Source organism: Benincasa hispida, chromosome 4 (genome assembly GCF_027475165.1).
Source record: "Benincasa hispida cultivar pf3 chromosome 4, pf3_genome.v1.1, whole genome shotgun sequence".
NCBI lineage: Eukaryota > Viridiplantae > Streptophyta > Magnoliopsida > Cucurbitales > Cucurbitaceae > Benincasa > Benincasa hispida.
The window spans coordinates 59,169,132-59,241,220 of NC_143481.1; the positions used below are offsets into that span (position 1 = coordinate 59,169,132).

Here is a 72,089-nt window from a genome sequence, read left to right on the forward strand (position 1 = left end):
AACTCCAATTTATTCGGGATTATCCATAGATTTTCATGGGTGAGGGTTCGCTCAATAGCGTCAACACAATAAGCCTCGCATTTCAAGGGTAAGACCGGGTAGATAGCTAGGGACATAGGGTGCAAGACGGAATTCACCCCTACCCACTTTTAGGGATAGTAGAGAGGTTGTTCTCTTAAGTACTGATTCCAAGTCTTGAACAAGGGGTCCCACTCTCTCACTGGCCCGAGAGGGATTTGATTTCGTCATTGGATCACAAACCAATTATTCATTTGAGGATCAATGGAACTTAAGGAGCAAGATGTAATCTCAGGGGTAAAACAATATTTGACTCAGTTGCTATTACGAACAACCTGTGAAGGATCGACTTAACGATAACTGTTAAATCAAGTGGACATAAATATATCTACAGTGAGGGGAGTACAATTACTGGACTTTAGTAGAGTAACCTGGTAATTAACGAATGTTGAGTAATTCGGTTTAATGAGTTTAGCCAATTAATCTCAAATCATTGGAGCCCATGATCTGTGGGTCGATTAGGTTCCCTTACTAGCTAACAAATGTATTAAACCTTATAATAGAGTGATGAGTAAATTTGAAGCATTCAAATACGAATTGAGGGAATTAGTAATTATATACGATATAATTACATGTTTAATTATCGAATTAAACGAAATTGGAGAATTAGATAATATTTAAATTTGGTCTAAATATTAATTACATGAATAAGGATTCATGTTAGGAATTGGTATTTAATGAATTTAATATTTGATTTAAATTAATAAAATTGTTTAATTAATTATTAAAAAAATTAAGTTTATTTGGAAATTAAATTAATTTTGTATAAAATTAATGTTTCTTTAATATTAATTATAGAATTAATATTAAATTTATTATTAAGTTTCAAAATTAGTTTCAAAATTAAAAGAAAATTAAATTTTGTTTCTTTTTCTAATTCAATTTTTAAAATATGAAAAATCTCATTAGTGGGTTCTTCCAACTTCTAACACATAATTCCACTTAAATCTCTTAGGAGGTGGTGTCAATCTCTGAGGTATTCTGAATGCATGAAAAGAATTGAACAAAACCAACTCAAATAGCTGAGATTTGAGGACATGCAAAGTGATCTTTGGGCTGGTAACGAAGAAGAAGAGTTCTTCAACTAATACCAGAAAATTCAGCCTTCTTCTCTCCAAAATTTCCAAAATTCTAACTCATTTTGAATCTCACAAATCAATCTAAGGTCCTAGAGAATAGTAGGGAAAATCAAGTGGTGGTTTATAATAAATTGCTGAAGAGAATCAAGCTCAATTTGAAGATCAAAGAGTTCTTCAAAGGTATGTTTTAGAAACCCTTTTTTATTTGACGAGCATGCTTACATAGATGCTAAAACTGATGAATTAGAGTGCTTAATGATCCTGATTTCTTCCGCTAATTTTATGCTAACTTTAACACCTTAAAGCTAATATTTTCTGTAGGTTTGGAGTTCCCCAAGCAATCACCAGTGATCAAGGTACGGATTTCTACAACAGGACTGTGGAGGCACTCATGAGGAAGTATGTTTTTCACCATCATTTGGCAAAAACTTGGTATGTCTGATCGTGTTATCGCAAATGCATGGGTTAAGTTATAGTAAAGCGATCAAAAGGCTGAATATTGTCCTCTGGAGATCAAATGCCTGGATTATACTTAGCTATTCTAGAATTGTATTGATTTTATCTAAAGAACAACCTTGTGATGATGATTTTTAATCTTTAAAGCAAATAAAATAAATGTAAAAACAAGCATGAAATTCAAGACGTAGTGACATTCATGGGTGTTCATTTCCTTAATTACTTCATTAAGTCATGTAAAATATTTCTATGGATTATTATGCTAAATATGTGTTTAAGTCTAGAAACTAAAATCTGGATTATTGTCATCCAATAACATTATTTTTTCATGCAAACTTAATTGATTACTAATTTCTTGAATCTTGATTTCGATCATAGACCTAGAAATTAATCACGTACGACATCAAATATAATAAAATCATATAAAAATCGTCCTAAATTCCGGCAATTAACGCATGATTTAGGTGCATTTCAGTGGCACTCCAAACTTTGACAGAATTTCAATGCGCACATGCGTGCATCAGGTGAAGAGGTTGAAGCACCATGATTTTATAAATAAATCATTATGTTTTAGGGTTTTGAGAAGGCCAACTTTATGCGTAATAAAGATCATGGCATCGGAATTTGAGTTTTGATGATCGGCTGGCTTCCAGACATCGATTTTGAGGTTTGTTGGGATGTTTCTATGGATTTATAAGATTTTAATTAATGTTCTTAAGCTTTTATGATTTCTTCTTGTTTTCTATTCTTTATTTCTATATCTAGGATGGACATGCTAGTAAATTAAATTGACAATTTAATCATATACTTGTATGTTCGTTCGTCCATATTATACATGTTGGAGTTATCCGCAATTGTATTAATTTGAATAGTAAATAGATTTTAGTTATAGTTATGGTCAACTTCTAGCATCTTAGGAGCATCAGTAATGAAAAATAATGAAACCTAAGGAATAGAAATGTGTTAGGTTAGATTTGGAAAATTTAATCTAATGGGTTAATCAATTCATGAGCTTGATGCGATTAACTAAGTAAATAGGCTTGCGTGACAATGCTTAGTTAATTCAGAAATCAACAACCGTGTTCGTTTTATAAAGGAAGTCTGTCTAGCTTTTCTAGATAGTCAATTAGGCTTATAATCAATTAACCCATGAACTCAACTAGCAGGATAAATCAATGAATTAATCTATACATACCCTAACGGCCTCTTAACTGGCGAAGGTAGTCTCATATATCGCATTCTCTTTCTCTCTCAATCTATCTTATTCATATTTTAAATTCCTAAGTTAAGTTTTTCAGTCAACCAAAACCAAATTTAGCTTAGGGAGATTTTATCTTAGGCTCCCTGTAGTTCGACTCGATCTTGCTACTAAGGCTACTAGTTAGTTGAAGTTCTTGATCAGAGACTATAAATGTCATTTGAATGATCGAGAGGATTTAACACCTTTTCTTTGGTTGTATCACATACTCATGTAAAAAGACATATGGCACAATTAACCTGAAAAGGCACATTATAAGCATAGCATACCGAAATGGTATGTGACACGAAAAATGCCCTAGAAAGCATATGACAAGAAAGGGCCCTGAAGTGGCACATGAAAAAATTTTGGCCGAATTTTCAAACTCATGATCATATATAATTGCATAACCTGACCCGTGGTAGTGAGGTTACTTACTAAGTATTTTATATACTTAACCTTTCTTTCACATGTTTGACATGATTCTCCCAGTATACGCACACGTGCCCAATTCGCCACAGAGTCGCAACACTAGTGCTACCCTTTCCCTACCGCCGAGGTCTAATTGTGGCAAGAGCGTTGCAACACTATCATCAGAGTCGCAACAATATGCCCTTGAGTATAAATAGATTTCTTTGAATCTTAAGGTTCTGATGATGCAAAAACTGAGACTTCATTTTCTTCTCCCTCCTTTATCTTTTTTGTATCATTAGGTTACATTTCTCAATTTCTTTTGAATTGTAAGCATGGATTGGATTTTCTCTTTGATTTGTTTATGAATCAATGAGGTAAGAATTCTTTCTAGTTTTTAGAGCATTAGTTCTTTGTTAATTTCTTGAGATTTTTGTTTTCTTGAATTATGAATTTATGTCTTCTTTGAATCATTTTGATTTCTATAAGTATGTTTGTGTTGTTGACCTTTCACGCATAAGCATGTGTTGCTAATCAATTCTTAGTTATGTCACATTCTTTTAGAATGTCTAGCTAAAACGACTTAAGTAGCAATAGTTAATTGTGCATTTGATGGCTATTTCTAGATTGCATGAATTGTTGGGTTCAAAGATAAATTTGGTTAATCAATTAGGCTATCAAATTGATTAATCAATACCATAGAATCGTAAATGGTAATGCGCATGTTTTTATTTCTTTATGGATGCTATCGAACCCAATAGAAATTAGGAGCATGAAGTTTAATTAGGGAGTGGTTTACTAACCTTAATTAATGCTTAAGATGCTTTCTTGTTTCGATCCTTACTAGTTGTATGCCTTTGTAGAGACTAGTTTTGTAACGATCGGATCCTTACATATTATGGTCCGACCGCTACGACATGCATACTTAGACTTTTCTATTATGAGATGAGTTTTGGTAAAAATCTCAAAAGAACATATCTAAGATTTTTATTAATTAGGTAGAAAACTATATAAAAAGTTTATTTTACAAAACACCAGGATCCATAAAACACTAGCGTAGTGATACAAAAATGCATATAAATCCCTAGATGGGATCCATAAAAATGCATACAAAACGATAATCTATACATAAATGCATTGATCCATCCTTTTTCTTAACAAATAAGACAGGTGCTCCCCATGGAGACAAACTAGGGCGTATAAATCCCTTCTCAAACAATTCTTGTAATTGTATTTTGAGTTCTTTTAATTCTGTAGGTGCCATTCTATATGGTGCTTTAGATATTGGTTCAGCTCCGAGAATTAGATCTATACAAAATTCTATTTTTCGACTTGGTGGTAAACCTGGTAGCTCTTCCAGGAATACATCTTCAAATTCACTTATTACAGGAATTGCCTTAATTTCATCCTTTTGGTTTCGTAAATCCACTACACTTTCTACATATGCCCAAGCCCCATGGTTGAGCAAATGTTTAGTTTTTAAGGCTGAAATTATTCTTGGGGCTGATTGTGATTAAAACTCTTAAACTTAAACTTGGTTCCTGTTGGAAAGATGAATATGACCTCTTTATTATGGCAATCTATGCTTGCATAGTTTGCTACTAACAAGTCCATACCTAGTATTATGTCGAAATCACTTATATCTAGGATGATAAAGGTCACCCCTAGTTTATGTCCTGATACTGACAATTCACAGTTTTCTACTACTGAGTGGGCCAACATAGATACTCCGGCAGGAGTGGCTATGGATAGAATGTAGCCTAAGGGCTTTGATCTCTGAACCGAACGTGAAAGTCGTTTTCCATCAGACGGCTGTTTCCGTAACTCCACTCTCGACTTGGATTATATATCCAAAAAGGTCCGAGATAATATCTGATTGGGGAGGAAGATTAGAATTAGAGATTGAATGAATGATTAGAGCCTGAATCGAATAAAGTGAAGGCATAATACCCGAGGTGGGTAACGTACCTGTAACAACTGCATCTTGATCCTCTGCCTCTTGACATGTAACAGCAAACACCCATCGTTTCTGTTGTTGGGTAACCTTGTTACTAGTAGGCTAGGTGGTCTGGGCAGTTGATACTTGGTTGATGAGCTTTGGGCAAGCCTTTGCATAGTTACCCGTCTGGCCACAGTTGAAACACACCCCTCCGAAGACATTACCCCTGATGGTGTTTTCCACAATTTCTGCACTTAGGATATGTGAATGTTTGACTCTTCTATTGTGACTGTACGCCCTGAGTGCTTTGGGAAATTTTTGCTTGCCGTTGTGAACGTTGGAAGCCTTGTTGGGTGAATTTTCTTTTTTGATTTGGCATGAATCCTCGTTCAGAAATTGAGTTTTTGACAGCAAGATCTACTTCCATGAGTAAGGCTGACTCGAGGGCAAGAGCATACTCTTTATGTCGGAAAGCAGTAACAATGCCTCGAATGCCTTCTCTTAATCCCCAAATAAACCTTTCTACCTTATTCTCTTCTGTGTCCACTAGTCGAGGGAAAAAGTGGGACAAGCGATCAAATTTTCGTTCATACTCTGCCACTGACATGTTCTCTTGACAAAGATTAAGAAATTCCACTTTCTTTTGATATCTCACTGTCAAAGGGAAATACTTGTTGTAAAAAGCCTGATTGAATTTCTGCCATGAGACTGTACCTTTGATTCTTCTTTTTGTGGATTCCCACCAGAACTTTGCATCGCCTTTTAACATGAAGGTGGCACAATTTACTTTATGTTCTTCTGGATGTTCATATGGCGGAAAATAGTTTCTATTTATGTTATCCAATTCTCTGCTATAATTGGATCCACAGATGATCCATCAAATGTTGAAGGATTGAACTTCCTAAATTCTCGAATGATCTTCGAGTCATTTGTATCTTTGGTTATTGGTGTGGTGGACGAGGTTGTGTTTCCATTACTCATATTTTGTATTAGTATTCGTAACGCTTTAGGTGTAAGTAACACGTAAGGCGTCTGTTCATGTCCTTGATTTTGATCCCTTGTGGATTCACTTCGAGATCTGCCTCGTCGTGTTTGAGCCCTTTATGGTGGCATCTGGTACACACATTTTATTTTCATAATAAGGAAGCAATTTGATTTTAATTTTTTTTTAACTCATACCTTATGTTTACTAAAAATTATTTACTAAATTTCTCATTTGAAAATTCCACTTACCAGCGTATTTGGCATAACTGTGGGCATCACTTAACAAGCCGAACCATCAAACACCACGACTCTTCTAATTAGTAGAGCTTAATTGGCTCAAATGCTCTGATACCAACCTGTAATGACCGGATCCTTACATATTATGGTTCGACCGCTACGACATGCATACTAAGACTTTTCTATTGTGAGATGAGTTTTGGTAAAAATCTCAAAAGAATATATCTAAGATTTTTATTAATTAGGTAGAAAACTATATAAAAAGTTTATTTTACAAAACACCAGGATCCATAAAATACTAGCGTAGTGATACAAAAATGCATATGCCTATAATAGTGAGTTTAATTGTTGGCCATTTGAGCGACATCCAGTTCTGCTACCTACGCTGTGTCCTTACCTACAAAGTCTGTAAAAATAGGATGAGTATATAATATACCCAGTAAGTAGTTCTCACATAGGGTAGTGACCAAATGCACATAAACGTATAATAACATATGGTGTCGGTTATGCTTCTAACGTAAATTTCTCCACCCTGATAGGAAGATGAGGACTTAAGCGGAAACTAACCCATCTGATGATTAGCGGGTCATGCAGTCAGTAGGGCCAGAGTCGCATCCAACATCAACCATTAACATAAACGTAAGATTGGACTAGAGGGGTGCAACCATACATACCCTGTTAGTCTCTAGCATAATCTTGACATAGAATTAGGTCTAGAGGGGTGCAACCATACATGCCATGCTAGCCCTAGAAGCATAACCTTTATCTAATTAATATTTAATCTTATTTCATCGTTGTGAACAAACATAATGCATGGGGTCCCTTGTCGATAAACATATTTTAAACATGTAATGCAACATAACAATAACATAATTATGCAACATATTAAAGGTACACTACCATGAACCACTTAAAGAGAGGGTGAGATAAACTACTTACCTTGACTGCGATCCTAGTTATTCCTTATTATTCTTTATGGTTTAATCAGTAGAGCTTTCCATCTTAAACCAAAAGGAAATTTGGGCAGCACTTCCCTCGCGTTTCCTCCTTCTAACTAACAGAATTACTTCACCCTTTTCACACGATTTCTTACAACTGAGTTTTGTTTGAGAATGAGTTTAACTTCCAGCCCAAAGCCTCCTATTTATAGCCATTTCCAGCTCTTCTCTGTGTGACAACTCATCCTACAAATGGCTTCTTTAAAATTACTTAGGCTTAAGAATTTCTCTTAATAAGACACCTAATTTTGGCTAACGTTTGCCCTTACGTCTTCAACCTTTGTTTGTATTCAATTTTAGGGTTCTCCATGTATAATCTATAAGATCGTGGCCAAATTCAACGCATAATCCATGCTTCTGTCCAAATCTCGCTCATTTTGTTCTTAGAATCTCGCTCTCTCCAGCTTTCTCGCTGGTTTGGCTCTCGTTGCTCTCGCTCTCGCACTCGCTGGTTTTACTTTTGTGGCTCTCGCTCTCTCCCACTTTCTTGCTGAGAATCTCGCTCTCTCTACTCTCGCTCTCGCTGGTTTTCCTCTCGTGGCTCTCGCTCTCTCCCAATTTCTCGCTGAGAATCTCACTCTCTCCACTCTCGCTCTCGCTCTCGCTAGTTTTACTCTCGTGGCTCTCGCTTTCTCCCACTTTCTCGCTAAGAATCTCAATCTCTCCACTCTCGCTCTCGCTCTCGCTGGTTTTACTCTCGTGGCTCTCGCTCTCTCCCACTTTTTCGCTGAGAATCTCGCTCTCTTCCCTCTCGCTCTCGCTCTCGCTGGTTTTTCTCTCGTGGCTCTCGCTTTCTCTCCCTTTCTCGCTGAGAATCTCGCTCTCTCCACTTTCGCTCTCTCCAATCTCGCTCTCTTCAATTTCTAATTAATCCTCCCTGATTCTGCCCCCTTATTCATTATTTTTGGATAATTAATAAATTTCTTATTTTTTTTCCAATTCTAAATTTCCACCCGATTTTCCTATTAAACTTATATATTTTTCATTCTTAATTATATATTTATTTGTTTTCCTGCTTTCTAAATTACGCCTAGGGTATTACATTTACCACCCCTTTAAATAAAATTTCGTCATGCTTAACATTTGACATTTAATTTCCTGTAGTGTATGCGTACAAATTTGGGTTGTTACAAGTTTTGTCGTATAAAGCAAGTTGTTGTGCATGCATAAATCGTATGCATAATTAATTTTCGGAAGTTGATGATAAAAATTGAACTAAATGTGTTTCGCTCTAGAAACTAGATAAACCAATCCTAGTTTACATTTATTCTTTTGATAGCCTAATTGATTAACCAAAATTATCTTTGAAGTTGATGATAAAAATTGCACTAAATGTTTTTTATTCTATTCAAACCAACCCCCTTCTGTTTTTATTGCTTTCCTTAGATAAATTTAGCTTAAGAAGAGATTTAATCCTAGGCTCCCTGTTGTTCTACCCCATACTTGTCATTTGTGCTACCTATTAGTATAAGTAGTGGTTCGGAGAATTATAAATATCATTTACTTAGTAAGGGTTTATAGGTGACAATAAATCTCGACATAACAATTTGGTGTCGTTGCCGAGAAGCCAAGCCAATTTATCTCTTTCTTAGATAAATTTGACTTGTAACCTTAAAAACACCAAAATGATTTTTTTTTCTTAAGTATACTTGTTTTTATTATAGCAGAAGATATAAACTTCTATAGTGAGCTTCTTACGAGGAAAGTGGCTCGACGAAAAGAAGAACAAGTGGTAAGGGAAATTACTGAGTTTAAAAGTCAAATATCTAAACTAACCTCTCTTGTTCAAGTTTTGGCTACAAGGTAATTACAGGAGCTTGAGACATGTCAAGTTTTTTCACTTCAAGGTCATTTATCCGAAGCATGTCCTCAACTTTTATGTGATTCAGTGTGCGACACATATTCCCCTTAGGAGATGCCCAGCCCAAACTCGAGATCGATGAATGCTTCTTCTTCCCATTTAGGTATTTCATTAGAAGAATTGGTTGTGCAGGAACCCTCCTATAGACAATAGGAATTCTCGAATTGCCAGCAGGATAGCTTCTATTCTGGATCTGAAGCTATAACTAATTTTCAAAATCCGTGTGACCTTGTTGCTCAAATTACTGAATCAGTTGGGAGGCTTGAAGAGTCCTTGTTGCAACCACTAATCCTACCGAGCTGAGCATTAGAGGGACTAACGTTGACCATTATGTTGAGCAGTTGTTCGTTGAATTCGTGATGCGAGCTTAGGAGTGTATTGTATGTGGTAATTGGAAAAATAAGTACAGATGTGAGTGATGTGTTGATGCGTTAGCGATGCGTTAGTGATGTGTGAAGGGATGCGTGACACTCCTCTTTATGCGTTCAAGTTTTTTTTTCTTTTCTGAATCGGATCTAAGTATAAATCTAACTCAAGTTCCTGATAAGTTCAGGGTCGAACTCAGGGATTCAGATTAAAGCTAACGCAGATCTTGCATTGTAGATGATGTAAAAGTATCCTAAATGAATGTGGAATGAGTTATCTACACTAATTTTGTTGTGTGCGTACAAGAAGATAGAAAAAGGTCAAGTAGAAAATAGGGGGTCGTGTGAAAATGGTGTCTAGTGTAGGGGAAACTCCAATCTAAGTGAAATGTACACGTACAAGAATGTGCTGCGGATGAAATTACTTGTTTATCTCTATTTATGCGTTTGATTTCTGCTTATTTTCTATTCAGCACTTCCCAATGCGAATGTCATGCAATTCCCTATCTCTAGGATGTATGCGTTAGTCACAGAATGCAATAAAACACTAGTGCGTCTATCTCTAGATGTACCAAGCGTTTCTAACTTAATGCTTGCTTGCTTATTCTCTCGAATAATTCAAGCTAAGGTAGCTTTTACCAAGTGATTCAGTTGGCTTAGGCGTTTAGAAATGGATTTTGAATGATGTTATGGATGTTAGCTTTAGGGTTTCAATCAGACCAAGTATTTTGATGATAACAAAATCATATTTTTTTTGTACTAACATTTTTAGTGTTTCAGAGCTACTATCTTGTAGAGCTCGGAAAGACGATTCCAACGCAATTTGAATCGATCAAATTAGACTTCAAACGAGAAAGTTATAAGCAAAAGAAGATTGGAGAGGAAATCTAACGTGGAAGTGACACGTGGCACCTTACGGACGTGGCATCCGACGTGGCTACTGACGTGGCACACAAATGGTCAATATTGATGATGTAGCTAATGATGTGACGCTCTAACCAGGCACTTTTTGCTGACGTGGTGATGCCGTGGCACATTATGTGGCAGTGACGTGGCGACCATGGACGAATGAGATAATGACAAGTGGTGGTCACCTAGCTTCACGCGCGTCCGCACGTGCCTACGGTTTCTTCATAGAATGCGGGTGTGACGCTCAATCTCCTCCCCTGTGCTCGTGGTGCTCATATCATTCGGCTATTTTATTTTCATTTTCATTTTCTTATTTTCCTTTAATTTCCTAATCCAATTTTCTCCAAATTCTCACAAAATTTCAACCTTTTCAAATCTGATTTCCTTCCTAAATTTTCATTCGTCAAATCCTTTTTATTCTCCAAATCTCAATAATTCCAATCTTTTAAAATTCATTTTCAAATCCTTTCCTTTTCTATTTTTATTCAATCTCCACCCTTCATTTGCAATCATATCCAATGACCAAAATTTATCCCCCTCGCCTATAAATTCGACTTGATTTTACTCTTCATTGACACACCAAAAGCTATCAAGTCTTAAGCTCTCAATTTTCTCTACTCTCAAATTCTTGTCCTTCTTACTCCTAAATTAGCCTAGATTTATTTTTGTGAGTTTTTTTTTTAGTACTCAACTTGTGTATTTAGCCTTCAAGAGGTAACATTTTGAGGTTTTCTTTTAATTGTATTAAGGTATAGGTACACCTTGGGTTATGAGAAAAAGAAATTGGTTTGATCCTGAACCAGTAAAAAGGATCTTGGATTTCTCTTTAGCCTAGGAAAAAGAGGGTCGTGTGTCGGTTTGGTCCTCACCTGCAAGAGGATCACTTAGTGAAATACCCAAGAAGGAGTCTTGGAGAGTGGAGTAGGCAATTTGCCGAACCACTTTAATTCCCGGTGTTTTTTCTTCCTCTCTCTCTTTTATTTCTTGTTTTCAATTTTTTGCTTTTTGTCTCAGTTTTTTTTTAATCTTTCCTAATTGCATGATTTAATTTCTAGTGTGTTGTTTAAATTTATCCTTGATTAAATTTTCTTTCGAAGTTATCATAGCTTGCAAGATTTAAGTTTTGTCTTGCATAAATTTTCTTTAATCAAATTAGTGGATTAATTTTATTGAGCATTATTTGGAGATAAAATTATTTTTTAAAAAATTGGTAGTCAACCCTATTCACCCCCCTCTAGTGTTGCCTTTAAATCCTACAATTAGTATCAAAGCGGGTAGCTCGGTTTTCTTATTTCAAAAAGGTTTTGTAATTTTTTTCTTGATTTTACATTCTGTTTTTTTTAATCTCATTAAATCTGGAATTTTTCTAATTTTTACAAAAAGTTTGAAAAATTGAGTTTTAAAAGCCGTTTTCATTAGAAATTTATTTTTCTTTAAACTTGGTTATTAAAACCTTATTTTTTTTTCTACTTTTTAATCTTTGAAATCTTTTTGATTAAAATCTAAATTTTGGAAAAGTATTTCTCTTTATAAGAATCTTTTAAAAAATATATTATTATATTCTCTTCCTTTTTTGAAAAACTTAATCGTTCGAGCTTATGGCAACTACTAGAATAAATGGGTATGTTGAAGGTCAATCTACCACTAGGTCACCTTTGTTTGATGAAAATAATTATGCATGGTGGAAAACTAGGATGAGAATTTATTTGATTTCTATCGACTATAATGTATGGAAAATTGTTTCTAATGGTCTTTTAATTCCTACTAAGATAGTTGATAATAAAGATATTCCTAAGGAAGAAAAAGAGTTTAATGATGAAGATAAAAAGAAGTTTTCTATTAATGTCAAAGCCATGAACTGTCTGTTTTGTGCTTTATATCCTGATGAGTTTAATTGAGTCTCTGCATGTAATTCTACTAAAGAAATTTGGGATATGCTTGAAGTAACTCATGAAGGAACTAATCAAGTTAAAGAGTCAAAGATTAGCATGTTAGTTCATAATTATGAATTGTTTGAAATGGATGCAAATGAAACTATATCTAAAATGTTTACTAGGTTCACGAATATTGTTAATACTTTGAAGGGATTGGGAAAAGCTTATACCACCTCTGAAAATGTGAGAAAAATTCTTAGATCATTGCCTAAGAGTTGGGAAGCTAAGGTGATAGCGATCCAAGAAGCAAAAGACCTCTCAAAACTTCCATTGGAGGAGCTCGTTGGATCTCTCATGACACATGAGATAATCATGAAGGCCAATGTGGAAGAAGATATCAAAAAGAAGAAGAGCCTAGCATTAAAGTCCACTCAAGTTCAAGAGGACTCTGAAACTGAAGCTGAACTAAATGATGAGGAGTTCGCTTACTTGACCAAGAAGATCAAAAAGCATTTTAGGAAAAGGAACTTCTAAAAAAAAGTCAACAATCAAGAAGGCAAAGGAGAAAAGAGCAACAGAGATACAATCATCTGTTATGAATGCAAAAAGCCCAGACACGTGAAGTGGGATTGTCCTCAAAGAAAATACATTTCAAAGAAGAACAAGAAGGCCATGAAAGCTACTTGGGACGAAAGCGATGGAAGTGAATCTGAAAGCGAGGAAGAAGTAGCAAATCTGTGCGTTATGGCTTTTGGAGACGACGACGACGAAGACGATGAGGTAAGTCCTGAAAACCTTACTTTTGATGAGCTCGTTGATGCAAATAATGAAGTTAAAATTGAATTTGAAAAACTAGGTTGCAAATATATGTCTCTTAGGAAGAAAAATACTAAATTAGCTCTTGAAAATAATAATTTATTAATTGAGCTAGATAATCTAAAAGAGAAAAATGAGACATTAGGAAAAGATCTAGATTTATCTAAATCAAATTTGCATGCTTTAAAAGAAGAGTATAAATTATTAGAAAATAAAAATGAAGATATTTCAGCTACTCTTTTAAAGTTTACAAATGGGAAAAAGAATTTAGATATCATGATAGGTAAGCAACAATGCATATTTGATAAAAGTGGCTTAGGTTATAAACCTCACAAAAAAAAAAAAAAAAAAGAAATTTACAAACTACTTTGTCAAAGAAGGTTCTATTCTTTGTCATGCATGTGGAAAACATGGTCATAAAGCTTATGCATGCAATTTAAGAAAAATCAATATTATGAATGAAAAGAGATGGATTCCTAAATTTTTGCTAGCTAACCCCCAAGGACCCAAACAAATTTGGGTACCTAAGGTTACATCTTGAGAATTAATTCTCTCAGGTATGTTTGAGATCCATAAAGAATAAGTAGTACTTGGATAGTGAATGTTCAAAACAGGACACATGGTCATCGCATACATTCGTTAACGCATTATCATTCCAACGTATGACCATCGACGCATGACTATAAACGCATACCTTATGAACATGCATCGCATATTGCGTCCAAGGGATTTTAGTTTTCGAGTAAATTGACTTCTAATCTACCATCACTAAGTTTTTGGCGTCGTTGCCGGGGACTTGGCAGCTAATTTTTTGTTGAGTTTTATGTCTCTGCAGGCAACCTTTGTATCTTAGGAGTATTGTAGCTTGTGTGACCAAGCTTCAACCAATATTGAAGTGTAGGTGATAACGGACAAAAATGCACGTTATCATAGTGCTAAGTTCTTAAACAATGTTGGATTGCGTTGATGAAATGTGTTAACTTCCATCCATTAAGCAACAATTTCATAATAATGCGATCGCATGCGTTCAGTGCATTAGAACAGTTGATTTTTGTATTTTTGTGCAGAATATACGTTGACGCAATGCAATAATTGCGATCATAGGAAATCAGTGGTTGAGCGCAACTTCACCGCAAGGCTTTGCGTTGATTGTGTTCACAAACATTCACCCGAGAAGGATCGTCGCAACATGGACAGTGCAACATGATGGGCGCATCTGGTGAAAGGCCAATTAAGCGTGATGAGACAGAAAGCTGATGACAGTCGAATCCAAATTAAGTTGACAGCCGATAACGATCACAAAGTACATTCAGCTTTTTGGTGAAAATTATTATTCGACGCATCAGTCAAGAATTAAAGTTGTCCCATCTGTACAACCATGAGAGAGAAGCCGCCTTTCACCATGGATGCTCTATAAATATCAAGGGCCTTCTTCAGAAAAGGGGTTCACCGTATTAATAATCTTTTGTTCCACAAGTTCACGCCTCTGTCCATAGTTTTCCTTTCTATTTTAAGACGGAGCAAGACAAGAGTGGTGGAACCGGAGGTCGCTCAGGGCAACTCGAGAGAGAACCTTGGGGCGTAGAAGCAGAGAGCGGGGTAACTCTCACGAGAGCGAGATTATCTTTAGCGTATGAGTAGAAAAACAGTGTAAATGCCTGGCAGCAAGAGATTGCTACCAGGCTCTTTATTCTATACTTCCATTGTTATTTTGTACTTCATCTTCATATTTATACAATGAAAGTTCTATTTCTACATCTGTTCGCTCTCTTAATATGCATGAGTAGCTAAACTAGTCGGATGGGTTGAGAAGAACTAAGCTAACAGGACCTAGGAAAATCATTGCTTGAGATTGTTTTGTTTTATGCTGTGCAAAATACCCTTTAGAGTTATTCGAAAGAGAGTCTAAAGAAAGAACCTAATGTCTCGGAAGAGCTAGGTTAGAATCTGAACTCGAGAGAGCAAGATTAGAATTGTATAAACAAAAAATAGGGACTTAGAGATAAGCTTTGTTTGTTAACTTGCATCGCATGCATTCTAGAGATGAGAATGATATTATGTGGTCACCTTATTTGTTTGAGTGTTATCTTGTCATCGCATAAATAAGAATAGAGGCTTATGTGTAGGTCCTATAGACTTATCGCATATATCGCATGCGTTCTAGTATTAGAAGCCGTAGCATTCGCATCGAGAGATGGTTTACTATTGTATGCATGTTGCATGATCGCAAAGCATGAACGCATTCTAAGCATCGCATGCATCCTAGAGATGAGAATGATATTATGTGGTCGCCTTATTTGTGTGAGTGCTATCCTGTCATCGCATAAATAAGAATAGAGGCTTATGTGTAGGTCCTATAGACTTATCGCATATATCGCATGCATTCTAGTATTAGAAGCCGTAGCATTCACATCGAGAGATGGTTAACTATTATATGCATGTTGCATGATCGCAAAGCATGAACGCATTCTAGGAAGTGTTAACCGAAACCCTTCTCAACCCGTTCACCGCTTATTCATCGCATCTCTTGTTTACCAACTCTTTTCAAACTCTGTCACATTTATTTATTTTTCATCAACGCAAACAATAAACCCAACAATTTATGTATTTATGCAGTTACCGCAAAGTCTTCATAAAAATTACCAATGCAATCTATTTTCACAAGTCTCTGTGTTCGACCCTGGACTTACCAAGAAACTCAAAGGAATTTACACTTGGATTCCGCTGGGGAAACTTGAGTGCACAACGCAATTTCATCAACGCATAGCATCCACATTTCTACTTCATAAAATCAAGCATCGAGTTTTTGGCGATGCTCCGAAAACAATTATTGACCCCAAGGTAGAAGGGCAATTAGTCGCAAAAGAGCTTAAGGTAATTCTAAGGCCATGATAGCCAACATGCACCCAATAATTGTCGGAAGTTCCAATGGTCAAGGCAACTTGACCCAAGCAGTTGAGAGTCATCTCCTGCATGGTAGACTCCTTGCGGTGACAACATTCCTATTTCTCCAGGGACGTCTTCTACTCTATCTTTACTTTGCTTTCTTAGTTTAGGTTATTTTTATTTTTATTGTTATTTTGGATATATGGCTGCTTCCTTGGTTGTGGTACATTTTCTTTTGTAGGTGCAACAATAAGTCTCCTTCGTGCGCAGTACAACAGAAGAATTCCTTTCACCCTTCAACGCATGGCTTCAATCACGTGAATTCCAACGCATGATTGTATGTGTTGTTCCACCCCAGGTCTTTTCTTGTTATCTTGTATGCCTTGTCCTTTTGAAATTCTTTCTTTCTCGATTACGTTGCTTTGCGATGTTTCAATGATGGTATGTATAATCCACTGCATCTTCTAATTAATCATCGCAAGGCGCTCTTTACTTTCATTAGATTCTTCAAATTTTGAAAGTCTTAAGTTTTATTTTATGCAAACCTTTGTACAAACATTTATTACTGCATTCTTGTAATTTTGTTTTTAGCTTTGCGGTGAGAATGCTTCAAACCTCTAAGTTTGGGGGTGGCAACAGTCTCGGAGAATTGCGTACATTGCATTATGATCATTTGAAAATAATAATAATAATAATCAAGCGAGTTTTTTCGAATAATAACTCCACTATCAACGCAATGGGGAAACCCATGTTGATAAGAGTTAAGTTGTGAAAGGCGCTTGCTCGTAGTTAGATGTTCGCATGTCGCACATGAGGGTAAGCCAAAACGAAGGAAAGTTGCCAGGATCAACGCATTAACATAACTCCTCTGTCCAGTGCAAGCCAAAGTAAGTAAGAAAAGAGTTGAGTTGAATATGGAACACAACCGAAGTTGGATGCTTGTATGACATACGTGGGGGTAAGCCAAAACGAAGAGCTTAACCAGGTTCAATTTTGCATTTTAATAAGCCATCGCAAATTTTTGAAGTAATTTGAATGAACGCATTCTCAAAAGCTAAACACAAAGTTGCGGCGAATGAATAAAAAGTTTTTGAACAAAGGCTTGTGATGACATGCAAAAATGCATGTCATCTTAGGCCTTTTACTTAGAATTATGAAGGTTGTTAGGCAGGATATGCGGCAATTATGCTAGGAATTCATTAGAAAACAAGTTTGCGCCGATCAGCATGACGAATCTCAACTAACCCGTTATTTTGCGATTATTATGTGTTCAATATTCTATTTTCGTAGCTAATGCAGGAAGTGGATGCAAACGCGGAAATCGGACCATCGCATAGACGACCGCATGCGGAGAAACTCTCAATTGCAAAGAAAAATGCGTCAATCAATGCATGGATGTTATGGTAATCAGCCATATGCGTCCATCGCATGGGAGTTGCGCTCGTCAAGTGAATGCCGTCATCATGTAGAGTTGCATATTAAGCAAATGCGGTCACTGAATGATTGCGGCTACGCGATAATGCATACTAATGGGATCAACGCAAGGTTGGTGGAATGAACGCATCAACGTATCTACCTTGGGAAAAAAAAGATGATGTTGACATTTCACCTACCACGCCATTGGTAGCAAAGGTTCAGAAAGGTCTAATGCGTCGAATGTCAGACTCAGAGCAGTCCATAAATGCTGTCGGGAACCTAAGCTCTATAAATAGAAGCTGATGAGTAGAATTCCAACTGGTCCGGGGATTATCCCTATAACCCAGTGTTTTCCCTGTGATCCAGACAAAATGCGTGAGAAAACGCTTGAGAGTTCGTCACCTCCTTCATCAATTCCGAGTGACGACCAGAGCCTTCGACCAGAGTTAGATCTCGAGAGAGTCAGCTCCTCCGCCCATCCATGGCACCACCGGTAGCCTTGATGCACATCCCCTGGAAGTAAGTCTTTGCTTCCAGTCGGTCATTTCCTTTTTCTTTCTTTTCTCATATTGTATTGTATGACATTTTGTGATTAAGGAATTAATACAATGTGTTTTCAATGCATTTCTCTGTTCCCGTCGACTCCATCTCCATCTTCTTTGCTTAGCATTTTTACTTTCATTGCAACACTTAGTGGGATTGCTTGGTATTGCATACTTAGTCATGTGGATTAGGGATATGAAACATGTAGCAACCCACCGAGAGGTGTGCGTTGCGTGAGTGTGTGAGTAACCTTATTTGCTTAGTGTGAAGCTGCAGCAACTCCTGTCTATGGGTTAACGCATTGCTTGTCTATGAGTAAAGTCAGCAACAACCAACTGCCCAAGAGGGTAAGTGGTTGGTCGCATTAAGCAATGTATGCATTGTTCACTAGAGATAGGAATAATCTTGCATCAACCAAGTTCATGCATTTGACTTGTTTTATGTTGTGCCCAAAACCCCTTTAGAGCTACTTGAGAGAGAGTCTAAAGAAAGAACCTAATGACTCGAGAGAGCTAGGTTAGAATCTAGACTCGACAGAGCGAGATTAGATCGGCATAAGCAAAAGATAGAGACTTAGAGATAAGCTCTGTTTGTCAACACTGCATCACATGCACCCTAGGAATAGGTATGATATTATGTGGTCGCCTTATTTATGTGTATGTCACTTTGTCATCGCATAAATAAGAATAGAGGCTTATGTGTAGGCCCTATAGACTTATCGCATATATCGCATGCGGTCTAGCATTAGAAGCCGTAGCATTCGCACCGAGAGGTGGTTTACTATTGTATGTTTGTTGCATGATCGCATGGCTTGCGTTGACTAAGGTTGCCCTTGCGGTCACTCTTAAGGGTTGCAATGAAATCCTCTCTGCATTTTATCTATTTTCCCATACATTTATTTCATGTCAAGTGTTGTCGAGTCTTTACCTTTAATGCATATTCTCATTGCGTTGTCTGTTAGTTAGGAGTAGGAGTAGGATTAACTTTCCAAAATTATTTTATTTAAACCACCACATTCACATTACCGCATACATATAGCTACAAGTCCCTGTGTTTAACCTCGGATCACCTGAGAAACTTGCGTTCGTGTTATACTTGGCGTGAGCATAAGAAAACTTGTGACAGAACGCATGGTCATTGCATACATTTGATTAACGCATAGTCAGTCCAACGCATGACCATCGATGCATGACTACCAATGCATACCTTAAGAACATGCATCGCATACCACGTCCAAGGGATTTTAGTTGTCAAGTAAAATCGACTTCTAAATTTCCATCATCAGCTTGTCGGATATAAACTTAGAAAAAATCTTTTTGAAGAAGCAGCCAAAGTGGAGGAGAGCATTGCGGTGGTGGTCACAGGTATGAGGAAATTATATTCTGAGAAGTTGGCCATCGCAAAGAAAAGCATGAAGGTGAGTTAGAATTTCTTGAGTATAACGCATGCTTGAGGACAAGCATGATTTTAAGTTTGGGGGTGTGATGACATGCAGAAATGCATATCATCTTAGGCCATTTACTTAGAATTATGAAGGTCATTAAGCAGAATATACGGCAATACGCTAGGAATTCACGAGAAAATGAGCTTTCGACGATCAGCATGTTGAATCTCAGCTAACCCATTATTATGCGTTATTATGCGTTCAATTGTCTATTTTTTGTAGCTAATGCAGAAAGTGGATGCAAACGCAGAAACCGAACCACCGCATAGACGATCGCATGCGGAGAAACTCTCCATCGCAAGGCAAATGCATTCGATCAACGCATGGATGTTGCGGTAATCAGCTGCATGCGTCCATCGCATGGGAATTACGCTCGTCAAGCGATTGCGGTTGTCGTGTAGAGTTGCGGTATTAAGCGTATGCGGTCACTGAATGATTGCGGCTACGCAATAATGCATACTAATGGGATCAACGCAAGGTTGGTGGAATGAACGCATCAACACATCTACCTCGAGCAAATCAAAACCTGATGTTGACATTTCACCTACCACGCCATTAGTAGTAGAGGTTCAAAAAAGGACTGACGCGCCGAATGTCAGAATCAGAGCAGTCCATTAATGTTGTCAGCGATCCAGGCTATATATAAAGAAGTCAATGAGCAGAAATTCAAGTTATCCACGATTTTCGTCCAAGGTTAGAATCTAAGGTTTTCATCTGAGGTTCGCCTAGGGCGGATCCTTGTGATCCAAACAAAATGCGTGAGAAGACGCTTAAGAGTTCTTCACCTCCTTCATCCATTCCGAGTGACGATCGAAGCCTTCGACTGGAGCTAAATGTCGGGAGAGTCAGCTTCATCGCCCATCCATGGCACCACCGGCAGCCTTGACACACATCCGCTGGAAGCAAGTCATTGCTTCCAGCCGGTCATTTCATTTTCTCTTCTTTTGTTATATTGTATTGTATACATTTTGTGATTAAGGAATTAATACATTATGTTTTCAATGCATTTTTGTGTTCCTTCGATTCCATCTCCATCTTCTTTACTTAGCATCCTTAACTTTCATTGCATCACTTAGTGAGATTGCTTAAGTATCGCATACTTAGTCATGTGGATTAGGGATATGAAGCATGTAGCAAACCACCGGAAGGTATGCGTTGCGTGACTGTGTGAGAAAACCTTATTTGCTTTGTGTGAAGCTGTGGCAACGCCTGTCTATAGGCTAACACATTACTTGTCTATGAGTAAAGTCAGCAATAACCAACTGCTCAGGAGGGTAAGTGGTTGGTCACATTAAGCAATGTAAGTCATTGTTCACTAGGGATAGAAACAATCTTAGGACAGCAAAGTTTATGCGGTTACCTTGTCCTATGAGCGCTTCATTCATCATTTAGGCATACTTGGGAGAGTAGTCTAAAACAAAATTCTAAGACTCGAGAGAGCAGATTGGAACGCATAGGCAAGAATAGGGATCTTAGAGATAAGCTTTGTTTACTTTCACACAGCATATGCACCCTACGAATGGGATATTGCATGCATCCAGGAAGTAAGATATGGTGGTTGTATGCAGTCATTTGGACACTTATGCATACCCACCGCATACGTCCTAGATTTAGGCTTTTAGTGTGTGTAGCATGATCGCATGGCTTGCGTTGACTAGGGTTGCCCTTGCGGTCACTCTTAAGGGTTGCAATGAAATCATCTCCGCATTTTATCCATTTTCCCATTCATTTGTTTCATGTCATGAGTTGTCGTGTCTCTACCTCTCATTCTCATTCTCATTGCGTTGTCTGATAGCTAGGAGTAGGAGTAGGGTTAGTAGAGAAACCTCAAATCCATTCTTTTATTGAACCGTTGCATGCACATCACCGCAAACATCCAGCTATAAGTCCCTATGTTCGACTTCGAATCACCCGAGAAACTTGCGTTTGCGTTATACTTGGCATGAACACGAGAAAACTTGGGACAGGATGCATGGTCATCGCATACATTCGTTAACGCATTATCATTCCAACGCATGACCATCGATGCATGACTATCAACGCATACCTTATGAACATGCATCGCATATTGCATCCAAGGGATTTTAGTTGTCGAGTAAATCGACTTCTAATCTACCGTCACCAGTATTTCCTTTGGTTAGGGAGTTTTATGCTAAAGGCAGTAGTTCTTTTAGTTAGGGATTTTTATACTAACATCGATGAAGATAGGGATATCTCATTGGTAAGAGGCATTTATGTGTCTTTCTCCTCCTCGCACATCAACAAAGTCTACAGGGTGACTGACTTTGACAATGAGTATGGCAGATTCTTGTCTTAGCAGCTTAATGAACGAAATGTTATAGAAGCTCTCTATGGGCCAGGAATTGAGTGGGTCCATTAGCACGAGTAGTTGTCTGGTTTAAGGGAACAGAGCTATCCATTTCCGGTCAAATCTGGCATGCATTTATTTTCTCCAGACTAATGCTTGTGCTCTACTTAGTCGATATGATTGAAGATAGAGCAAAACTCCTCTATTGTCTAGTCCAGGGTAGGTCCATGAACATAGGAAGAGTTATTAGACCTTCCATTTGTCGTTGTGGACGTTGCTTCTGTTGGAATTAATGTTCTAATTCTCCCAGAGTCTCGTTGTTTTGTAAAAATACACATTGTTTGATGAATAAAATAAATGTTATTTAATTCTTGCATTTACTTATATCCAATACGTTAATCGTAGGCTTTTTTACACTGGTGCCTTATAATTATTTATAAGTAATCGACTTCTTAACCCCTTTTTTTATAAATAGTTCCTTCTTCCGTAGGCATCGGCCCTCTCCATGTCTTTGAAGCTTCCGGTGCTCTCCCAAGCTTACCGGAACGTTCTATCGACACATTTTCTTCCTCATATCCACCTTAAAATGGACGAAACTATGAACAGAGGCGTGAACTTGTAAAGTGATGAAGTAATCGACTTCTTAACCCCTTCTCTGAAGAATGCACTTGGTATTTATAGAGTTTCCATGGTGAAAGGCGGCTTCTCTGTCCTGGTTGTACAGATGGGACAACTTTAATTCCTGATTGATGCGCTGGATAATTTTCACCGATAAAGTTGAATGTACTTCATGGCCATTATCGGCTGTCAACTTAATTTAGATCTGACTACCGTCAGCTTTCTATCCCATCGCTCTTAATTATCCTTTCACCCGGATGCACCCACCATGTTGCGCTGACCAAGATGCGGTGATTCTTCTTGGGCGAATGTTTACGAGCACGATCATCACAAAGTCTTGCGGTGAAGTCGCGCTCGACCAATGTATTCCTATGATTGCAATCTCTGCATTGCGTTAACGCATATTCTACCCAAAAATGTAAAGATCAACTGCTCTAATGCGTTGTACGCATGCGACCGCAATATTATAGAATTTATGTTTAATGGACGCAATTTAACATATTTCATCAACGCAATCCAACATTGTTTAAGACTTTAGTACTATGATAACGTGCATTTCTGCCCATTATCACACCTTCAAATTTAAACAATGCTTGTCCTCAAGCATAAGCTAAATATTCCTTTAGCAAGTTAATCGCAAAGTTCTTTCCCTAGATTTCTCAAAGATACTTCGTTCAAATCCTATATGCCAGAATTTCCTTAAGTCTTATTCGAGTCTCTTCCTAAAATATTTCTAAGACTTAGGAATTGCAAGCTTAATTTTTAAAAGGACTTTACTAAATTCTAGAACATCGCATGATTTATTTGAAAAGGAAAATTTTCCTCCGGGGTGTCAAATGATTTATCCTTGCACAAAAATTTCCTTTGTTGCTATATATATATATATATATATATATTTTTTTTCTTCTTACCTTGCGCTAATTCGAGTGCGTTGCCTTCGTTTTGGCTTGCCCCCATGGGTGTCATGCGGACATCCAACTACGAGCAATGCACTCTTTCTCAGTCTAATCTCATACTTATTTGGCATTAGAGTTGCGTCATTGATTTATGCGTTGATCCTGGTAACTTACTTTCATTTTGGCTTACCCCCACGGGTGTCATGCGGACATCCAATTACGGGTAAGTGCCTTTCACAACTTAACTCTTATCAACATGGGTTTCCCATTGCGTTGAAGTGGAGTTGTTATTCTAAAATATATATATATATATATATATATAGAGCAAGGTCGAAAATAAATATCATAAATACCTCACCCCCAAATTTAAAATGCGGCAATGTCTTCATTGCCAAAAGAAATTGAAGTAGGTTATGCGATGGTCATAGAATGCATTGTAAAGAGAGTTTAAAAGAAAGCTAGCAAACCCCTAATTTGTAGAAATATTTCATGAGGTGACTATATTAAGATTAAGTTGACTCTGATATATATGAAAGACATAGAAGCATATTGTTCATCATTGTAATCATACTTGGCAAAGAAACAACATGCGGTGAACTACTAAATTTATCTACTTGTTAAATGATTGCGGTAATCAAGAAGGATGCAGTGATAAAACTTTTAAAAGTGAAATGCAATGTGATAGCGCAAAATTTGAAATAAAGATAAGGAAGAGTACACCCCCAAATTTTGTGATGTCGCCCACATTGTGTATTGATGCATCCATCCTTTCAGCGATCTCTACTCCTGTGGATTGCGGTGATGGACTGAGATCATTTGCTTCTTCGTAATCCTGTGACGTAATCCTTGTAAACAGACAAAGATATTCCTGCATTTTTACATAGGAATCTCTATTCTAGCCTAAAGATATTCCTGCTTCCGCAGGTGTCGACCCTCTCCCTGTCTTTAAAGCTTCTGGTACTCTCCTAAGCTTACCGGAACGATCTACCGACACATTTTCTTCCTTGCGTCCGCCTTAAAATGAAAGAAACTATGAACATAGGCGTGAACTTGTAAAGTGATGAAGTAATCGACTGCTTAACCTCTTCTCTGAAGAATGCATTCGGTATTTATAGAGTTTCCATGGTGAAAGGCGGCTTCTCTCTCCCGGTTGTACAGATGGGACAGCTTTAATTCCTGACTGATGCACCGGATAATTGTCACCGATAAGCTTAATGTACTTCGTGACTGTTATCATCTATCAACTTAATTTGGATCCAACTGCCGTCAGCTTTCTATCCCATCGCTCTTAATTATCCTTTCACCCAAATGCGCCCACCATGTTGCGCTAACCAAGTTGCGATGATTGTTCTTGGGTGAATGTTTGCAAGCACGATCATCGTAAAGTCTTACAGTGAAGTTATGCTCAACCAATGTATTCCTATGATCGACATTGTGTTAACGCATATTCTGCACAAAAATGTAAAGATCAACTACTCTAATGCGTTGGACGCATGCGAACGCAATAGTATAGAATTTATGCTTAATGGACGCAATTTAACATATTTCATCAACACAATCCAACATTGTTTAAGACTTTAGTACTATGATAACGTGCATTTCTGCCTGTTATCAAAGCTCTATGGTCCGATGAATGTTAGAGCTCGAGGTGAGTATGAATATTTCATCTCTTTCATAGATGATTATTCAAGGTTCGGGTATCTCTACCTAATGAAACGTAAGTCTGAAGTCCTTGACAAGTTCAAACTTGTTAGGTAAGAAGATAAAAACACTACGATCTAATCGTGGTGGAGAGTGTATGGACCTCCAATTCCAAAACTATATGATAGAACATGAGATTGCGTCCCAACTCTCGGCCCCTAGTACACCTCAACAAAATGGTGTATCTGAAAGGAGAAACAGAACCTTGTTGGACGTGGTTCGGTCTATGATGAGTTATGCTCATCTTCCAGACTCGTTTTGGGGTTATGCCGTGCAGACTGCATGTTATATCCTGAACAACATTCCCTCGAAAAGTGTTTCTAAAACACCTTTTGAGTTATGGAGAGGTCGTAAAGGTAGTTTATGCCACATCAAGATTTTGGGTTGTTCGCACATGTGCTAGCGACTAACCCAAGGAAGTTGGAACTGTGTTCGAAGGTTTGCCTCTTTTTCGGCTACCCCAAGGAAACGAGAGGTGGATACTTTTATGATCAAAGTGAGAATAAAGTGTTTGTTTCTACAAATGCTATCTTCTTAGAAGAAGACCACATAAGGGATCATAAGTCACGAAGTAAGCTCATTTTACGTGAGATCTCCAGTGAGACTGAGACTGCTTAGGGTTCAACAAGAGTTGTTGAATAGGTCAACAGATCAACAAGAATTGTTGAGGTTGAGACGTCTAGTCAACCAGCTCAAGAGTTGAGACTGCCTCGACGTAATGGGAGGGTTATGCACCCACCAGATTGCTACATGGGTTTGACTAAAGCCCAAAACATCATTACGAATGATGAGGTTGAGGATCCGTTGTATTTTAAGAAAGCAATGGAGGATGTTGACAATGGAGTCTGTGTACTTCAATAAAGTCTGGGAGCTTGTTGATCCACCTAATGGGGTAAAACCTATTGGATGTAGGTGGATCTATAAGCGAAAAAGAGGTGTAGATGGAAAGGTGCAAACCTTTAAGGCTAGACACTTGACAAAGGGTTATACCCAAGTTGAGGGAGTTGACTATGAGGAAACTTTCTCACCTATTGTCATGCTCAAGTCTATCCAGATTCTTCTGTCCATTGCCACATTTTATGATTATGAAATATGGAAAATGGATGTCAAGATTGCCTTTCTTAATGGTAATCTTGAGAAGACCATCTATATGACTCAACCAGAGGGGTTCCTAGTTCCAGATCAAGAGCAAAGAGTTTGCAAGCTTAATAGGTCCATTTATGGGCTGAAACAAGCATCTAGATCTTGCAACATCATATTTGACACTGTTGTCAAGTCGTTTGGCTTTGATCAGAACGTTGATGGACCTTATGTTTATAAAAAGAACATCAACAACTCAGTAGCTTTTTTGGTATTGTATGTGGATGATATCCTTCTCATTAGGAATGATGTAGGGTATATGACTAACATTAAGAAATGGCTAGCTGCCCAATTTCAAATGAAAGATTTGGGTGAGGCACAGTATGTTCTCAGCATCAAGATCTTTCAAGATTGCAAGAACAAATGGTTAGTCATGTCTCAGGCATCGTACATTGATCAAATGTTAGTCACTTGATGGCGGTCAAGGCGATACTCAAGTATCTTCGAAGAATGAGGGACTACATGCTTGTGTATGGAGATAAGGATCTGATCCTTACAGGATACATGGACTCAGATATTCTAACCGATCGAGATTCTCGCAAATCGACATCGGGGTCAGTGTTCACTCTGAATGGAGGGGCTGTAGTTTGGCGAAGCATCAAGCAAGGATGCATTGTGGACTCCACTATGGAAGCCGAATACGTAGTCGCTTGTGAAGCAGCTAAGAAGGTTGTTTAACTGAGGAAGTTTCTTTCAGATTTGGAAGTTGTTCCAAATATGGATTTGCCTATCACACTGTATTGTGATAACAGCAGGGCTGTGACAAATTTGAAGGAGCCTCAGAGTCATCGTCGGGGTTGAACGAAAATATCACCTGATTAGGGAAATTTTGCATCGCGGTGATGTGATAGTCACAAAGATTGCATCGGAGTACAAGATTGTTGATCCCTTTACAAAGACTCTCACGGCTAAAGTGTTCGAGGGTCACTTGGAGTGTCTGGGTCTGTGGGACATATGACATCTTGTCTAGGGCAAGTGGGAGATGATACTGGGGTATGCCCTTGCCCTAGTTTATTGTATATTGTACATTTTCATATTGTATTGTACATTATTCTCCCTAGTCATTAGGACAAGTGGGAGATTGTTGGGATTAGTGTCCCAATTCTCCCAAAGTTTTGTTGTTTTGTAAGGATACACATTGTTTGATGAATAAAATAAGTGTTATTCAATTCTGGCATTTACTCATATCCAATAAACAAAGCTTCATGGTTATCTTATGTGAACTTAAGCATGTATATGTGATATACAAGTGAATTATGCCTTAAATGATAACCTAGGTCTGTAGTATAAGGATTAAGGTGGGATACCTGATTCTGGTGACACTACGGATACGGCCCGCTTTGTAGAGGTTTGCAAGTGTTGTAAACTACTACAGATTGTAGATCCTGACCATTCATTTGGAGACGTGCGAGCGAGGTTGTCCTATACAAAGAGTTTTTATAAGACCTGAACCACGAGATGGCTAGACACTTTATATAACGCCAGTAATACTAGAGGCTTATATCTCACCTAAACAACCATAAGTGACACGACCTCAATCCTGATTGTTTTGGAAACTCCTGCCTTTGAGGGCGGTCCTTTGATTAGTATGGGTGAGAGTGGCCAGATTGCCAACTCAACATGCCTACCTTTTTGGGGACTTGTATGATCTGGGAGCTGGGAACACAATTTACAAGATAGAATTCACTTCTTTCCCGAAGTAGGGATAAATAAAGAGATTGCTCCCTTAAGGGCTGATTCCAGGGCTTAAACATAGTGGCCACAGCTTCTCTTGGGAAGAGAGGACTCAGTCATAGTAGAACTATGACTTATGTTCATTAGAGGGATCAGTGGTACATAAGTACTTAGATGTAAGTATAGGGACATAACGGTTATTGGCTCAACTGTACTTACGAGCGATCTGTGAAGGTTTTTCGTACTTCTAATTGGTTAAGATGGATACATAATATATATGTGCTAAGAAGAGTTCAGTTGTCGGTCTTTACTGGACTACCTAGCAGTTAACGAATGGTGGATCCCGTGACTAAAGAGTTTAGTCAGTTATTCATGTATTGTGGTAGCTTCGAGCTACATGTCCATAAGGTCCCCTTAGTAGCTCAATGGATTTAGTTGAGGATCAGTTCTTGGTGTTGATTTGAAATGTTCAAATTAACAAGAGGTATTTTGATTATATTTGATATGATCAGTATGATATATGAGATACAACTATTGGAAAATTAATGTAAATGAGATTTACATTAAGTACCATGGAATAGAAAAAGAACTATGGTTTATATGTTTCATGAGATGAAATATTAAAACTATAGGTTATAAATATAGTATGATAAGTTGGTTCTCATTTATATTTATAATAATATTAATTATTGGATAATTAAATCTTTTTCTCTAATAACCAATTAAGTGGGAGGTTATTGGTGGTTCATGGTAACCATGAGATAAAAGAAAAATGGTTTTCCTAATTTTAGAAAGTTTTTTTAAAGGTTTTTTCAAAAGTAATTTTGAGATTTTCTCTCTCGAAAAAACATCTCACGGAAGCTTGTCAAGTAAATACCGATTTACTAAGCGACAACTTGTTTTAGTAAAAGATCGTGTAGTTTTTGTAAGCGACAAACACAGTACTAAACGATCGCTTAGCTTTTGCTAGACGATCGTATAACTTTTGCTAAACGATTGGGCATCGACCTATATGATAGGTTTCTGTCTTCTCCCACTTGCCCAATCGTGCACATGATTGTTGAATCCTCTTTCATGCGCCTCAATTCAAATCCATTCAGAGCCCACCCTCTGGATTCTCATACTAAGAGTACTAAGGTATCCTTCTTGGTGGTGTCTTACTCAACTCGACACCGTCGAGGTTTTTTGGAGGCCGTTTTTGTTGTTGGAGTGTTCGTGACCAAGGCGATCACGGAGTTCCAGTGCGTGGTGTTTGTGCTGTGTTACGGTCGTGTATATCGAGTATTCAAGGTTGTTGTGTTCGAGCGTTCGTGAGCATGGAGCATGGAGGCGAGTCGACAAACATTTGTAGTTTTTCTCCTTGTTCAGTTGTTGTTTCATGCTGTAATTTCTGTATGGATTGCATAACTGTATGTTTTGTTTTACGACTATAATTGTAATGTTCATACATGATTGTAATTTGGAATGATCTATTTTTTGTTGCTCATGGAAATCCTTGTGTTCGATTTCCTTCAGCTCCACCACAAGTAGCTTAGGGCATCCTAGCTTTATTATCAAGTTATGTCGTAGGTTCGAGGTAGAAATCCCTAGAGATGAAGAGAGTACGGGTCTTAGAAGTCCCATTTGTAAGACTACCATTGTTGCCTTCTGAATTCATTGTGTAGAAGACCACTAAGAGTAGGAACACGACGATGAAAAGCTTCCTAAAGAGGAGTGTCTCTATGTTGATCCCTAGGATTAGTACGAAGTGCGGATTGAGGAAGAGGAGTCCATGACTGATCGAGCTCTTAGAATGGCGACTGAAGCCACAAGGTTGAGCTATGAGGTAGCCAGCCATGCTAGGCATGTAGAGAGGATGGTAAACTTTATGTGTGAGCGTGAACATCTCTACTACGCCAACATTAGTTTCCAGTGTGACTTTAAAAAAGAGTCAAACTCACCCAACACAGATTTATAGTTGGCCTTCTTTATCACCATCCCCTGTTGCCCTCAGTAGTATTTTTCTTTTTCTTTTCTTTATTTTCAGAGTTCTTAGCTTTTTCTTTTCTTTGTTTTTCTTTTGTAGGTTTCTCTTATCACCCCTAAAAGAGAAAGATGACCAAACGAGGCATAAGAAATCGCCCGCCACGATCCCATGCACATGAACATTATCAGGGAAGTCTTTCTATTCTCTTGACTTTTTGTTTCATAGAGCTTGGATTAGAGATATATTAAGGATAATGTATCAATTTAAGTTGGGGGTGGAGTATGTGTTGGTATAGGGATCAAATCTCGAGCGAAAGCATTAGGATCATCTTGCATTCGATTTTTTCATATTGAAAGAAACAAAAACAACAAGCTAAATCATATAATAAAAGGATAAACAACATACATTATGTATTACAACATGCTTTAAGAAGGGAGTAACAAAGGGATGAACGATTGTTACCTTTGTAGACTCCCGATCTCCTTGAAATTTCTCTTGTTCTTCAAACGAATGTCTCCTCAACGATCATAGACATTACCACATGAATAACCTTGTTATTCTCTAGGATTCCAAGAGTAGGATGAGTGGTCTCCAACCCTTGGAAGAGGAAGAGGTAGAGAGATTGAAGAGAATGTAGAGAGGAATTGATTTGGGGAGGCTAGGATATAATTTTCACCAAAATCAAAAGCTTGTCCTAAATGAGCTAATAAGATGATTATATATGGAGAAGGGTTTACCCCTTCTCCAACCATCTCCTTTTTTACCCTTGATGCCAATTAATTAAATAACTTCTTATTTAATTAATTGGCTCATTAATTAAATAACTATATATTAAGTCTAAGTTAATATATATAAACATCACATGTTTATATTGTTCCACCTCTCTATCATTTCTTAATGAATTAATTTATCATTAATTAATAAATTAACTATATTAAATCATATTTAATATAGAGTTAATCAATATATAAATATCACATATTTATATATATACATCTCTTTAGGAATCTAATTCATATAAATCTAATATTTGAATCTCATTAAAATATATCTCTCTAACATAATTTGAATTATAGATCACATCTATAATTCATTATAAAAATCATATCAATATACAATTTCCTCAATTGATTTAAACAATTCAAATAATTCCTCATCAATAACCTTTAATGAGCTAACAAGGGAACCTGGTGGACCTACAGATCAGAAGCTCCAACGATATGAGATTAGTTGGCTAAATTCATTAACCAAATTAATCAATATTTGTTAACTATGGATACATTCCACTAAAGACCCATAGCTAGCCTCTTCTCACTACAGATATAATTCTGTATCGACAAATATAGAACAATAATAGCAAGTTAGTCCTTCACAAGTGTTGGTAATACCAACTGGGTCAAATTATCGTTTTACTATTTGGTCAGTTTTGTATCCTTAAGTACCAGTACTCCTCTAATAAACAACCTATTTATGGTCCAACCATTAAACAAAAACCCCTCTCGGACCAGTAAGAGGGTAAGGCCCTTTGTTCAAGTCTTGAAGACACCATTTAAGGGACCACTCATCTACTTACCCTAAATTCGGGAAGGAGTGAGTTCCATCTTGTAATATTATGTTCCCAACTCCTCACTCGATCTTGTCCCATGGTAGGCTTATTGAGTCGACGAACTGGTCACTCTCACCCATATAATTCAAAGGACAATCCCTCGTGAACAAAAGTTCATAATACACTCAGAATTAAGACTAAGTTACCAAGGTCATCCTATTGAAATAGAAACCTAACTAGTCAACGGTATTATATCTAGTGGTTAGTATTTCGCGGTCTGATCTTATGAAAACTCATTGCATAGAATACCCTCATTCACATGTCACCTACACAAATAGATTAGATCATTGCATTTGTAACAAATACAAATTGGGTCATATCCATAGTGTCATCAGGATAAGGTACCTAACCTTATCCCTATACTATAAACCCTTTAGGTTGTATCTTGAACATTGATCCCTATATGTCTCCACATACTGTTTAAGACTCACAAGATAGCCTTGGATGTTGATTTATTAGATTTATGATTATTAAGACAAAATAGAATACAACACAATCAATAAAATTTATTGTGTTGGGAATGTCCTAAAACTCGTAGTTCATAAATCATGAAAACATATTCTATTTATCAATAAAAGTATTGTTGTAATTTTTATTCAATAAAAGTATTATTGAAATTTCATTATGTAAATCCACTAAACGAATCAATGGCTATTGCATGAATACTGTAACTTTATGTAGAGACATAAAAGAAGATCAAGTTATAGTATATAGCCAAAAATGTCTATAAGTATATGGATGTCCTGAAGACACTATGGATGTGGCCTACTTTGTATAACGATACAAACGACGAGACATGCAATTAGCGGCATCCTATGCAAAAGAGTTTTGCATAAGATCAAACCACGAAATAGTCACTTTTTCTTTATAACGACCGTTTACTATTAAAACTAACTATTTCAAATTTGATGACCTACGGTAACTCGATCTTAATTCTAAGCTAACTACAAACTCCTGTTTATTCTTGATTATCCTTTAATCTACATATGTGAGAGTAGTTCAACAACACTGCTTACAAGACTCCCATATTGGGGATAAAACCGGATAGATAGCTGGGGACATATTCTTGGAATTCACTCCTACCTGATTTAGGCTTAGCAGATAGGTTGTTCCTTTAAGTGCTGATTCTTGGTCTTCAACAAAGGGGTCCCACCCTCTCATGGCCGAGAAGGATATGGTTTATTAGTTGGACTATAAACCAATTGTTCAATAGAGGATTAGTGGGAGCTTAAGGAACAAGATTTATTTATAGGGGTAAAACGATAATTTTGACCCAGCTGTAAGTACGAACGGCCTGTAAAGAATTGACTTACTAATTATGGTTAAATCAAGTTGACAGAAATATATCTATAGTGGTATGTCTTGGTGGTTAACGAATATTGATTGACTCAGGTTAAAGAGTTCAACCGATTAATCTCAAGTCGTTGGAGTTCATGATTTGTAGATCATAATCCGTGTTAGCTGGACTGTGTTGTATTGTTCATTAGAGGAATCAGTGGTACTTAAGGAGTGAGATGTAACTACAGGGACAAAACGGTAAATTGGCCCAACTGTACTTATGAGCATCTGTGAAGGGTCATCGTACTCATGATTGGTTATATCCGATGGACACATAAATATATTCAGATATTCACGTACCGTTGAAGCTTCGAGCAACAGGTCCATAAGATCCCCTAGGTAGCTTGGATAAAGTCGAGAATCAGTTTTTGGGTCAGTTTGAAGTGTTCAAATTGACAAGAGGGAGTTCGATTATGTATGATATAATTGAACTGGTTAATTATATATGATATAATTGACTAAATGTATGAGATACATTATTTTGGAGGAAATTCGCTATAAATATGATTTATATCAAGAGGAGAAGAAATTACTATAGTAGATATGTGATATCAAACTATAGGGTAAGAATATAATATGATTATATTCATTTATTAATTAAATTAGTTAATTATGTGATAATTGGCCGAAAACTTCTCCTCAATCATGCGTTAGTAGGAAAAACTTATATGGTTATTATAAATGAAGAATAAAATGAATGAAATTTTGTTTCATTTTTCAAACAGTTCAAAAATTCGCAAAAGGTGTGAAAACGTTTCGATCGCTTAGCTGAGAGCCTATACGATAGAACGTTATTGCTTAAACGATCGCACACCCCACGTCTAAACGATCACACCCAGTCTTTAAACGATCGCTTAGATTTTCTATACGATCACTTAGCGTGTCGAGTTTTCTAAACGATCGCTTACCATTTACTAAATGATCGCTTAGTAAAACCTACACGATCGTGTAGCTTTCTCTAAATGATAAGCATCCACTATACGATAGCCTTCTCCTACTTGCTTATCGTTCTACACGATCAGGCCTTTCCTTCTTCCTCTACCAAATTCAAAAAAGACCACGCTTTGGATTCTCACTTCGAGAATACCAAGGGCTCTAAGTGGTGGTGTCATCCCTGCTCTTGCTTGCTCGTGCTTGTTCGTTTGCTATCGTTTTTGTAGAAAATCGTACTGCCATAGCCGACTATTTTGGTGGGCGATAAAGATCGTAGAGGGTTTCTTCCGCTAGGTTCAGTTCGTTGTGAAGATAGTCTTCAACTGGTATGTAAACTCAATCTCTTGTATTTTATTTGTGAAAGCTTGTCGTTAATTAGTGTAAATTGCATAACTATTTGTTAGAATGTGTGTGTGGTAATTTCGGTCACAATGAAATAGGAAAGATCCAAACGCGCTCATAGAAACTTTTCTTAAAGAGTTCCTTCAGTCACAACATAAGGTGATAGGCAAGTCTATGTTTGGAATGACTTCCAAATCACTTAGGAACTTTCTGAGTCAAACAACTTCCTTTGCTACTTCACAAAATACTACATATTCAACCTTTATAGTGGAGTTTGCAATATATCCTTGCTTGATGCTACGCCATATTACAGTTCCCCCGTTCAAGGTTAACACTGATTCTGACATTGATTTCCTAGAATCCTTGTCAGTTTGGAAATTAGAATCAACATATCTCGTATGGATCAAATCCTTAACTCCATACACCAGCATGTAGTCCCTCATTCTCCTAAGATACTTGAGGACGTTCTTAACCGCAGTCCAATGGTCTAACCCTGGATTAAACTGGTATCTATTGACTATTCCCATTGCATAACAAATGTTTGGGCTAGTGTATAGCATAACATATATTAAGCTACTCACAATTGAGGCATAAGGAATATGCCTCATATCTTCAACTTCTTGAGGTGTCTTAGGACACTGTTCCTTAAATAAGTGTACCTCGTACCTCATAGGCAAAAAGCCCTTCTCAGAGTCTTGCATCGAATACCAGGCCAACATTTTTTCAATATAAGTTGCTTGAGACAAAGCCAGCATTCTGTTCTTACGATCTCTAATGATTTGGATCCCAAGAACATACTGCACATCTCCCAAATTCTTCATTTGGAATTGGGCTGCTAACAAGTTTTTAACATTAGTAAGGTACACTACATCATTTCCAATGAGTAGGATATCATTCATATAAAGTACCAAAAAAGTTACTTTACTGTTGATATTTTCTTATAGACACAAGGTTCATCAATGTTTTGGTCAAAACCAAAAGATTTTATCGCAATATCAAATCTAATGTTCCAAGATCTGGATGCCTTTTCCAACCTATAAATGGGTCAATTCAACTTGCAAACTTTTTGCTCCTAACCTTGGGCTATGAACTCCTCGGGTTGAGACATAAAGATGCTCTCTTCAAGATTGTCATTCAGAAAAGTAGTCTTGACATCCATTTTCCATATCTCATAGTCGTAATATGTGGCTATGGACAAGAGAATTCTTATAGACTTAAGCATAGCAATAGGGGAAAAATTTCCTCATAGTCAAGCCCATCCCTCTAGGTATAATCCTTTGTTACAAATATAGCTTTAAAGTTCTGTACCTTTCTAGTTACATCTCTCTTTCTCTTATAGATCCATTCACCCCCTATGGGTTTAACCCCTTCAGGTAAATTTACAAGTTCCCATACGGAATTGAATTACATAGACTCCATTTTAAGGTCCATGACTTTGACCCATTGGTTCTTGTTTACATCATTCATTTCCTGCTTATAGGACAATGGATCCTCAATGCCATCATCTGGTATGACAACCTGAGTTTTATTAAACCCAAGTAACGATCAAGTTGTGATACAATCCTCCCACTGCATTGAGGCACTCTCAACGATTGAGAAGGACGAGACTAATTTGAAGTGATAGCTTCTTCATTAACTCTTTATGAAGAACCACTACTTTAACAACTCTTGTTGACTCTTCAGTAGCTTCATTTAATACTAATTTGCTCCATGGTTTATAATCTCTCATGTAGTCTTCCTCTAAGAATGTATCGTTTTTTGATACAAACACCTTATTTTCTTGTGGGTCGAAGAAAAGACCACCTCTAATTTCCTTAGGGTAACCAATAAATTGGCATAACCTTGAACGAGGTTCCAATTTCTTAGAATTTGTCACTAGCGCATGTGCAGGACAACCTCAGATTCTGAAGTAGCGCAAACTAGGTTTACACCTCCTCCATAACTGAAAGGTATTTCAGAAACACTCTTCGAGGAAACATCGTTCAAAATGTGTAATTGCAATTTCTATTGCATACCCCCAAAACGAGCCAGGCAATTGAGCATAGCTCATCATTGAACAAACCATGTCTAATAAGGTTTAATTTCACCTTTCTGATACATCTTTCTGCTAAGGTGTACTAGGTACTGAGAGCTAGGATTGGATTTTGTGTTCTATCATATAGTCTTGGAAATTTAATCGTTTTTCCTAACTAGTTTTCAACTTCAATCTTATACTCCTTGAAATTTTCCAGGGCTTCAGACTTATGTTCTATTAGGTATAATTAATCATACCTCGAATAATCATCCATAAAAGAGATGAAGTATTCGTACCATTCTCATGCTTTTACATTCATTGGATTACAGAGATCCGAATGTACAAGCTGTAAGGGCTCTTTGGCTTTATAACCTTTTCCTTAAGATAGAATTCACATGGAGGTAATGAATCATCTTCTAACTTGCTTAGAAGCTCATTCTTTACCAATCTCCCAATCCTATCGAGATTTATGTGACCTAATCTCAAATGCCAAAGATAAGGTATTATTGTTACTTGGAGAAATTCTTCGCCTTTTTGTTTGAGTGTTAGTAGTTTTAAATATCTCATGATTTAATAGTGCTTTTGCTTCAATTGGTCTTAAAACATACAAATTGTTTTCTAATTTAGCTGAATAAACAAGTACACCATTTTTCATAATGAACGCTTCAACAATAGAAAAGGAAATTGAGTACATCTGTTCAACTAAATATGAAATAGATACAAGGTTCTTTTTAATTTTAGGAACAATATATAAGTTTTCTAAAAAAAAAAAATATCTATTTCCAAAAACCAACTTTGCAGCTCCCATTGCACGAGCTGAAATGGCGTCTCCCATTCCAACATTGAGCATTATTTTACCCTCCTCGAGCTGTTGGAAGGAACTAATTTCCTATAAAAAAAGAACAAACGTGATCAGTGACTCCCGAATCAAGTATCCAGACATTATTGTCATTTTTCACTAAACAAGTTTCTAGAACCAGTAAAGCATATTTACCTTCTTTTTCTTTCTTCTTCTCATAGAGGTACCTGGGAAAATTACGTTTCGAGTGACCATCTACATTACAGTGGAAGCACTTGTCCTTGTCGGCCACCTTGGCCTTGCCCTTGCCTTTCTTAGCAGTGGGAGCCTTCCCCTTCCCTCATTTCTTCTTTTGGATCTTCTTAGAACCAGACGATGAGGGCATATACTTAGTTCTAGAAGATGAACCTTTATGGAACTTTTTGGAATTGTCAACATTTGTCCTCCTTCAATCAATCCCTTACTTTTCATAAGAGACTCATAAGTTTGTAATTCATTTAGGAGGGTAGTTATGATGGACCCTATTTTATTCATAACCATATTGTTGTGGAATTGAAGGAAACTCTTGGAAAGAGATTCCATAATAAAGGACACCTGACTTTGCTTGTCAATGGCCACATCGTTAATCTTGGCGACATTGAATTGTACCATCAGGTCAAGAACACGTTCTCTCACTGATTTTCCTTCCTTTATTCGCACGTTATAAATGTACTTGAGGGCTTCGTGTTGGATCTTAGTGGATGGTTGCCCAAACATCTCTTGGAGGGATTCCATGATCTGATTGTAGTGATCATGGCCTCGTGCTTCTTGGTAAGAACGTCAGTAGACTTGCCAAGATGTAGACTCGATCTTTATCATTGGCTTTTGTCCAGCGATCATAAGCATCCCTCATTACTTGAGATGCATTTCGAGCAAGGATTGGAGGACACTCCTTCGTTAAGAAGAATCATAGATCATCTATAACTAGACTCGTATTCAAGTTAGATTTTCACGTCACATAGTTTTCACCGATTAATTTTTCTTCCTTTAGCAAGGATATAATTGTGAAAGACATGCTGAAAAGAATAGCAAACAATTGACCATATTAGTTATATTTTCTTTAACCCATTACATAAAATACAAGCATCCAATCAATTCAGAAAAACAAACAATCAAAGAATCCTAATTAAATTAACAACACTTCAGAAGTTTAGAGCAATAGCTATTGAAGGGTGATCAGCTACTCATCCTTTGAATTGAGACAATCTTAGCTAATTACTAATACTAGAATAACTCTTATTCCTATAGTTCTTAGCAACCATTTTTTTAGCCAAGGATTCATTAGCTAGCTTGACTAGTCCTTTAAGTGTGACCCTACCATTTTTGGATTCTAGAGGTATGCTTCAACAAGCTACTGTAAGGAAAGAGTTGTTCAGAATCCTATGATCAAGCCCTCCAAAGGGGTGGTCGCTCCAAGACGATACATAGGTAGATCATAAGAATTTCATGGTGCAACCTAATAGAGGAGACCGTAGGATACGTTGACACACGTTCTTCTCCCACTTACTATGAACACTTTCCCTATTCACCTTGGTACTGACTCATGCAAACACTGTCCGAAGGGAGACTACACCCAGGACGGCACGAAGTCGAGCATGGATCTCATGGTATGAACTCTTAGGGACGTGAGAGCTAAAAAATTGATATATCACATATATCATTTTTCTCCCACTAAAGTGTTCTACCGATTTAGGATTTTATTATACTTAGTTAAATTTCGACCAATGAATCTATTTTAGTCTATGCCTATTATAACTCAATCACTAGGTTAATTATAACTCTTATAATTAACCTAGTGATATTGCATGCTAACAGGACTAAGGTTAATTCAACTCAAGTTTTAGGTCAGTTCCTAGGTAGGAGGTGTTCCGTAAACCGACATCTTAAATTCCCTCAGCCTAGACAGAACTTCACTGGAAGAGTTCCCTTATAAACTAAAGTCATGTTTGTCCTACTTAGTCATGTTTTAAATCTATATATATATAAAAGGACTTAGATCTAATCTTATTAAAATTAATGTGATCTAAGGTTTAAATTAATTTTAAACGTTTTAAAATTAATTTCAATTTCCTAAGATCCTATGTTTGCATGCAACTCTTTATTATAGATTGATGGTTACTAAATATTAATTTTATAACTATTACAAAATTAATTATTAGCCCTATAATCATGCTTTCTATGGTTTAATTAACTAACAATCAAATTTTAATTAATTAGAAAATCATATTACATACATTTCGTGACTTTAATATAACAATTATATTATACTATGGATGTGTCATGCTCAATGCAAATTCATTTTCAACTTTATTAATATAACACTTATATCAATCAATTCATGAAAATCAAACAAGCATACACAAGACATTAATAAATATCATGAAAATCAAACAAGCACACACAAGACATTAATAAATATAACTCTTTATATTTACCTAAAAAATGTCATGCATCATGCTTTTCCAATTTCATATATTTAACATAACAAAATTCATTAAATAACTCATGAAATCATATATCATGCATTAATACCATACATTATAACTCTTATAATATATTAAAATGCATGAACGTGTTTAACCTATGGTGGGATTTATCTAAATGACATCCATAAAGCACTTAAACAGCAAATGAACCAGTAATTTGGCCCCTAAGATCAAATAAAGCAATAAATTACATTAATTTGTAAAATTTATCCTAAAAACATCTTCTCGCTCCAGAACTGGACCAGACCAACCCGAATCGATCCAAAATGTTTCGAACCAGACACCAAATCCGCGAACCAAACCAACCCAACACAAAATTGGACCTAACCAGCTTGAACCACCTAAGCCGGACAAGACCATCCTGGACTGCAGCCGAACCGGATGCATTTCACTGACCCTTACGAATCTGGGTAGATTTGTGACTTTAATTAATAACCTATAGAATTAATTTAATTAATTTAATTAAATAAAATTAAATAATTAATTAATTAATCTTCTAATTAATTATTTACGAAATTAAATATCCTATAATTTAATTTAACCTACCTATGAATCATATTAATTTAACCTACATATGAATCATATTCAATTGTATTTCTCTCCTAACCTATAATTTTATTATGCATCTAATACACATTAATTTTAACCTATAGTTTTAATATGAATCCAATTCATATTAAATTAATATTTGAAATATTTCAATTATTTAATTCTCTCATAAATTAATTTTGAATCATATAAAAAATTAAATTTATATTATAAAGTTTAATTGAAATATAAACTTTATATTATAATGTAAAATTATACATTATACTATTTCCCTAAGTGAATTTAAACATTTCAAATTCTATTCAAGACATAATTACCTCAATATCCTTTACAAGCTAGGAAAGGGACCTTATGAACCAACAGATCAGAAGCTCCAACAATGTGAGATTAATTGGCTAAAACTCATTAGCACATAAATTATTGTTCGTTAATTGTGAGTACACTCCACTAAAGACCCACAGCTACGCTCTTCTCACTGCAACTATATTTTTGTGTTCATGGATATAGACGAATAACAGGAAGTTAGTTCTTCACGAGTGTTCGTAACATCAGCTAAGTCAAAATTATCGTTTTACCCCTAAATTACTTCGTTATCCTTAAGTACCAGTGCCCCTTTAATGAACAACCTGTTTATGGTCCAACTATTAAAAAGAAACCCCTTCGAGCCAATAAGAGGGTAGGACCCTTTGTTAAAGTCCTGAAGACACCACTAAGGAACACTCATCTACTGACCTTATGGTCAAGAAGGAGTGAAATCCAGCTCACCACTTGGTCTTGACCCCAAAGTGGTAGGCATATTGAGTCGGCGAACTGACCATTCACAAATCAAAGGATAATGTCTCGTGAACAAGAATTCATAATACAATCGGGATTAAAACTAAGTTGCCTAAGTCATCCTATTGAAATAGAAACCGACCTAGTCAATGAAGTTATATCTAGTGGTTAATATTTTGCAATCCGGTCTTATGCAAACTCATTGCATAGGATACCTCCACTTGCATGTCACCTACACGAACGTGTTGGATCATTACGTGTGTATTAAATGCAAAGTGGATCATATCCATAGTGTCACCAGGAAATAAGGTACCTATTCTTATCCCTATACTATAGACTCTTTAGGTTGTATTTTGAACATTGATCCTCATATGTCTCCACATATAGTTTAAGACTCATAAGACAACCTAGAATGTTAATTTATTGGATTTACGGTTATTAAAACAAAACTAATACAATACCATCAATAACACTTATTGAAATGACATCTACGAGTTTTAAGGCATAAGACCCAACACAACCAACGTTCTTAAGAGGAGGAAAATGGAGTCGCAACCGAAATTGATTTAAAGGTTGTGACTTGGTACCGAAATTATGCTAAATTGGTCTGCAAATAAAAGATAAAGGGTTCGAGGGCTTTTGTGTATGAGAAAGGTATTATCACCCCACGACACTCATTTCAATAATAATATTTTATTTTTTTTTCATGCCTTTTTGTAAGAAAAGGTTTTTTAGAAAGGCCTTTATGTAAGAAAATGATTTTTTTTTTTTGTTTTGATTTCTAAATACCATATTTTATCAACCACTATTATTACCAATAATGAACAACAATTATTGAATTTAATTTGATATCTCAAAATAAATTCATCACCTCAAGAATATTAGGAAAGTTAACATCTTGACTTCCTAATCTCCCTCATAGGAAGTTTTTAAAAGATTCTTTTTATCTCCTCAAAAACATTAGGAAAGTCAACATCTTAACTTCCCAACTTCCTTCATAAGAAAGTTATATTTTTTTGGAATATTTTTGGATGAGATTTTAGTTTTATTTATTTAAAAAGTGTGTAAAATAGATCTTTTGTAAGTTACTGAAGGTAATAATTATTTATGAAATCATTTTTAATTTAGAATATTTATTTTAAAATAATTGTAGAAAGAAAAACCCTTTTTAAGAAAAACTATTTTTTAAGGAAAAATAAAATTTATGGAATCATATTTTCCTTTTCGGTTTGTTATTATTTTAAAAAATATTTATAGACAATTTTAAAAGTTATTATTTAAAAAATAAATGTCCTTTATGAAAAGATTTTTCAATATTGCATATTTTCACCAAATATATTTTTATTATACAAAAATAAAATAAAATACATATGTAAGGAATTTTTATTTTTATTAAAACTTTGTCTAAAAAAACATATTAAAATCAAATCTTGATATCCAAAGATAACTGTTGCTCACCTCAAGAATCCAAGTATCAGCATCCCAAGCATTCAAGATTTCATCACTGGAAAGTTCGAACAAATAATTTGTTCGAATGATTACATTACTAACACTATAACCTATATAATATACCTGAGTAATTATTTATGAAATTTAAAATCCAAAGTCTTTAAGGTAAACATAATTAACTAAACATGAATCTAAAGCATTACTCAAAAAATGTATTTAAACTTTAGAAACAACTCAAAATATGTACATGATGGACAAATAAGTTGATTTACATGAGGCACAAATAGAATTGATCTACATATGATGCACAAATAAAATTGATCTAAAATAAAATGCTAATAATAGGCAAGAAAATATATTATTACAAAAAAAAAAATCCTATTTAGAAGCAAGTGAAACTCACAAATTTCCAACAATTGACGATTTTGAATGCTTGTTTTTAGAATGTTAAAAAAAAAAAAAAAAGTTTTTTTTTAAGAGAGATAATTGGTTTGTGGAGAGAAAAGTGGGAGGAAGAGAAGAACAAGGCACCAAAGATCATTTTGGGTTTTTTTAGCATAAAAAAGTCTTTTGAGAGGAAAAAAAAAGTATGAACGAGAGAAAGTGGGTAGGTCTAAGAAACACAAACACAGATACAAATACATATATTGATACGATATGACGATATGTTAATTTCTAACTAAGATATGGATATGTTAAAGATACGTATTATATATATATATAATGTCTAATTAATAGGTGAGTATGAGGGAAAAAGTTAAATGGCTATGATTTTTCTATTTTATTGTGTGTTGTGTGTTGTGTGTTTTGAACGTGTTCATCAACCTCCAATTTATAGGATTTTCAGATCTTCCTGATTAGGAAAAAATAAATCAAATCAAATTTAAAAGAAAGAAAATAAAAGCAAATAATTGAAGATTATTTTATTGATTTTAAAATTATTTGCCATAAATAGGTCCTTCCAAAATTTATTAGTTTTTGCACACAAAAAGATTTGAACATTAAAATTTTATTCTCCGTATACAAAATCTTTTATTTTATTTTATCAAATATGAAAATTAAACTCCAAAATCTTATTCTCCCTAATTACAAAAATAGGGGGAAGAAAAACAAGAAATGAAAATCTTTTATTTTATTTTATTTTGTGACATAAAATCTTCAAAATTTATTTCTTCCTAAAAATGAAAAAGATATCTTTTGAAGATCCATTTTATATAAAAAAAAAAAAAAAAAAAAAAAAAGAAAATGAAACTTATTTTTTAATTTTTATTTATAAGTTTGTGAATTTAAAATTAGTGAAAAAAAACAAAAAATTACACAAAATAAAAATGATGAAATAAAATTTCAAATAAATTTAAGGGTCTACAAGCATTATTTTTTAAGGTTGTTGTGACAGATGTCTATCGAAATGTTGTTTGATCTGTCCATGTAATTGTCTATTAAGATGTCATTCGAATTGCTGATTCTGGAGGATATACTTTCTTTATCAGGAAAATTTTGGTGTGTTATTTTCTATGGATTCTTTTCTTCTATGTTTTGTGCTTATTGGTTTTGAGATAATTATCCTTTTATGGTGTGGATATATATAGTTGTGTTGCTGAAGTCTTAAGGTTACACTATTGAAAAGAGTTGCGTCGCTTTGCGAGGTGTGGAGAGAAATGTCTTTCGTGTATATCAGTTCTTGTGATTATTTAGTGAGTGTTTGCTGTCAATCTAGAGTTGATTGTTTGATATTTGTTTATTCATTCTATTGCTCTTTGAGAATGGATTCTCATACTTTGAGGGAGTCTAAATTTTCCGAGTGAAGTGATATTCATTTGAAGATAAAAATATAAACGTCTTGGTCAGAGGAAGTCTCACACTTGAGGGAGGCTAAGTGATCGTTCACTAATATTCTCACACTTAAAGAGAGCCTAAGTTTTATTGAGAGGGAGTTCCCCATTTAAGGGGAGCTAAGTTATCATTCAACAAGTTAAGTTATTCATGTGTCATTGTAATTTTCGTTTATTTACAGATAAGTACAACATTGTAATTACTTGACATTATATTAGTGAAATTATCTTTCTTGGATGCACTACCCCCAGACATAGGTGGTATTGTATCGAATTGAGTTACAAAACTCTAAGTGTCTATTAATACTTTGTCTTTTTTTGCTTATTGATAAACCAAAAGAAAGGGTGTCATAGACCTTTCTCGACCGATCAAATAATATTTCTATTACCTATTCTATACTACCTATACTACTGAGTAGTACAAGTGACAAGACCAGGTTGAACTATAGAGAAGCGTGAATATTAGTTTCTATAAGCCCATTTTTAGCTAAAGTAGAAAATGGGAGGGTTTGTGTGTGAATTTGATAATCGAAGGATAAACGAGCTAAGAAATACGGTTGTTCCTTTGATGTTGTAAAATGACAAGATGTGTTTAGTTACAGAAATAGAATCCGTCAATTCATATTTATGGTCCTAGAATATTACTCAATCAATCTCGATCACATGACCTACTTATGTGGAAATGGTGACATTAAGCATTCTAAACTATTAATTAAAACTTGTATCCTAATTAAACTATGTGTCGATTAATAAATAATCAAATGCATTCAAAGATTAATAAACACATGCATTAGGTCAATGGCTAAACTATGACAATTAACCAATCAATTGCTTTTTATCCTTAAGCCACTCAAGTCAATAACATGATTTTTCGGTAATTCTTGAAATAAAAAGACCATGTACCCAAGATGTGACGACTCATGCTACTTAAGCAATTAACAAGCAACAATTACAGATTATAAGTTAATTTGTAGCGATTAACATGTTTAATGATTTGGGTTTTAAGTCCTAACTATTCAACATACTAAAGAATTCAAGCAAGAGATAAAAATGATTAAGGGATAGGAATATATAGATATAAAGCATAATCCTCACATAAACAGAAATTAGTTTCATCCAAACCCATAAACTCAACAAAGATAGTTAAGTTTACATTCCGTAGTCACAATTGAGACACGCAAACATTGAGCCATCTTACAAATTAAAGGAAACAATAAAAAAAATAAATAAATAAGAAATGAGGTAAGGAGATGAGAACTCAGAAAAAAGCCCATAGCTCGGAATATGTGCATCGCTCTCAATCCTTGCATAATTGCCCTAAACATAAAGTAGGTATATAAAGAAATTGGAGTGCCACATCATTACGAGATAGCGTTGTAGCCCCTCGTACAGTGTCGTGCCCCAGTCCCCTGGAATGTTGGGATGTTGTGCTTCTTCATGTGTGCGCATCAAGTGGAGAGAGTTGTTCGTGCCCCGTAGGGTAGCACTACAACACTTGTCTAATAAAATGCCTCTGTGAATGACACCGCACACAAGCGTTATAGCGCTTGCACGACACCGTGCCTCTCTATGCTCAATTTCACTGTTTTGCCTGTCACTATTTGCAAACTGCTTCGTTTAAGCCTTAATTGCATCCACAACATCCCAACAACTTTCTATTCTTGATAACCTATCTATGAACTAGAATAAACATTAAATTCCTTTGAACTAGTACAGTTTAGACTGAGAAAAATGGCTCATTTAGAGAACTATCATTTATCTCTGATGTTCTTGAAATTGTTGTAACATCGTATGTAACAAGTGTGATTGTCTACTAGATACTCTTTATTTCAGTTTGGTTTGGAATTCGCATGCATGAAGTAATGGCTCATGTTTGTAATCTTAGAAAATTTGGGTCACCACAGGAAGTTTCATATTTTTCTGTGGAGTCTTTTGTTTTATTTGAGTCAATTTTTATTTCTTTTTTCTTTAAGAAAATAAAAATCCAAAAAAAACGTGTCTAATGTCTTTGATATTCAAAAGTGCTTCTTGGACTTTAAAGGTTGTATTGACTCAATCAAGAAGGGACTATAAAAACATAAGAACTTTTACATATCCCCGCTCATGTAGATGTTACAATTGTTGTAAAGTTCTACAAATAATTTGATCCTTATCATTCATGTGAAGACATGTGAGTGGAGATATTCTATACAAAAGAGTTTGTATAAGACCAAACTACAAAATGTTTAGTCTCATTATATAACCTCGTTCATAATAGAGACTTACATTTCACCGGGATGACCAAAGGTCACATTACTTGAATCCTGAGTGAGTTGTGAAGTCTTGCCTATGAAGGTGGTCCTTTGATTTGAAAGTGACCATATCACCGACTGAACAGGCCTACCATTTTGGGGACTTATCTAATTGGGGAGCTAGGAACATAGCTACACAACAAGGAATTCACTCCTTCCCCAATTTCGGGACAAGTAGATAAATTGCTCCCTTAAGAGCTGATTCCGAGGCTTGAACAATGTGGCATCACACTCTCTCTTAGTCCGAGAGGGGTTTGGTCATAGTTGGATTATGATTTATCTTTTATTAGAGGGATCAGTGGTACATAAGGAGTTAGATGTAACTATAAGGGCAAAATAGTAATTTTGGCCCAACTACACTTACAAGCAATTTGTGAAGGGTCATTGTATTGTTGATTGGTTATATCTAATAGACACAGAAATATATTTGTAGTATAAAGAGTGCAACTATCTGTCTTTAGTGGAGTGCCCGACAGTTAATAGATGATGAATAATTTAATTAAAGAGTTAAATTAATTATTCATATGCCATTGGAGCTTCAAGCTACAAGTCCATGAGGTCTCCTTCGTAGACGGAAATTAATGAGAATCAGTTTTTTGATTAATTTGAATTGTTCAAATTAATTGAGGGAATTAATTAATTATATGTGATATAATTAATTCTAATTATATATGATATAATTACTATAATGTATTTGATACATTATATTATTAAATATTTATGAGAGGAAATAAATACTTGAATATGAATCAAATATTAATTGTATGAATTTGATTCATATGATTAAATTTAATTCAAATGGAATTTATATTAAATGTCATTAGTGAGAGAATAGAAACTATAGATTATATTGTATATGATACAATATAAAAACTATAGGTTATATGTTATATTTGATATAACATATGGTTTAATGTATATATTATGTTATAAGGTAGTTATCATATAAATTTATATATATTAAATGATTTATTAAATAAATTTATTTTTTAATTTATTTTTTAAAATCAAGTTTTGGGTGAGAGTTGTAATTGTCTCCCCATCTTTCTCTCTAGGATGTGTAAGTGGGCAGTTTCAATGGGGTGGTTCTTTTTTCTCTTTTTGTGTGTGTGAAAATATACAGAGGAGATAGAGGGCTCCAAGTTTGTTACGATCATCCTCTTCCTTTCCTCTCCTCTCTATCAATCCCCTCTCAATCAAAATAGCCATAGCCTCACTCCTCTTGGATTCTCATCTAGAGAATATCGAGGTAACCGTTCATGGTGGTGTTCATCGGTTCAAGGAATTTTTTATTTGAAGATTAGATCTTCAAAGATAATGATTCTGAACTATTCTATTTTCTTCTCTTTAATTAAGCCCATGCATGCTGTAATTTTTTAGATGCATAATGTATGTTTACTATAAAATTTAATATTTTATGAAATTTTGGGAATTGGGACGAACTGCTTCCGCTGTGAACTCTTTACAGGGATCCTACATTACATACTATTCAACTATATACATATTTTTCCAGATATTATTAACACTAATTTGAGATGTGAATTTAATTAAATAAAAATATATTTTACAATTTTTCACGTATAAATATTGTATTTAATGTAGATAAAATACTATTATTTATATAATCAACAACCTTATTATTAACAGTCATGGATCTTATAATAGTCGAAATTGGTCATCGAAGTTATTATTGAAGATAATTTTCACTAGAGTTTGTAGTTAGAGGTGGCTGTTAGAGCTTGAAGTTGGTCTCATGAAGGTGGTATTTTAGTTGGCTGCCAGAGTTTGTCGTCGGAGGTGGTTTTAGGAGTTCGAAATTGGTAGTTGGAGTTGGTCGCGCGAAGGTGGTCGTCAATGTTGATCATTGAAGATGATTCTCGTCAGAGGTTGTAGTCGGAGGAGGTTGTGGGGGCTCAAAGTTGGTCGCATGAAGGTGGTATTGTAATTGGTTGCTGGAGTTTTATCTTTAGAGGTGATCATCAAAACCCAGAATTAGTCGTGGGAGTTGCTCACTCGAAGGTGGTCATCAAAGGTGGTTTTTTGTTGGAGGTGGTTGTTGAAGCCTATGAAGGTGGTGGTTGTTGGAACCCAAAATTAGTCGTCAAAATTAGTCGTGCAAAGGTGGTCGTCGAAATTGGGTCATCGAAGTTTGTCGTCGGAGGCGGTATTTGAAGTTCGGAATTTATCGACGAGTTGGTCGCTGGAGTTTTCATTGAAGGTGATTGTTGAAGTCTGGAGTTGGTTCCCAGAGTGTAGCAACGGTAGTCGTCGACAATGGCCGATGGGTGAAGCCATTGGAAACATTGGAATAAGGGAGAGTTGTAGTGAGTTGGGGTGAGTAGGTAAAATATACAAACTCAATTCCACCAACATTGGTCAAACATTGAGTTACTATATTATACTAATTTAACTCAACTCATGTTGATGAGTCAAACATCACTTAAAGATTATGAATTTAAACATTGGATTAGTATATTATACCAACTCAACTCAATTTATGTTGGTGAGACAAACATTAGAGATTATGGATTTATGAGTCTACAATATATTCATCTAATTCAGACCTATTCTACTCCTTGGTGATAAATGAAAAGGTAAGAGAGGGGTAGCACTGTACTTTCATAGAAACCTCGAAAAACATGAAAATTAATGACATTTAATTCACATATTTGTCTGTCTGTGTTTTGTATTTGTGTTTGATATTTATGAGTCACACAGAGACAGAGAGAGACCCTTGTCGGCAAAAACGAAAATTTAAGACACGATTTAAAAACTTTTCCAGAAAAAAATGGATTCAATTGAAAAGAGCAAGAAGCAGGTGGATGATGATGATGAAACTGATCTTCATTCTCACTGTCCTATCTTTTTAATTATCTGTGATTCAATCCTTCAAGCTTTCATCGCCATTTTGAGATTCTTAGGTTTTAATCACAATGGACCACCTTACCGTCCGGCGCCCTCCTCACCGGAAGATTGCTACACCGACGGCTCAGATCCGCCTTCCACGGCGGTCAACCCACCCGATGATGAATCTGTAAGCCTATTTCTCTCTCCCTCTTTTTTTTGGTTGTATTTGAATGTAAAAATAGTTCCCAATTTTTAAAGTAATTGTTTTGTCCTTTGAGAGAAATACATTTTTGATGTTTTGGATTTTATTGCCTATGATTTTCCGAGTTTTATTTTGATTTAGTCTCTAAATTATTTTTAAAAATGTTAGATTTAATCCTTTTAAAAGTACTTATTTTAGTGTCAAAATTTTGGTAAAACTTGAAAGAAAATGGGAGGCGATATGTATTTTTGGGTTTTAGATGTATTGAGTAAGATGAAGATCAAGGGGAAGGAAAATATCAAATATCAATGCCCCAAAATAGTGAACAATCAAAATCTTGAACCAAAAATGACTTTCGAGTCAACCCATAAAAATTCACTTTACCACCTTTATTCAAGATTGAAACTATAGATTTGTTAGTATGGTTAACTTATTTGGTAGCTTAATTATCTAAAAATACAAGTCATCGAACTATTTTGTTAAGAAGTTAACAAAAATTTAATAGTAGAGATCAAAGTAAGCATTTTCTAGAAGTTTGAGGACTAAAACAGACATTTTTAAAAGTTTAAGAATCAAAATAGAACAATATTCAAAGTTCAAGAAAAAAATAGGATTTAAACCTAAATTTTAAACTTTTAACCTTGACTTCCAACAAAATATTACCAATGGTCTTAGTGTTAAGTTTATTTGTTAATTTAAAATAAATATGAAATGAACTTTTAAAATTAATTTTAACGGTGGTGAAAAGATAGGAAAATTTAATTAATTTTAATTTTTTTAAATAATCAATATGTTAAAAGTAAATATTTAGTAAATAAATCAAGGTAAAAAGTATAAATCATGAAATCTAAATATCAATTAAATTTGAAGACTAATAATTTAATGTTCTGAAATTTATAAGCTAAATTGAAAATAAATTCAAAATTTTTTTAAAAAAATTAAAAAATGTATAAAATATAGAAAAATCTCAAATAGGTTTTTTTTTTTTTTTTTTTTAATAAAAGGGTGTGGTATCGTGAATATATATTCACTTTTTATGTACAAAATTTGACAAACTTTTCAGTACAATGACTTCATTGAAAATTTATAATTTTAAAGATTAAACTGTGAAAAATCAAAGAAATGGGGCATTTTTATTTCTTTCTTTATTTGAAAAGAAAAAAAAATAATCAATATTATTCGTTGTGTTGGGTTTTTGTAGGAGGAAGAAAGTGAGTACTACAGGCCGCATGTTCCTCCTCCGCCGCCGTGGAGCACCGGCGGCGGTGGTCAGACTGATTAAGATATTGTAATAATCAGCGGCGGCTGTTTTGTAAATCAAAGTAATGTTGTTCGAGATCTCTGTAGCTATGTGGTAATATCTATTACAGTGTATGAAGTAGCAAATAGAAAATTCCAAGCTTCGTAGTTATTTAGTCATTTAGTATTATAAATTTATTCTTTGAATTTTTGTTTTTTTATAATTCTTTTTTACATCTAACAGATTGATTAAATTTTTAAAAAAATTATACAGAATATTAAGAATTTTGACTTCATTTAATAACTATACATGTCTCGTTTGGTAACCATTTTACTTTTTTGTTTTTGGTTTTTGAAAATTAAGTTTATTTCCTCTCCATTTCTTATCATGTATCGTTCTTAAGTACATTAGTTGAATTCTTAGACAAAATTCAAAAACAAAAACAAGTTTTTAAAAATTAAAATTCCATTTGGTAACCATTTTTTTTTTTTTGAAAACTAAGCTTATATCATCCATATTTCTTACAATGATTTGTATATTTCTTAAGTACAATAGTTGAATTCTTATCCAAATTCTAAAAAAAAAAAAATACTTTTTTGAAAGCTATGTTTTTTTAATTTTCAAATTTTGGCTTGATTTTTTAAACCATTAGTGAAAAGTAGATAATAAAAAAAGAAATTTGGTGGTAGAGCTAGTGTACATATACTTAATTTTCAAAAACAAAAATTAAAAAAAAAATGATTACCTGGGCTCTACTTTTTCTAGTTTTCAAATTTGGCTTTGTTTTCTAAACCATTGGTAACAAAATAGATAACAAAGAAGAAATTTAGATATGAAATTAGGGTCTATGAGCTTAATTTTAAAAAATAAAAACTCTAAAACCAAATTGTTACCAAACGTGGTCTTAATTTTTTTGTTTTTGGTTTTTTAAAATTAAACTTGTTTTATCTCAAATTCTTACAATGTTTTGCATCTTTCTTAAGCAAAATTGTTGAATTTTTACCCAAACTCCAAAAACAAAAACAAATTCTTAAAAATTATTTTTACCATTACAATGTTTTGCATCTTCCTCTCCAATACAACTCTTTAAGCAATTAATAGTTTTGGCATTTAAAGAGCATACTTTCTTTTCATTTATTGACCATTCTTCCTTAGGTTTTATAGTGTTAAGACCATCAACATCTTTTGTTGGAATTTTAAAACCTTCCTCAACAATATCCCATAAATCATAATCAATAGAAAGCATAAAAATCTCATTCTATTTTTCCAATAACTATAATTAGTATCATTAAAGAAAAGAGACTTTGTAATAGATTGACTATCGGTAAAAGAGATAAAACCTAAAGTTGTCATAGCTCAAAAACAATAAAGTTTATCAAGAAATAAATATTCAAAGAAGAGCAACCCGCTCTGATACCAATTGTTGGATCGATATGGCAACCCTAGGGGGGTGAATAGGGTTTAATTAAACTTATTTTCTAAATTAACTCAATTAAACTAATTAATACACTTTTTATAAATAATAAGAAAAATTAAAAATTATGCAACAAATAAGATGACAAAAAATGTGATAATTTAATTCTATCAAATTTTAGCAAATAAATAAGAACAAACTAAAACATACAATAAATTGCTTAAATTAATTGCAAAAATAAAAAGGAAAGAGTTAGAGAAGAAGACACCGTAATTTTTATAGTGGTTCAGTCAAACTCGACCTACTCCACTCCCCAAGCGCCTCTTGGAAATTTGAATAAAATCTTTCTGACTCTTTCCACGGATTAGAGCCCAACCGTTACACCATCGCTCCTTTTACGGTTTCAAGAGAAAACCCGATCCTTTCCACAGTTTAGGATCAAACCGTTACAAATGTTGGAATTTTTGAAGAACACAATACAACTCTCATTAGAGTGGATTTACAATTTTAAGCACTCAACAAGTTTATCTTCATAATACAATAACACTCTCTCAAGAATAAGATGAAAAGAAAAATTGGGAATTTAGAGAGAGCAACAATGGAACTTTTGAGTTTTGGAGGATTATGAAATGTAAAATTTGTTGGTTTAAAAATTAGAGAGTAAGATGGTTTATAAGAGATGAAATTTTTTTTATAAACCACAATTAATTTGGACCATTCGATTTTGGAAAAGAAAAATCAACGATTGAGATTTTAAACTAAACTAGTCGTTAGATACAAACCAAATATAATATTAAATTTATTTTCTTTTGAAATTCATTTTCTTTTTAAAATTAATCCAACAAATAAAAAAAACATATCATGTGTCAAAAATTAGCCGTTAGACACAAACATAAAATAATATTAAATTCATTTTTCTTTTAATTCATTTTCTTTTTAAATTCATTCTCTTTAAAGTTTTAAATCAATCCAAAAATCAAAAGTTCATCATATATTAATCTCTTAATGATCCACTATTCAACCAATATGCTGCCACATGTCTACATGCAAATAGTCTGGTTATGCCACGTCGTCCACCACGGTATTTTCTCTATAGACTTGTTTCGGTCATATCGTCTTCGTTTGAGCTCCGATTTGAGTGATTCAAGAGGTGTTGAAATCGTTGTTCCGAGCTCTACGCTATGAATACATTAAAACACTAAGATTTTTAGTAATTAAAAATTGGGTTTGTTATCATCAAAATATTGATTAATTAATTTGAGATTAAGGGCCAAAAAGCCAATAATCTCCCCCTTTTTGATGATGACAAACCATTCAAGAAAAATAGCTTGAAATACATGTAAACAATATGTAGCACATAATAAAATTCAACATATCACTATAAAGATCATTCTTGAAATTCACTCAAAAAAATAAATTCTCCCCCTAATTAATACAATCAAAATCATAACAAATTTATTGCATATTTTTCTTAAACTTCTCCCCCTTTGGAATCATCAAAAAGAATAATTAAGAAAAATTTAGAACTACATAAATGTTTCCCTAAAAAACATGAACATAAATTTAGCACAACTCCCCCTAAGAATATTAACACATGCTTTCCATATCCCCCTATCAAAATGCCTTCTAAAAGATTTATTAAGTAAAATTATAAAATCAAGAGGCATCACAACGAATAATACCGAGCTCAAGCTTATTTTTGCAAAAGTTTTCTTCATTCAAAGGCTTGGTAAAAATATCCGTAATTGATTATTAGAGCCTACAAATTCAAGAGTAATATTATCATTTTACACATGCTCTCTAATAAAGTGATGCCTAATATCAATATGTTTAGTCCTAGAATGATGTATAGGATTTTTAGTCAAATTAATAGCACTAGTATTATCACAAAATATAGGCATATTATCAAACTTTAATCCAAAATCACAAAGAATTTGTTTCATCCAAAGAATTTGAGCACAACAACTAGCAACTACAATATATTTCGCTTCGGTAGTGGATAAGGCAACCGAATTTTGCTTTTTACTAAACAAAAAAACTAAGGAACTACCAAGAAATTGACAATTCCCACTAGTACTCTTACGGTCAAGTAAACTACCCGCAAAATCCGTATCAGAATATCCTACCAAATTAAATTCAACATTTCTAGGATACCATAAACCTAAATCAATAGTACCAAGCAAATATTTAAAAATTCTTTTAACGACATGTAAATGTGATTCCTAAGGACAAGATTGAAATCTAGCACAAAAACATACACTAAACATAATATCGGGTCTACTAGCGGTTAAATAAAGTAAAGATCCAATCATACCTCTATAAGTTCTTATATCCACACACTTACCTTTTTCATCCTTGTCAAGCTTAGTGGATGTGCTCATAGGAGTTTTTGCAATTTTACGTTCATTGAATTTGAACCTTTTGAGCAAATCCCTTATGTATTTTTCTTGACTTATGAAAATACCATCCTTGAGTTATTTGATTTGGAGTCCAAGGAAGAAGCTAAGTTCTCCCATCATACTCATCTCAAATTCACTATGCATACACTTAGAAAATTCTTCACATAAAGATGGATTAGTAGAACCAAAAATAATACCATCCACATATATTTGTACTAAAAGCATATCATTTCCTTTAGTCTTAATAAAAAGAGTAGTATTAATTTTACCCATTTTAAATCCATTCTCAAGCAAGAAATTAGTAAGTCTATCATACCAAGCTCTTGGAGCTTGTTTTAAGCCATAAAGAGCATTTTTCAATTTATAGACATAATTAGGAAAATCAAAACTTTCAAACCCCGGACGTTGTTCTACATAAACTTCCTCCATGATATAACTATTTAAAAATGCACTTTTCACATCCATTTGATACAAAATGAAATTCTTATAAGAAGCAAAAGCAAGCAACATTCTAATAGCTTCTAATCTAGCAATGGGTGCAAAAGTTTCTTCATAATCTATTCCTTCCTCTTGACAATAACCTTGAGCTACAAGTCTAGCTTTATTTCTAATGATATTTCCATTTTCATCCATTTTATTTCTAAAGACCCATTTAGTTCCAATTATAGAAGCATGAGAGGGCCTAGGGACTAACTCCCAAACTTTATTCCTTTCAAATTGATTTAATTATTCTTGCATAGCTAAAATCTAAAATTCATCATTTTCGACATCTTTAAAACTTTTTGGTTCAATTTGAGAAACAAAAGCAAGATTATTAAACATATTACGAGAGGAACGAGTTTTCACACCTTGTTTGGGATCACCAAGAATTAATTCTTTGGGATGGGAAGAAGCATACCTCCACTCTTTAGGCATGGATGAAGAACCAACTTCGTTCTTTTCAATTAAGCTCACCTCTTACTTACTTGAAACAATTTCCTTGCCTTTGTCACTAACAAGTAAATCTCCAAAATTTCCTTCTAAAACATCACTATAAATAGGCTCATTAGAAATAACATTGCAAGATTCATCAAATACTACATGCATAGATTCCTCAATTACTAAAGTTCTTTTATTGAAAACTCTATAAGCTTTACTAGTAGAGGAATAGCCAAGGAAAATACCAACATTCATCTTAGAATAAAATTTTCCAAGTTTTACTTTATTATTCAAAATAAAACATTTGCAACCAAAAACTTTGAAATACCCAATATTTGGAATTTTGTTATGCCAAAGTTCATAAGGAGTTTTATCCAAAGAAGGTCTAATTAAAACTCTATTTAAAACATAACAAGCGGTGTTAGCGGAAGCCGTTAACCATACTCATGCAACATTGATCTAGCAAATTCTTGTAAAGTACCATTTTTCCTTTCAACTACACCGTTTTGTTGGGGAGTTCTTGGAGCGGAGAAATTATGAGAAAAACTATTTTCTTCACAAAAAGTTTCAAAAGCATTGCTATCAAATTCTCCTCCATGATCACTCCTAATTTTAGAAATCAAAAAACCTTTTTCATTTTGAACTCTTTTTGCAAAACTAGAAAAGCTTTTCAAAGCATCATCCTTATGTTTTAGCATCAAAACCCAAGTAAATCTTGAAAAATCATCAACTATCACAAAGGCATAATAGTTCCCTCCAAAACTAGCAATTCTAGAAGGGCCAAATAAGTCCATGTGTAATAGTTGAAGGGGTCTAGTTGTAGAGATTACATTTTTAGATTTGAAAGAGGACTTAGTTTGCTTACCCATTTGACAAGCATTACAAACTTTGTCCTTTTCAAATTTAAATTTGGGAAGACCTCTAACCAAAGAATTCTTGGAAATTTTGAAATTAAGTGCATGCTAGCATGTCCTAGTCTTCTATGCCATAACCAAGAATCATTATGCAAAGTCGATAAACATTTATCATTAATAGGACAATCATTCAAATCAATATTATAAACATTTTCATCTCTATTTCCAACAAATATAACTTTTCTATCACTAGCATTTTCAATGATGCAATTCTTTTTATCAAACACAACTCTAAAGCCTTTATCACACCATTAATTAATACTAAGTAAATCATACTTCAAACCATCAACCAAAAGTACATTTTTAATTAAAATAGAAGATTCATTACCTATACTATCTTTACCAATTATTTTACCTTTCTTGTTGTCACCAAAAGTTACAAGACCTCCATCTTTTTTGGAGAGAGAGACAAACTTGGATGGGTCTCCCGTCATGTGTCTCGAGCAACCACTATCCAAGTATCACTTGTTTTTCTTAGAGGCTTTCAAACAAACCTACAAACACAAATGTTCAAGTTTGATTCTTTGGTACCCACACTTGTTTGGGTCAGATGGTTAGCATTGAAAAACTTGAGAATCCATTTCATTTTTGTATGGACATTTAAGGCATTGGATTTAGACAAGTAACAAGAATAAGTTGTATGTTCAAACTTGCCACATGAGAAGCAAACAATATTATGCAAAGATTTATCTCTTACAACAAATTTATGCATTCTACTTTTCTTGGAGAAATTATTCCTTGGAGCATTGTGAAACTTTGCCCTTTGAGAAAAATTTCTTCTTAGAGAAGTAGTATGAGCATATTTCAATTTAAAACACTTAGGTCTAATATGGCCTTCAACACCACAATAATGACATATAGGCACAAAGTTAGATTTAACATGCTTAGACACAACCTTAGGCATATTAAGCTTAGGCATATTATGAGATGCTTTAACAAAGAGATTTTTAGAACTTGAAGGAGTAGAAATTTATCAATATAGCCTAAACCTCTTTTATCACCAAAAGGCTTGCCTACTTCAATTATCTTGTCTAATCTTTGAGCACCTATTGTCAACTGTTTAATAGATTCCTTAGCCTTATCAAGTTCTTGCAAAGTACTAAATTCCTTTTCTTTGAGTAATTTAATCAAATTATCTTTTTCACAACTATCATGCTCAAGAAATTTAATTTTGTCAAGCAAGCATTTTTCTCATCACAATCAAAAGCATGCTTGTCACAAGAGATATTCATTTCATCAATATGCATAGCATCATGCTCATTCTCTTTTAAGCAAGCAATTTCTTCAAGTAAAGACTTATTTTTACTAGATAAAACATTGTATTTATTTTTAAGCACAACATACTTAGAACTAAGTTTTTTCTAAATCATTTTGCATATTTTCAAAAGCTTCGAACAATTCATTATAAGAAAGAGGTTCTAGAGTTACCTCATCATTTTGTTCATCCTCTTTGTCACTATGAGCCATGAAGCAAAAATTGGCCACTTCTTCATTATCACTCCCACTTTCGCTTTCATTGCTATCATCCCAAGTAGCTTTCATTGCTTTCTTCTTAGATTTCTTGGATGATTTGAGAAAAGGACAATTGGTTCTAATATGACCCGACTTCTTACATTCATAGCATATTACCTCATCCTTTTTGCTCTTTTCACTTTTTGACTCTTTTTGGTTGGAGAGATGCTTCTTGAATTGCTTATTTCTCTTGATGAAGTTCTTATACTTACGTGAAAGATAGGCAACATCATCTTATCAAGGTCATCTTCATCTTGGGAGTCAACTTCTAAAGAGATGGTCTTTAAAGCTATATTCTTTTCTTTCTTTTTCTTCTCATCCTCCATGTTTTTCTTGATCTTTATCTCATGCGTCAACAACGAGCCCATGAGTTCATCAATGGAGAAAGATTTGAGATCCTTTGCCTCTTGAATAGCGGTGACTTTAGGCTCCCATTGTTTAGGCAAAGACCACAAGAGCTTCTTTATTTTCTAAAAATTTGAGTACTTTTTCCCAAGTCCTTCTAAAGCATTGACAATGTTAGTAAATCTAATAAACATATTGGAAATAGCTTCATTTTCATCAATTTTAAACATTTCATATTGATGAGCTAACATGTCAATCTTTGTTTCTTTTACTTGGCTAGTTCCTTCATGAGTAATTTCTAATTTATCCCATATCTCTTTAGCGGTTTTGCAAATAGACACTCTATTATACTCGACTTCATTCAAAGCACAATATAAGCAATTAATAGCTTTGGCATTTAAAGAACATGCTTTCTTTTCATTTATTGACCATTCTTCCTTGGGTTTTATAATGCTAACACTATCAATATTTTTTGTTAGAATTTTAAAACCTTCCTCAACAATATCCCATAAATCATAATCAATAGAAAACAAGAAAAATCTCATTCTATTTTTTCAATAACTATAATTAGTACCATTAAAGAAACGAGACTTTGTAATAGATTGACTATCTGTAAAAAGGATAAAACCTAAAGTTGTCATAGCTCAAAAACAATTAAGTAAATATTTCAAGAAGAGCAACCTGCTCTGATGCCAATTGTTGGATCGATATGGCAATCCTATAGGAGGTGAATAGGGTTTAATTAAACATTTTTTTCTAAATTAACCCAATTAAACTAATTAATACACTTTTTATAAATAATAAGAAAAATTCAAATTATGCAACAAATAAGATGACAAAAGATGTGATAATTTAATTCTATCAAATTTTAGCAAATAAATAAGAACAAACTAAAACATACAATAAATTGCTTAAATTAATTACAAGAATAAAAAGGAAAGAGTTAGAGAAGAAGACACCGTAATTTTTATAATGGTTTGGTCAAACTCGACCTACTCCACTCCCCAAGCGCCTCTTGAGAATTTGAATAAAATCTTTCTGACTCTTTCCACAGATTAGAGCCCAACCGTTACACCACTGCTCCTTTTCTGGTTTCAAGAACAAACCCGATCCTTTCCACGGTTTAGGATCAAACCGTTACAAATGTTGGAATTTTTTAAGAACACAATACAACTCTCACTAGAGTGGATTTACAAGTTTAAGCACTCAACAAGTTTATCCTCACAATACAATAACACTCTCTCAAGAATAAGATGAAAAGAAAAATTGGAAACTTAGAAAGAGCAACAATGGAACTTTTAAGTTTTGGAGGATTATGAAATGTAAAATTTGTAGATTTAAAAATTGAAGAGGAAGATGGTTTATATAGAGATGAAAAAAATTTTAGAAACTACAATTAATTTGGACCATTGGATTTTGGAAAAGAAAAATCAATGGTGGAGATTTTAAACTAAACTAGTCGTTAGATACAAACAAAATATAATATTAAATTTATTTTCTTTTGAAATTCATTTTCTTTTTAAAATTAATCCAACAAATAAAATAAACATATCATGTGTCAAAAATTAGCCGTTAGACACAAACATAAAATAATATTTAATTCATTTTTCTTTTAATTCATTTTCTTTTTAAATTCATTCTCTTTAAAGTTTTAAATCAATCCAAAAATCAAAAGTCCATCATATATTAATCTCTTAATGATCCACTATTCAACCAATATGTTGCCACATGTCTACATGCAAATAGTCTGGTTATGCCACGTCGTCCACCACGGTATTTTCTCTATAGACTTGTTTCGGTCATATCGTCTTCGTTTTAGCTCTGATTTGAGTGATTCAAGAGGTGTTAGAATCGTTGTTCCGAGCTCTACGTTATGGACATATTAAAATACTAAGATTTTCAGTAATTAAAAATTGGGTTTGTTATCATCAAAACATTGATTAATTAATTAATTTGAGATTAAGGGCCAAAAAGCCAACGGTTGGGGGGTACGGTTTTGGATACATATGGGTCTACGGTGGTCGGAGATACAGAGAGTAGTTTTGAGGCGCGGTTGTCGGAGTTTATGGATGGTGAAAGAGGTTGGAGGTGGCCTACAGTGTCATAGGAGTTGCTCGAGATCTGGGGTCTTATACAGGCAGTGGAGCCTAAGGTGAGGAGGGAGGATTATTGAGTTGTGGTGCCAAGTGCGAGTGGTCGATTTTCAATTGCTAGTGCGTGGGATCATTTGCATCCTCGTCATCCTAGGGTGTCTTGGGGAGGTCTTTTGTGGTCTAGGGTGGTGTCCCGCGTCATTCTTTCTGTGCGTGGTTAGAAATGAGGGACAGGCTGGGCACGCAGGATTGGTTGAGAAGGTGGGGTGTATCGTCGGAGGGGGGTGTCTTTTGTGTGGGGGAGGTCTGGAGTTGTGGGATCGTCTATTTTTTTAGTGTGAGTTTAGTAGGCGTGAATGTGTCTGTTGAACAGACGCATTCAGTGGGCGTCAGAAAGTGAATTATCAACTCACTCTGAATGCGTCTGTTCAACAGAGTGAGTTGACAACTCACTTTCTGACGCCTTCTGAATGTGTCTGTTCAACAGACGCATTCTGACCTGACTCCACTTTTGTCTTCTTCTCATTCCACTTTTGTCTTCCTCCCCTTCATTCCCAACTTAAAACCCCTAAACAAACTTCATTTTTTCATCTTCTTCCTTCACAAACAACAAACACCCGAATTCTATTTCCTTCCTTTCATTTCTTCATCTTTTTTCCTTTACAAATAACAAACACCTGAATCCTATTTTCTTTGCTTCATTTCTTCACCTTCTTCCTTTATTTTCAAATACCGATCATCTTCTGCCTTCATTTTCAAACAACAAAGAATCAAACTTTCATCTTCATATTTTCTCTTCATATTTTCTTCCCATTTCAAATTTAATGGTCATCTTAATTTCTAACTTCACATTATTAATTTGTTTTAGTGTAGTATTTTATTTGGTAAGTTGATATATTTTCTTTATTTAACAAAAAATTAAAATTTTGATAATCTTTACTGATTTTTTTAATGTTTATTTTGTTTACGATGGATATTATATTGAAGAAAAGTTCTACAAACCATCATTCAAAGTTTTTTTGGTAACGTGCAATATTTTTCTTTTAATAAGTTGATATATTTTTTATAGTGGGTTAATTTCTTTTGTATTGATTCTCATAATTTTTTTTATATTAGTTTAATTTCATACATTTTCATAAAAGAGAATTACATGTGATTAACATTGTGTTATATATATTCGGTTTAACTATTAAAAAGAGGTTATTAGACTTATTAGACTTCTAAATGATTCTAGATTCTTTTTTTTTAAAAAAAAAAAAAATCACTAAGTCAATGACCTAATAAATTCAAAATAAATGTATTAAAGGGTTAATTGGAAAAACAAGGAACTTTACAAAGATAATTAGACAAAAAGTCACTTTTAAAAATATTTAGATAAATAGGATATTATTTTTGTTCATATTGAAATGAGTAGCTTTAAAAGAGAAAAATTTTACATTTGAAATCATTAATAATTTATTTTTCTCTTATTTTTTAGCATCATACATAAGATAAAAATAATAAAAATCACATTTTCCATATCTTTTAGCATCACATATAAAATGAGAGATTTTTTTACAAAAAAAAAAAAAAAAAACCACATTTTCTCCATACTTTTAGTAAAAATAATCTAACTCAAATTTTTAAAAATCAAAATTTATTTTTAATTCACATTCAAAGAAAAAATCTAATGTTATCTAAAAATCAATCATTCATATCAAATACCTATCTATATCTATCACACATAAAAGAAAAAGATTTGCAATTAGGAGCATAATCAAACATATTTTTTCATTTTGTCAAAATTTTAAAATTTATTAGTAGTTTTAAATGTAAAATAAAAAAAATGTTCCTAATGGAAAAATTAGTGATATTACTTTATTTTGTAGAGAAAAGAAAAAAAAAACTAAAACCAATGATATATCTTTTTTATAAAAAGAATTAAAGAAAGAAAATGAAATCTAAAAATAGGTATTTAAATAAGAATTTAAAGTTAATAGTGGTACTGGTGTAAATTACATCCTTTATTTGTTTACATGAGTAAATGTTTATATCTTATAACCTATTATTCAACATAATGTAATAAATCAAGCATTAAATTCTACACAAACCTATGCTATTAAATGTTTAATGATAAATGGATTAAAGCAAAAATAAATATGGAATAGGATTTTAACGTCAAATTTGTATCTTCGGTTTTCTAGAGTCTATATTATTGAAAAGAGATTAGATGATATTGAACAAACCTAAAAATTAAAAATTAGTTAAATCCCATGTGATTGACTTAGGAAATTTTTTTTAAAAAAATGTATACATATAAACATTTTATTTTATAATGGATTAATTGGAGAATTTATTTTATAGTGGATTAGTTGGAGAATTTATTTTATAGTCGGTTAATTGAAAGTTTTATTTCTTAGATGAAACAAAAATGTAAAATATCCAAAAAAAATTTATTTTGTTTACAATGACTATTATTTAGAAAAACTCTACCAATTAAGTCATTCAAAGGTTATGTATATAGTTATTTACTATTATTTAGAATAATGTATTGATTATTGAATATTAAATGTTTGAATGTTAATGTTAATATTATTGTTAGTATTATTGTTATTGTTATGATTAAAAAACAAAGATTCGTGTCAATATAAAAGAATATTTATCATTGACTTATGATCAAATGATGTTGCATGTTTTTAGTAACAATATTTATTATGATTTTGTACTTATTTTTTTATTATTATTTTGTTTGAAGGTGGATATTATTTTTTTAAAAAAAGCATTCCGTCATTTTAAAAAAAACATTCCTTTATAAAAATAGTAATAACACATTAATATAGTTAGCCTAATATATACTTCATTTTGAGTGTAATTTTTTTTTTTTAATATAGTTGGCCTAATATATACTTACATATATTATGATAAATATCAAATTGCATTGGCCAAACTATGGATGTTGTGGAATTTTTATGTTATATGCATGGAAACATTGTTAATGGGCCAAACGGGATAGAATATGATAGGCAACCATCTCTTCGTATAAACATGCATCGTGAAGTTGATTTCAACACATTAATCGATGGATTATGTGATGCATTATCCATAAATAGAGATGATGGGGTATAGATAATATTTAGATATGGTAGTTATTTAGCAGGATCTACTTTCTATATCCCTATCTCATTACGGATTGAGGCTGATGTACGGTTCATAATGAGCAACGCTCCATACCCTCCAAATAGAGTTGAACTGTATATATCCCAATCCAATGTCCCAAGTTCAGCTTCAACGAGAGAAGAAGTTGAAACTACTATTGAGTTGGAAAGTCATAATGTGGAGGATGAACATTGTAATCCAACTATTGCCACAAATGACGAAGAAGTTGAAATAGACGATGATGATATTGATCTAGATCAACTACCTGGTCAATTTTATGGCGTTCATGAAGTCCCTGAAACATTTACTGAGATAGACCTGAATGACATGAACATTGAACCCGATTCTACAACGGGGGAAGACAGTAATATGAGGTCTGATTCACTGCTTAAGGGGATGATATTCAATTCCAAATTGGATTTAAAAAATGCAGTAAAAAACTATTCAATCATTCGACATCAAAATTTTGAAGACATTGAGTCGAAGAAAACAACATGGGATGTTAGGTGTAAAAGATATGGTAATAGGTGCACGTGGAGACTTCACACTGTTTACCGTAAAAAACACGGTAAATTTGAACTTACCTAGTATAATGGCCCTCATTTCTGTGTGTATGCAAGACTGAGTCAGGATCACAAATCAATTGGACTAGATCCAATTACATCTGGGGTAAGCAGCATAGTTAAAAAAACAATCGTCAGTTGATATCAAAACATTACAAGATATTATCTTGAAAAAGTATGGTTATTCTGTTAGTTACTGGAAAGTGTGGGACAGAAGAAGAAAAACAATTGCGAAGATATTCGGAGATTGGATCGAATCATACAATTTTTTGCCTAGATGGATGAATATCTTACAAATCATGAACCCCGGTATAATTATCCATTGGAGGCTAAACGAGGTGGATTGTGATGAAAGGATTGTCATGTTCAATAGCATGTTTTGGTCGTTTGGACATATTACTGAGGGTTTCAAGCATTGCAGGCCGCTACTTCAAATTGATGGAACCCATTCGTATGGAAAGTATGAAGGAACATTATTAATAGCTACCTCAGTCGATGCAAATGGTCACGTCTATCCAGTTGCATATGCTATTGTAGCGGAGGAAAGTGCTGATTCATGGGGCTGGTTTTTGAGAAATTTATGGGATTATGTGGTGCATAGAAGGGAGGGAATGTGTCTAATTTCAGATAGACACAAAGACATTATATCTGTCGTCAGAAACTCTAACAACGGTTAGGTTGGAGTACACTATAGATTCTGCTTGCGACATGCGGCGAGTAATTTTAACAACAAGTATAAAAATAGTCTATTGAAGAGCTTGTGTATAGTGTAGGATCAAAATTTCAAGTTCGAAATTTAATGACTGTATGGTCGAACTTCAAATAACAAACCCTAATTACTTACGATATTTTGCTTCCATAGATCCTAAGCAATGGACACAGTCACATGTGGTGGTCATCGTTATGGATGGCTAACCACAAATGTGGCTGAAAGTATAAATGTTGTTCTAAAAGAAGCCAGAAAGCTACCCATCACTGCACTAGTCCAAGCAACATTCTATCGAATTATTGCTTATTTCGCTGCTCATTATGTAAAAATAGAGACTACTCTTGAATCAGGAGAGTGTTTCACAAGGTAAATTATTCACATCTTAGTTACCCACGTTTTTATACTAACTGTAGAAGTATTCTAACTAATTTTCGTATTTGTCATAGGTATGTGATAAAGAAAATAACTCGTTGAGAACAACATGCAACTAAACATTCCGTCAACATATTTGACCATCGAACAGGGTTGTGTGATGTCACCACCTCAATCAACCCAATAACACTAAAGGGTGGAACCACACACCGAATAAAATTAAATGAAAGAACATGCACATGCAATAAGTGGCCGAGTTATGGAATCCCTTGTTCTCACGCTATGGTTGCATGTAAGACCATTGAGGTAGACTACTTTTAGTACATTGAAGACTATTACAAAATTCCCACTTATTTGGCATATTATTCAACCTAATTTGAGCACATTCCTGATAAAAAATGTTGGTCTGATCCTAACTTCCCCACTATTTATCTGGGCGAATCACGAGTTAGAAAAGTTGGCAGACCGTGTTCTCGCATGCAAAACGAGATGGATTGGAGGGAACGTTACAAGACACGGTGCACAATTTGCAGACAAGAAGAGCATAATAGACGAAGTTGTCCCAATCGAACTCTTGATGTGACTTGGTTATTTATTTGTAATTGTCCTTATTGATTGTAACTTCTTTTACTTATTTATTTATTGACTTCTTCTTGTAACTTTTTTTGTAATTGATAACAGTGAAGGGTATATTCCTTACTAATTGTAATTGTATTTATTGATTGTAATCACATTGATTTTTAATAAATATTTAAGTTAAATTTAGTATTATTTTTATGGGATCAGATGGATGAGGATGTTACCACAGGGCCGTACAACTAATCGGTTTTGTACTTATAGCGCAGCCATAGATTCAAAGTTATTTGGGAAGACGAGCATATTGATGCTATGCATTGTCAGCAACGAGAGGCTGTTATTCGAAGGCAAGAAGACCCAGGCTCTTGTATATTGAATTATCTACGAGCTGCAAGATTCTACAGAGTCTCTTGTATCAAATTTATACAACTAGACTGGCATCTGATAACGACATTAGTGGAACGATGACGTTAGGAGACACACACTTTCCACATGTTGCATGGAGAGTGTATGATTACACTTTAAGATGTAGCTATCCAATTTGGACTTTGAATGAATAGAATACCATTGATCGGGTCATTAAATTATGACTGAAACAACTTTGTGCCCTTCTATTAGGCATAACCACAAATGACATCGTTCTTAAGGGAGGAATGTCTTAGCCTGCCATGGTTAACTGATCAATTCAACAACTTTGCCCATCTACCAAATAATGCAGATGAAGAGAAACTGCAATGATATGCTTGAGCATATATTCTCATGTTGATTGGAGGATTGGTATTTTCCGACAAACCAAACATCAGAGTGCACCTAATGTATCTTCCTCTCTTAGTAGATTTTGGTGTTGCTGGGACTTACAGTTGGGGGGTTGGATGTCTTGCATGGTTATATAGGCAACTATGCAAGGGTGCAGTTATAGATGACAAAGACATTGTAGGCCCACTTCTATTGTTGCAGATTTGGGCATGGGATCAATTCCCTCTTTTAGCACCTCGACGACTCCATCGATATGAGAACAACTTAGGTGACAGACCACTTGCAGTACGGTAAGCATATTTACCTCATTATTGTTGTGTTCATTATGAGATACTAATAACTAAAATTCAACTTGTGATTGTTGTAGATAGAATGATAACTATTCTGCAATTAGAGCATCGGTGCATGTTCTAGTACAGTATAGGTACATACTGGATACGCATATGCCTAACCAGATAATATTTTATTCATTCATATATCATGTATTGATAATGTTTCAATCTTCTGGTTCATTCATATTTTGACACATATGTATGCAGATTATTTGGGAGCCATACAATCATCTCATCCAACTATTGTCGCCATATTGTCTCAATGTGGCAATCGTGGACACTATGTGACTCAACATGATTGATCTAGGTGTAATAGAGGATCTTCTTCTAGTTGTGAATAAAAAAAAATTGTACATATAATTAAATTTATTAATGAAATTCAAACACGAAAATGCACTTGCAGTCTACAACACATCCTAAAGAACCTTGAATATTATTTACAATAGTCGAAAGTTAGTATCTATATTTTTGCATAAGTTTCTAACAACTTTAAACAAAAACAATAATTTGAAAATAAAAATTAATATTGAGTATATCAAATCAATCATAGAAATTTTTTAATCTCAAAGTAACATTATTGTTTATAAGGTTAAAAAACTAGTAATATATTACTATTAAAATAAAAAACGAGATTAGTGAGATAGTTGATTTTAGGTAACAATGATTTAACATTAAACAAATGAAATATTATTAACTGTAAAAAAGCATAAGTAAGAAAGAGTGAATTTGAGGGTTGTTAAAAGAATGAAAAAAATAAAAGGAAAAATGTTTTTTTTTTTTTTTTAATTATTATTTATGAACGCCTCTTCAAAAGACGCATTTTTTTTAATGAGTCGTCTCTTCAAGAGATGCATTCATGCGCGGAAAAAAATAATAAAATAATCCAAAATGCATCTCTTCAAGAGACGCATTCGGATAAAGACAAAAAAAACACCCCTTTTACCTTAATAAGTTGAAAACTACCTCTTTTACTTAATTGAAAATAAAATTCAACCCCAAAAATCTAATTAACCCTGAGAATACGTTAACTAATAAATTTGACATATCAATCACATGATTTATTTTATGAATTGTATAACTATTGTACTTTATATTTTATATATCAATTGTATATCAAATACCAATTGATTAACATATGAAATATAAAGTATATCACATATACTATTGATAAATCTCATTGATGTATCAATAAAGATAAAATTAGAATAATAAAAATAGAAATTAGGTTTATACTTTTTGCTCTGCATGCAATTTTTTTAAAATGATTATTTCTAGTACTACTAAATATATTTTTTTTTTTTGTCTAATCCTCCAACGGCTCCTTTTTAAAACCTTTTTTGATGAGTGGTGTGTTATAAACAAAAGTTTTAAACGACAAATAAGAAAACCAAAAATTGTCGCAAACTTTAACAAATTCATGCACACCCCAACAATATAAACCAAAATATTATTTAACCTTTTACTTCCTTTTTAGTCTAAGTGCCACCCGAGGCATATTTGGGTCGGTTGGACAGTCTCATCCAAATACCAATTTCAAAATGGATTATTATAGATTCAATCCCTTTTCATAATTTATTTTTATAAATTTTTAATTTTTTTTATATTTTTAAAAGATTTAATAGATTTTTGGACTAAAATAACCTTGAATATAGTGGATGAAAATTTTCATATTTACGAAATATCTTAATGTAGGAGAAAGAAAATGCATTTATTTATTGTGATTTTATTCCTTTTGTTTAGTTGTATAGAGAAAATGTATTACGTTGGTTTCATGCATCAACTTATTGATTTATGGATTCATGTATATACCTTAGTGAAAATATCCTAACCAATATATGAAATATAAATTAGAGTTTGACTCAATGTTTGACATAAATCACAGTATAAACAAATATATGAAATTTATCACGGTATATAAATCACATATTAGCTTAATTTCAACATAAATCATAGTATATATCATAAGTTTCATTTACATCACATTATATATATTATATATACTATTTAAGTAGTAAAAAAATCTCAAAAAATCAAAATGTATATATATCATAATACATGAAGTCTAAATAATAATATAAAAAAAATCTCAATTATATCAAATAAACGAATACATATATCACAATATATATTAAATTTCCTATAAAGCTAAAAAAAAAAAGAAAAAGAAAAAGAAAAAGTGTATATATATATGTGGAAAATTGTAGGTATTTGAAAAATATTATGATTTAATATATTTTTTCTAAAAAAACGCATCTCATTTTAAATTCTTTTTTTCTTTCCTATTTAAAAAAAAACGTGTGATTAATTTATTGTTGGAGCGAAATAGTAATTTGACACTAATTTTGTGGTGATTTTTAAAAGAGTTAGACATTCTTATGAATAAGGAAAAACTTGAATATTAATAAAGTATAGATCCCTTATTAGGTCTTGGTACATAGAAAGTCCATTTCAAAATATTATATTATATTAGATATATAATTTAACTTTTTAAATAGATGTGTGCTAAAGCTAAACTTTTTATAATATACTATATTGTATATTATTGTAAATTTTATAGAAAAATTATTAAATTTTTATTCAAAATACCACAATTCAAGACAAATGTTTTAATGACAAAATTATTTAAAATATTTTTAAAAAAATGAAATGTTATTACCTATCAATGATAGACACTGATAGACACTAATTAATGTCTATCCATGTCTATCAGTGTCTGTCACTAATAAACAATAACATTTCTTATATTTACAAATAAATTAACTTATTTTTCTATATTTGAAAACATCACTTAATTCAATTAATTTTTAATCAAATTTATTCTAAAATAAATTCTCTTTACAAAAAAGTTCAATTTTTTTAAACTTTCAAGCAATGACATGTTTGAAAGTGTTTCTAAATAGTTAAAATCAAGTTTATCATTTTCAAAATCACTCATAAAATGTCTTTAATCATTCAAAATCAACTTTAATATTATCAAAAATGTGTTTAGAAGTATAAATTGAAAATTAAATTGATATTGTGATAAATTTAATAAATGTATTTTTTAGTGATATTAGTCAATTTCAAAATGACTCTCAAACATGCACTAAATAATATTGCTTATTAGAGCTTTAGTTGCACATTTTACTTCATTAATTATTCACATGGCTTTTAAAATTTTTAAAAAATATATAATATCATTACAAATAGCAGTTAACGGCAAGGTATTAAATATATGAACAATTTGGGAAAATTATTTCAAATAGTAAAACTGTTGAAAATATTTACAAGATATAACAAAATTTTTGAATTATCAATGATAGACACTGATAGACTTCTTTCAGTATCTATCAGTGATATTGATAGACACTGAAAGAAGTCTATCAGTGTCTATCAATATTATTGACAGACATTGATAGAAATCTATTAGTATTTATTAGCGTCTATCATTGATAGTTCTAAAATTTTGCTATATTTTGTAAATATTTTAGTTTATTTTCTATATTTAAAAACAACCCAATAATTTGTCATCGTTTTTCCATTTAAAATCGAACTAAACATAATAAAAATAGGAAAATTATTTCAAATGGTAAAGCTGTTGAAAATATTTACAAGATATAACAAGTTTGTCCAAGTATTAATGATAGACGTTGATAGATACTAATAGACTTCTATCAGTGTCTATCAATATCACTGATAGATACTAATAGAAGTCTATCAGTGTCTATCAGCGTCTATAATTAATAGTTCTAAAATTTTGTCATATTTTGTAAATATTTTAACTTATTTTTCTATATTTAAAAACAACCCATAAAAATATCTGTCACTAATAATATGAAATGGTTGCAAATTGAAAACAACTAATGAAGGAAATATTTGCAAATTCAATAAAATAATAAGATATTTGCTCGATTACTTAGATAAAATATTTATTTATTAAATCTCTTATTTTATAAATTAACCCTTTCTATAAATATCCATCAATATTTTCATAAAATTGAAACCATAATAATGGAAGGAGAATCCAGAAGTTTGAAACAAGAGTTTGAAAAAACAAAAGTAGAAATTAATTATAAGTTTAGTTTCTACCTTTAACGTCTTTCTTTAAAGTTTATAGGAAATTTTCAAAATATCTAATAGATTTTTAAATTTCCAATTTCACGTGTCTACAAATTCTTAAAATTTTAAGAACGTGGAGTAGATCTTTTTTTGAAAAAAATGTGGAGTAAGTTTTAAATTTTCAATTCTACGTCGAATATACTATTTTCAATATAGTTTTACAGTTGATTGATCTAAGACATTAAATCATCAAATTTCATAACTAATATATTAATACATATCTTCTTTAAGAAAATGAATATGTTATCATTGTTAATTCTACTCTTCGCCCAATTCAAAAGGCTTTGTGGTTGTACTATTCAAAATATCAATTTCATGACTTATTAATTTTTAACAGTAATTAGGTGGAGTCCAGGCTACATTTAACCATCGTGCTTCCATCATATTTACTACACAAATAAAAACTTTGTTTAAAATATATAATTTTAAAAAGAAAAATGTCAGATGATATATTTTAATTGGATGACAATCGGATGGTAAAAAATATAGATGCAACCCAACTACATCTAAATTTTTCGTTTATTTCTTTATATTGCGAAACTCTACCATGATTTTAAAATTAACCTATTAAGCTTTTGGAACCTATTTTTGACAAATTTAAAATTACGAAAAAAATCAGAGAACGAAGATATCAGACGAAGAAGAGAAACCAAACGGCAGAAGAAAGGAGAAAATGAGAAGAGAAAGAGAGTGGTGATTAATTACGCGTGACAGAAGAGAAACAGAAAAGGAGTTAAAGAATACACCTGCAAAATGGAAGATGAAACGAAAGAAGTAAACTATGGGTAAAATGGTGGATTTCAAACCCATCAATTTTAAGTTTTACCCAACCCAATTCAAGCACCATCAAACACCCTTTGATGACCAAATAAGTCAAAGGACAAATAGAAAATGACAAGGAATAATTGAATAAATACCTTGACAGAAGTTCTGACATCCAATAAAGAGGAGTTGGTAGCCTAGCTTTTATTACTCATTTATGATAAACATGCAATTATTTTTTTTTCCATATCTGCCCTTACAAAACTCAGTTTCCATTCTTCAAATAATTGACACCAATTATTGGGAAAAAAAATCTAGAAAGTGGTTTTGAAAAATAGTGAAGTACTTGTTGATGTTAACTTCGGGGTTCAAAATTTTGTCCAACCGAAGCCAATCGGACCAATTTTATGGAAATTAATATGAGTAGCATTTTTAGGATAATTAATTAAGAATACAGTAGTATTTAAATCAAATTACAAATATAGTAAATTTTCCTTAATATCTTACTCATTTTTAGGGATTTGGTGCTATTTTTTTAAGGCAAAAACCGGTTAATTGGAGAAATATGGATGTTATTTTTTTGTCTTTATTTGAATGCATTTCTTAAAGAGGCG

The 72,089-nt window shown here is 33.6% G+C and overlaps 2 protein-coding genes across 2 annotated transcripts; both read left to right on the plus strand.

The window, feature by feature from the left end:
- Positions 1-12,557: 12,557 nt before the first annotated feature.
- Positions 12,558-14,108, plus strand: LOC150036845 (uncharacterized). Its single transcript, XM_090313255.1, has 4 exons — positions 12,558-12,907; positions 13,043-13,208; positions 13,491-13,563; positions 14,080-14,108. The coding sequence occupies exons 1-4, from the start codon at positions 12,573-12,575 to the stop codon at positions 14,106-14,108; spliced, it is 603 nt and encodes a 200-aa protein (XP_090169381.1). The 5' UTR covers positions 12,558-12,572.
- Positions 14,109-48,969: 34,861 nt separating this feature from the next.
- Positions 48,970-50,800, plus strand: LOC120076731 (uncharacterized). The gene is made up of 2 exons (XM_039030629.2): positions 48,970-49,322; positions 50,539-50,800. Exons 1-2 carry the CDS (start codon positions 49,077-49,079, stop codon positions 50,617-50,619), a joined length of 327 nt encoding a protein of 108 aa, XP_038886557.1. The 5' UTR covers positions 48,970-49,076; the 3' UTR covers positions 50,620-50,800.
- Positions 50,801-72,089: the final 21,289 nt, after the last annotated feature.

What these genes read in the sequence shown, in the direction of transcription:
- LOC150036845 (XM_090313255.1), top strand. Translation starts at nt 12,573, where the DNA reads ATGGATGCAAATGAAACTATATCTAAAATGTTTACTAGGTTCACGAAT. An exon ending in GCTGAACTAAATGATGAGGA is followed by an intron (nt 12,908 to 13,042) that starts GTTCGCTTACTT and finishes CAAAAAGCCCAG; the next exon opens with ACACGTGAAGTGGGATTGTC. An exon ending in ACGACGACGAAGACGATGAG is followed by an intron (nt 13,209 to 13,490) that starts GTAAGTCCTGAA and finishes ACTCTTTTAAAG; the next exon opens with TTTACAAATGGGAAAAAGAA.
- LOC120076731 (XM_039030629.2), top strand. Translation starts at nt 49,077, where the DNA reads ATGGATTCAATTGAAAAGAGCAAGAAGCAGGTGGATGATGATGATGAA. An exon ending in ACCCACCCGATGATGAATCT is followed by an intron (nt 49,323 to 50,538) that starts GTAAGCCTATTT and finishes GGGTTTTTGTAG; the next exon opens with GAGGAAGAAAGTGAGTACTA.